Here is a 72,089-nt window from a genome sequence, read left to right on the forward strand (position 1 = left end):
AATTCATTTTATTTTTTTCAACAAAAAAAAGGAAAATAATTATATTTTCAAAACATAGTCCATATGACTAAAAGGTTGCTTAATCATGTATATTTTTGATATAGTATTTTAATCTTTTAAAAGTTTCTGAGAAGAACCTGCTATCATTTCTATTTAGGGTACAAGAGCATATAAAACCGCATCTGTGCTGCTACTCAGGGTGAGGTCTGAAGCAGAAACACCTGCTTTTAACAGAAGTTTGAGATGGAGATAGACGATAAAGATCATCCTGAGCTTTAACAGCTTTTAGCCAATCAGAGACCAGGATTTTCTTAGCCCACAATAATAATTATTATTTAAGCATGACAACCTCAAATAATTTTGCTTCCTTGCACTAAATCTACCTTGGATCTTGTGATACAGCAGCTCCTGTATCTGGGTCGTTATTCATTGTTATACAGTATAATGCCACTGAAGGATTAAGATGATATTAGCAAATGCATTATGAAGTCACAAGTAATCAAGCTTAATATAGAGTGAGATTTGGAAGTAGAAGGTATTCAAACTAAGATGTTAGCAGTGTGTTATGGAAATGGTTTAATCTCTGGTTATAAGTAGCTAATATATGCTGAGTTTTAACATCAGTGTGCAACTTCGATTAACATCTCCTAAATACATAATCCCCATAGCAATCCCACTAAAAAATGGGAGCTTAATTGTCACCTCACAGTCTAGTACCTTTCACCTTCACATAATGCTACCATGATGGCTTTTCAAAACAACAAGGAGGAGAAGAAGAAAGAGAGAAGAAAATCAACCAGAAGAATTTGTCGGCAAGACACTTTAACATCCGTTTCGAAAGTCATAGATTACAATTTAAAATGGAAGTCCCCTTTTGAACAAAGAAGGAAAGGTTATGAGAAAATACAGTTTGAAATTATTGATGTATAAAGCCATACCTGATTGCATCTGTCCTATAGCTCCCCCAAATGCACCAATTGGATATTGCTGAAACCTCATGGAAATAAAAGCAAGAGATTTGACTACAGTGATTCTCATTACTGCTTAGAGTGCAGGTTGATGTGTCTCACATGGAATATCTGCTTTTCTCACTCAGCCTACTTTATGGACTGCGTGTCAGATGGGCTGTATGTGTTCTGCTCAGATAACCTTGGAAACATGTAACAATCATGCAAATTACAATTCTAGAAAAGGAAATAAAGTCAATTGACCATTGATTGTTCTTTTCCTTTATCCTACGCTCTCATATAAGCATCCAAGTGTAAGGATAGTGAACTCGAATTTCTATTTCAGTGCACTTTATCTTTGCAGGTAATGAAGACAGGGCTTTCAGTTTTCATTGTGTTTTGTTGTTGTTGTTGTTGTGTTTGTTTGTTTGTTTGTGTTTTTTTATCAGTTTTTTCTTTTTTTCTTTTCTTTTCTTTTTTTTTTCCCTCCTAGGAAGGGCTTTTTAAACATGGTGCATCTGCTTTTCTAGCACTGAAATTTCTGTCTCTTCAGATATTTACTCAATGTTACACCAGAGCAGGAAGCAAATGACCAGAAACACCAATACAATAAAACAAAACCTTTAACTTGTCTGGAACAGTAGTGAAGCATGTGACGTATTCTATTTTATTAATGCAAACAGGCTCATATCCTTATCAGATATTGCTAATCACAGCAGATTCAGTTCTTTAGTTTACTTGTTGGTCTTGGGGGGGGGGGGGGGGGGGGGGGGGAAAGCAATATAGATTCCCACCCCCAGCTCTACTTCAAGGCCTTTTTGGCAACAAACAAATCAGCCCTTTTATTAAATTACCTTTCCCGGAATTCTCAGAGAAATATCCTTTGCTTCCTTCACTCAGTTTTTCAGAGGCAGGGTGCTGATGACACTCAGAAACCTCTTGGTATCTTTACATATTATTTCTTCCTCAATTCTGTATGTCAGTATTGATTCCCACACATATTTATCTACATTTTGTTAATTGTAGTTTAAAATTATATTCTAAAGTGTATACATTTAGACTATAGTAATTTTGAAGGCAAGCAGTTATTTCATTGGGTTGTCACTCCTTCCAGAAATCAAACCCTCCCTGTCATATATAAATAGATTGCTTGATATACATGCAATATCCTGTCGGTGTCATGCACTCTTTTCTTTAATCTGACTGACATAGCACATAATAAAATGCTCACTTCAATATATGTCTGTTGCATTTTGCCTAATTCTGGGCTTAGTTTAATATTAGTCATGAATATTTCCTACAACTGGATATGAATTTGAATATATAAAAGGTACATTTTATGTTCATGCTGCAGCACTTGCTTTTCCCATATATTTTATTGCTTTCTCTGCTTTTGATGAATTAAGTCATCTGAAGAAAAGAAGAATGGGAAGCAACAGGGACTAGAGCCGCTATCTTTATCCACAATCCAGGTGTAGTATGTGAGAGGAAGAATTGCATTCTTTGCACTTTATTTTCCATAAGTAACTCACAGCAGTGAGCTGGAGGGAGCCATCCTCTCCAGTGGCCATTGCAAGAGGAAATTCCAGAATATTAAATCTCAGACTTCTTTTCATAAAAAGGTACTTGATCAGAATATATCAGCAATTTTATTCCATATAATTTAAATGCATTGTTTTCCACAGGAGGCAGAGATGGGGTTGACATTTTTTTTATCTTCTGTCCTGTAGCATACCTAAAGCAATATCTTATTCGGGTAAAAGGTTGTTTCTAATCCATGTCCTGGATGCTTAGGTGTTTTTCTGTTTAGGGGGTTGGTGTGTGTGGAGGTTTTTTTTGTTTGTTTGTTTGCTTTTATGTTTTGTTTTAGTAAGTGGAAATTGCTGTAATGAACAGAAAAATATTGTGACTTTTTCAGTATTCTTGCAAAGGAACGTTCCTAAACATTCTGACAATTTCACGGAGATAGTACCTGTATATATTAGTCCATTTCTCATACACGTGTAATTGGAAAGTCTCTTTCAAGAATCTGTAAAGCACTGCTGAAACTTTTGTTTTTTCCTCTCTCTACCTTATCTTCTTATATTTAGTGTCAGAAGCAGACAATAGGTGAATAGCTCTTTTTAAATATATTTGATCTCTATTCCATAAGAATATACAGAACTTGATCAACAGGAGTAATTTAACACTTCCCTGTTGGTTTTTGAGATACCTCGTACCATCAAATCTTCCTGACTGATTTTCAAACAACTGCCCTAGTACTTAAGTTGGTGGTATTAACTATTCTCTTTGAATATCTGCTCTCAGTTTAATCATTCTATTAACAGATACAGACAGTCATTTTGGCCCGGCTTTCTAGTTGTTTGCTGGAGACACACATTCCGATTTCTTTTGGGAGGATTCAGCTCTGGATGACTAATGAGGAAATCTTCTTAATTCTGCCATACTTGGGACAGTAATTATTTTTATTTCAATTGGAGAGTTGTTGAGGATTTTGAAGATGTTCATCTATGTTTTCAGTCTCTGAAAATAAAAATGCATTCAACTATGATGAAATACATCACTGAAAATATAATTTTTGAACCATATTTTTACTTCTATTTTTTAACTAGATGCTTATACATCTGACTTTATAGTTGAGAAGAAAGAATTAAGCAGCATGTTCAGAGACACATCTTTATTATTTTGTGATATTTTCATTTTAGGACTATTAGGTCATCTGGAACACACTAACTGGGGTGTTTTTTAACTTCATTCTATTTAAAGACTGGGAAATTAATGTTCTAAAAGGGAACTGAAGCAATGGCTGAAATTTCTGTGCTTCAGTGAGTCAAAATAGTCAGAACAGTCGAAAGTACTAAGGCATTTCTGGCTTGCTATCCCACCTTCACATAACTTGTTGCTTTTAGAAAGTCTATGTCACCATTTGTCAATAGATATTTTTTTCACAATGCCTGAAGCAGAATAGAGTTTCATATTTTCTTTTGAAACTGACTGTGTTCCTCTTGTTTTACTTGTCATGCAGAAGTACACTCTGTTCTGCCTACATATTGGGTGACCTTGCCACCCTATGGATAGAAATGATGAAAAAAATGAACCGCTGCCTAAAACAGATTAGATGCCAAACCTAGTTAGATCTTGCCTAATCCTATAAAAGTATGTCAGTTAGGGGCTAACTTGACCTAAGGAAGAAAAGATCTAAAAAACACTATCCTAGCTGATTACATATTCATCTTGATTATGCTCCAGCCATTGCTTTATTACAACAAAGTATGGTCATACAAATTTAGCCCATTTGCCATCTCCCTATGTAAGGCATCCACACTGCATGTTAAAATGTATTTTTATACAACAATGCAACCAACCTAGAGTGGATTACTTGCCTAAACAACACACTGAAATCCAAACAGAAATTACTTCCTAGTTAGACAAGGCTTTTGTAATAGTGTACCACATTGTTCTTGCTGAATGATTCTGACATGCTTGAGAAGTTTTATGGCACTAATGACACTACTGCAATTGTTCTGCAAATCCTGAGTTACTTTTTTGCTATTGTCTTAATACCAATGTCTTTTTTTATATAATTGTTGTCAACATGTATCTGTCAAGATAATTAAATAATTTTTAGATCAGTCTTTCCTTCTTTCTTTTAGAAGACAAATGATCAAATGTGTGCACTGTAAAAAAAAAAAAAAAAAAAAAAAAAAAAAGAGAAAGAAAGTAAGAACCTTTGAAGGAAGGTTTCTCTCTCTAGCAGTAGAACATGTTGGATGTTACATGCTGGATTCAGTGTTATTTTGGTGAATACTATAACAGTCAAATTAGCTAACCCAAAGGGAATGAAAAAGGTGTTTAGAACTAGTGACAGTACTTCAAAAAATGAGGCTGGGTCAAGCACTATATGAGCACTAAAGCGAGTATGGAGTATAATAAAGCAACTTGTTTTTTTGAATAGCTGGGCACAGTATAGGTAAGCCTATTGTTCCCCAAAGGCTGCTTGCAGTTACTGTTAACGCACTTCTGTGCTTTTACCAGAGCCTTCAGTAGCTGTGACAGTGCTTGCAAATGTGATGCTCATGACAAGTCTATCTGCTTCTAAAGCATGTGAAGAAAGATGAACACTTTTAATAATACTAATGTAGAGATTATCTTTAGCTTCTGATTTTTTTTTTCCTTTTGAAAATAGAAGTGGGAGGTTTGTTTTAACACTCTGCCCTTTTCAGAAAGGTTGTAAGAAGCAATTGAGCCCCCTCTGCAAAAAAGCTTCCCTTTTCAAGTTTTCCACTTAATTAAAATAGCACATTTTAGCTCGCTAGAACTGAGTTCTTCACCACTACCTTTTAGAAAAATAATAAAAAAGAAATAATAACAGCAATCCTCTGTCAGTATAAAAGTGTTTCTGTTAGTTTGTATGCACAAAGGGATAATTATATACTTTTAAAGTCCCCATTAAAGAACCAAAAACTGTTCTACAGCTTCCTTATTAAAGATATCTGAGTACTACAGATAGCATTAAAGGCTACAATAGTAGCCAATTAGACTGCATTAATATGCAAATTTCTGCTAAAAAGAATGTGTAAAATGTTTTGAGATTATTTAGGAGTGTAAAAGAAAGACTGGACTCACAGGTTAAAATTATGCTTTTATTCACATACAGAAACACATATGTATATTGCCTCAAGTACTAACAACAGTCAATTTTGCTGTTAAATGAAAAAAAAAAAAAAAGTGTAATTAAGATCTTCTGATTGCTTTTTCTTTCTTTTCTTTTTTCTTTTTTTTTTTTTTTTTTAAAGTTAAGGAGTTATTCTGAACAAAAAGGATTTAGTTAATATTCCAAAACGGGAAAGATTTCACAGAGATTCAGCAGATGCATTATGGATCACATTTTCCAGACATGTCCTAATGCTTTTGTAGACCACTATTCTGTAAAATGCATAACAGAACATGATTACCCCCTCCCTCCTATATAATACAGCTCGATTTGCACTTGCTCTCCCCTGTATTTTGCATTTCTCTACAGTGTTGTAACCTTTATGCACCTTCTCTTTAACTAACTATTCAAAATTTTCATCAAATTTTATCCAGTCTATCAGATGTAAAAACAAAATTTCCACTTTACTTCTGTAATGAAAATATGTTGGAAAATGAAAAATAGGGTTGTTAAGCATTTTTATAGACTTGTATTAAATATTGAACACCGTGTATGTGTGTGTGTACATGTCTGTGTCTATGTGTTTATGTTGTTTCTGTGCTTTGCCACAGAGTTCAGTATGCTCATCTTTAAAACTGAGCCCCACTGGGCTCTGTGCTATACTCTGCAGTGTACAATCCAGCACAACTTATCACACAGTGACAGCTAATATTTAAAAAACACATGCGTATTTTGAGGTTTGATAACTGCTATCAATCTTGATAATGGGTATAGAAACCAAAATTCTGACAGATACCTAGTGGAAGAAACATCCACTGTGAACAGCTAATGCTGAAGAAAATGAACAAGAGAGGCAGATAGCTCATATATCTAATTAAAGATAAAACAAATAAACAATACAGGAAATGCAATTAAAAATACTTACTGAGGTTTGCAAATTCAGAAAATCTGTAAGCCTACCAAGGCTACCCAGCTGGTTTTAATTGGACATTTTGTTATTGAAGGTTTGTGGTCTTTCCTTGTAGATTTTTATTTTTATTTTATTTTATTTTTATGGTTATATTTTCAGGACTCCCAGTGCAATTTGACACAGCATCTTACTTTCAAAGAAGCTGCCAATAAAGAATAGAGTAAAATGTGTAAATGCAGGGCTTTCATGCTTCAAAAAGACACTCTTAAGAGAGAGTTAATCAAGTTAGAGTGACCTCCAAAAGCAAAATTGCAGCACAAAGCATAATGGGTAATGCTATGTAAATTGCCATGTATGCAATTGGGATGTTATTATAGCAAGACCAAAAGGTGCTAGCTAATGACCTCTACATTTGATCTCTGGTTTTCCTAGGGGCTGACAATGTCTCTGGCTGAGACAATAGCCACAGCACGCTGATGAGTATGGAGAAGGGTAGGACACCTGTCTACAGCTGCTCTTGAAGCCTCAGTGGACCAGATCTAGGTGCTGCTAACTGACAATTGATGCTTAACAGTCATCCCTTAAATCAGCACCACATCAAACAAAATGGCTATATTATTATTACTATTATTAGTATTATTCCAAATTGCTTAAGATTATTCAAGAATCTATATTCTCTTCCTATTTACATTTATTTTTCAGAATGAATATGTATTTACATAGCATGCAGTTTGAGAAAAAAATATGCTTATTTTTGCTGCTTTACATTTTTTATTCCAGATAATTTGTTTTAACCACCAATTAATCCAAATAATTTGATGTTCCTTTACATTGAAACAACTCTTCCAGAACTGAGCTCCTCTGCAGTTCTTTTGCAGATTATACATTGTTTAAGAAAGGAAAAGGGAAAATATATATTTTCATTTGGCATTCTTTGTAAAATGTGATAGATAGAACTTTCTAGAATAAATCAAATCAATAAGTTCTAAGGTACTTCCTATTTGATGGACATCTTTAGACAAAGGCAAGTTTATACTGTTGATATTCTTTCAATACTGTGCCTTGATGAAGTTCCAATTTACTTTCTATGTACCACTTCTTCTGCAAGATGTCCTTGATTTCCCACTGAAGACTTTTCTTTAACCATATTAAATAGTTTATTATTCTCTTACCTCATTATTTTCAATTTGGCTTTAGAGACAAAAATAATTGCTACATACACAAATATATATATATAATATTTTCAAATGAATAAGAGATAGTAGGAATTGAAGAATATCATTAATTTGATTTAGGAGAACATATTATCAAAGAAACTTGTTATCATAATTACGAATTTTGTACTTAGGTTGCAATAACAATTTGTTATGCACTTTGACATGGATATTCCGTTTGAGGAAAAATGCAAGGGCCCCATTCTGCTCACATTTAAAGAAATTGCCTCAAAAAGGAACATGATTTGATCTTGTAAGGTGTAATATAGGTGAAGGATTTCATTTTTAGTCTCTGTGTTGACTTATATTATGTATGCAAGCCTGGATTTATTTTATATCTCACTATTGGTTTAGCTCATGACAAAATGAATTAAACAACGAATAGGTTACAGATATTTCCCTTGGGATGAGGGTACTTGATCTTTTTCTCTATTTTCCACATAATATTGAAATCAACATCTCCTGAAACTTATGATAAATGTATTGTTTTCTTCACTATTTTTTTTTCAAGAAATGCAGTATGTAGAAAAGCAGTGTAAAAGATGTACACTTTTTAATTAAAGACATTCACACATTAAAATTTTACCTAAGTCATTTTTACCATATTTTAGGTAATATAACACATATGTATTTGTGTAGCCCTGATAATCCTCCTACACACAGTCAGAGAGAGACTGTAACAAAGGAATAGCAACACAAAACAGAGAACAATTCTGCTTGATTTTCCATTGCAGTCATTTTATCAGGGACAGGGAATATTTTACAGTCGTGCACAGATGAAGGTTGCATGCATTCGCCAGCATTAAATTGTGGTAGAAAATGAAAAACCTAATAGCATTTTGATGTATTCCAGTTAGGTTTTCCATTAAGAGAAAAAGGTGATATGTTCACACCATTTGTCAGGAAAAGAAGAAATGAAGAAAATGTTGACAATTTCATTACACTCTGGTTATGGGGGTGATCTGAACTTACCTATTACAAGATAAAAAAAAAAAAAAAAAACTATTCAAGATATTTTTAGTTGAAAACATTACTGTTTATAGTTACTTTAACTTTTGCTGCTACAACTGCACATTTGATATAACAATATGAACTGAAGATTTTAAAAGAGAGATTTCATATCATTCACAGCATTGCTAAAAAAAATATATTAAAAAAAAAAAGTGTATCCCTTTGAACAACAAAGCATCAAACCAGTCCCACACTGTTAAGATGTTCTCTGATAAATCCAGTCCTTAAAAGATGTAATAGGTAGTATAAAAAGTGCTTCTAAGTCTACTGATCTTGTATTCAGCTCTGTATTTATCCAGGAAATATTTTTCTTTTCCTTTCCTTTCCTTTCCTTTCCTTTCCTTTCCTTTCCTTTCCTTTCCTTTCCTTTCCTTTCCTTTCCTTCCTTTCCTTCCTTTCCTTCCTTTCCTTCCCTTCCCTTCCCTTCCCTTCCCTTCCCTTCCCTTCCCTTCCCTTCCCTTCCCTTCCCTTCCCTTCCCTTCCCTTCCTTCCCTTCCCTCCCTTCCCTTCCCTTCCCTTCCCTTCCCTTCCCTTCCCTTCCCTTCCCTTCCCTTCCCTTCCCTTCCCTTCCCTTCCCTTCCCTTCCCTTCCCTTCCCTTCCCTTCCCTTCCCTTCCCTTCCAATTATTTATTTATTTATTTATTTATTTTTATTGACTGTAGGTTTCCCAGCTTTTCTGCTGAAAATATTTCCCCGGAGGAAACAGTAGCTGGACATTTCATATCAAAGTCAAAGAACTAAATGTGTATTTAAAGAGTGCAGAGGAGTTAAGCTGTAGGTTCAATCTGCTCAACCGGAAAAACTGTGTTGTACAATGTATCTTAATTAAGTTTTATTATTGTTTCCACAGGGCTTCTTATTACAACTAATAAAATTAAGAACAGATATTTGGGTGGAGAGGTGATTATAGCTGTTCTCGGTGGGATTTCTATAATTATGTATGAGTATTTGCTCTATAAGAAAATATATTTGGGAGACAAGCATGTAAGGAGGAGATCAGCACAATGCTGATTCATTTCTACCCTGCAACATGCCCAAACAAGCTTCATAAAATAGTAAAAAAGAAAAAAAGATTTGATACTTTGCTGAATTACTTTTTAACCAACGGCTGAATTCACCTGTCCTCAGTCTAAAATGTGCTCAAGGATTTGTAAAATTCTGCACTAGAAAAAGTCTGAACAGAACACTACCAATTCTATTCTTAAAATTGGTGAATGCTGCTCTGCTCTTGTCCTGAAGCATATATATATATATATATACACATATATAGAGATGGAGGCAGTGAGCCTCCTGGTCCAGAGGTTTCACATCTGCTTCCATGCTGTGGACTTGCATTAGAACATGGTCTTTCCTTAAAAAATATTGTGAGAATATCCTCAGTGTAGAAGGCAGAACCATGCGAAATGCCACACACTTCAGTCCACTCATTAGGGAAAACAAACAAGCAAACAAGCAGAAAAAGAGGTGTTCATATAGCTCTTCTCAAAAGCCTACATAATGATTCTGTACATATTACTTCCAGTTAAGCATGTCTTTTCTGTCCCATTCATGCCTTTCTCTGAAAACAAATTCTTAAAATCATAGAAATATTAGGTCTGGAAAAGACATCCAAGATCATCTGGTCCAAGCATCGCCCTACTGGAAATGTCACCTACTAAACCAGGTCCCTATGTACCAAGTCCAACCATTCCTTAAACACCCCCAGGGACAGTGACTCCACCACCTCCTTGTGCAACCTGTTCCAGTGCTTTACTACTCTTTCTAAGGAATTTGCCAAACTGTACCTCCCCTGGCACAACTTGAGGCCATTCCCTCTAGTCCTATCACTAGTTATGTGTGAGAAGAGGCCAACCCCCAGCTCCTCACAATTTCCTTTCAGGTAGTTGTAGAGAGCAATAAGGTGTCCCCTGAGCCTCCTCTTCTCCAGAAAAAACAACCCCAGCTCCCTCAGCCGCGCCTTATAGGACTTGTGTTCGAGGACCTTCACCAGCTTCGTAGCCCTTCTCCGGATATGTTCCAGGGCCTCAATGTCCTTCCTGTACTGAGGGGCCCAAAGCTGAACACAGTACTCGAGGTGCGGCCTCACCAGAGCAGAGTACAGGGGGACGATCACCTCCCTGGTCCTGCTGGCTGCATTATTCTTGATACAAGCTGGGATGCCATTGGCCTTCTTGGCCACCTGGGCACACTGCCGGCTCATGTTCAGGCAAGCATCAATCAGCACCCCCAGATCCTTTTCCTCTGCACAGCTTTCCAACCACTCTGCCCCAAGCCTCTAACGTTGCATGGGGTTTTTGTGACCAAACTGCAGGACCCAGCACTTATAACTGTTGAACCTTGCCCCATTGGAGTCTGCCCATCCATCGAACCTGTCCAGGTCCCTCTTCAAGGCCTTCCTACCCTCCAGCAGATCAACACTTCCCCCCAACTTGGTGTCGTCTGCAAACTTACTGAGGGTGTACTCGATTCCTTCATCCAAATCATGAATAAAGATGTTAAAGAGATGTCCCAACACTGACCCCTGGGGAACACCACTGGTGACCAGTCACCAGATAGATTGCACTCCATTCACCACTACTCTCTGAGCCTGGCCTTCCAGCCAGTTTTTACACCCAAAGCGTGTACCTGTCCAAGCCATGGGCTGACAGCTTCTCCAAGAGAATACTATGGGAGACCGTGTCACAAAGGCCAATACATCAAAAGCCTTTCCCTCATCCGCCAGGCAGGTCACCAGGTCATAAAAGGAGATGAGGTTGGTCAGGCAGGACTTGCCTTTCATGAACCTATGCTGACTGGGCCTGATTCCTCCATTTGTCCCACATATGCTGTGTGACTGCATTCTAGATGACCTGTTCCTCTACCTTTCCTGGCACCAAGGTCAGGCTGACGGGCCTGTAGTTCCCTAGGTCCTCCTTACTACCCTTCTTATAGATGGGTGTCACATTAGCAAGTCACCAGTCATCTGGGACCTCTCCAGATGACCATGACCACTGATAGATGATGGAAAGCGGCCCAGCAATCACATCCGCCAGCTCCCTCAGCACCCTTGGGTGGCCCCATGGACTTGTGATAGTCCAGATGGAGCAGCAGGTGTCTAACTGTTTCCACCTGAACTGCGGGGGTTTTCTTCTGCTCCTTGTCTCAGACTTCCAGGTTGGGAGGCTGAGTACCCTGAGGAAAAGTGGTCTGACTAGTAAAGACAGACGTAATGAAGGCATTAAGAACCTCAGCCTTTTCCTTATCCTCAGTAGTCATGTTCCCCCCTGCATCCAGAAAAGGATGGAGATTCTCCTTGGCCCTCCTCTTCCTGTTAATATATTTGTAAAAACATTTTTTGTTATCCTTTACCATAGTGGCCAGGTTGAGTTTGTACTGGGCTTTGGCCTTCCTGATTTTTTCTCTACATATGCTGAGAACTTTCTTGTACTCTCCCTGAGTTTCCTGTCCCTTCTTCCATCAAACATAAACTCTCTTTTTTTCCATTTGAGAACATTTCAGACATATTTTTGAAGCTCTACGCTTAAAAAAGTATGAGTTTCTCATACTCGGTTTGCTATTTGTTTGTTTGCTTGCTTTTGAATGTAGGCATACAAAATTCAGTGTAGTGACTGTTTTTTCATAGTTGTTTATGTGAGTAATCAGTACATTGATTTTGCTAGTTATGCATAGATGACTGTCTAAATTCTGCAGAAGTCAGTGATGAGTGGAAGGACCCCATTTGATATTTTTTGGCTTCGTGTCAAGTTCTGGTAGGAGTTAAATATCTCTGTATGTTAAGCAGAAAATGTGAAAATTTTATGCATACTCGTTTCTCCTGTTCTTATGCACTCTGTTGAGCAAAGTTGAGGTGTAGCTACACCCCAAGCATTTATTTTTCTGTTGTAGGGTTTTTGTTTGTTTGTTTTCTGAAGATTTAATACAAATTGAATGCAAAGTTAGCCATTTGGTAAATATCCCATAGAGTTAAAGTTTGGCAAAGTTCTGTCTAACTGAAAATAGCACATTGTTATGGCATTTTTTTTTCATTTTTCTTTTTTTTTTCTTCCCTATCCCTATAACAGACCCTTGTGCTAGCTCTTCCACATATTCCAACTATGCTGTAAGTGTGAGACTTCTTTTTCTGTGCCAATACTAAAAGGAGGCTTTTTAAGAAAGTGCAGATTAGCCTGTACTTTGATAAAATGTTTATGTCGCCTGTAATTTCCCCACCTTCTATTCATGATTTTGGCTGTCCTTTCTCTCTGCTGAGGCCCAGTAGGTATGCCTTTTGATGGAGTGTTTGCATGTCCTCTCTTGGAAGACACTCTAACTGAAAAACAGCTTTGTGACAACTACACCAGTGTTTAAGAAACAAATTAGTATAATTTAACCTGCCTCTTAATGGATTTGACAACTGAAATTAAAGCACAGAAGTGATCCTCAATGATATTACTGGAATTATCACCCTGAAAGCCATTTTTCTTGTATGTCCTTTTAATTTTTCCCTCTTTTTAGTTTTTCCCTCTTTCTTATTCTTAATATTTGGCATTTAAAAAAAAAGCTAAACATATTTTTTTTATAAATTAAAGCATTCTGGACATTGTTTCTTTACTCCGTTGGTCCTCCTGTAACGAAACTTTCCACTATCTGTGATGGGGTAGTGTTCCACTATAGGATCCTGCTATGCCTATCCTAACTACATCTGGCCACCTCATAAACTAAAAACAGCACACCTATAGCTAATGGATACCATTTCTTTTGCTCTTTTGAGACAAGCAGGACAGCTGCCACTGTGTTTCCTACTTCTTCTGAGCTTGTTCTTCATCTTTGTGAGTGAATGCTACGTTAAAGAATTTACACTGTGCTGTACTCTAAAGGCAGAGCCATTTGCAACGCTGCTGCTGAGCCTTCTGACACATGAACTGGATAAGTGCCTGATAATTCTGTGGTATTTGACTAGACAGTTAAGTAGACAAAGCAGTAGAAAACAGTCTTCTTTTCACTAGTATATTTTAATTTCTCAAGGAGATAGTGCTAAGCAAGGACATACCTTAGTATGTTATGTATATTCATACAGTATGAAGACCAAGGATCCAGTTTAGGATCTAGGTCTGTATATGAATTTTGTCAGAGATCAGTCAGTGAAATCCATCGTAATGTTTCAGATTGATTTTTACATCTGTTGACGTTTATGAACGTTTTAGAAACATCACCATTTTTTCAGTTTGCATCCCAAAGAGCTTGTTAAAAACTTTTCCCCAAACAGATACATTAATCAGGAAAATAAACATGTTTTGTTTGCTAATGCAAGGAATAAAATAGATACAAGTGGAGAAATTTAATCTCTACAAAACTTCAAATAAGAGTAAAACAGGAAATCTCTTTCTCACTCCATATTTCCATTCACTCTAACAAATACATGGCAAAGCAAATTTCATCTATGTATATTTTAAGACCCTGCATGGTAACCTGAAAAACATTCACCCACTTAACTTTTATTTATGAAAAACGTCTTTGTGGTGTCTTAATGCTTCTTTTTAGGGAAGCATTTGGATTATTAGCTCACACTTAGTGTTCTCTTTGCCATGTACACCTCAGCATCAACTAATCAGACTTTATTCTCGAACACTCTGAATTGCCTTTAGCACTTCACTTCAGCAGGCAAACTGACTCATGCTGACAGGAAACAATATGAGGCTTTCCCCGAAGGGACCATCCCATAATATCAATATGAGTATGTAGTCATTAGCCAGTCAGGGAACATCTAACAATTGCATTAGGCAAAGCACTTTACAACACTTAGTTTTGTGGAGAATTTGAGATTCCAGCTCTGAAGGTATGCTGAGAATAAATACCAAGAAAAACAAGTCTGTTTTGTGGTAAACAATGTTAATTTCAGGAAAATCATGTCATCTAACAAGTTAGACATATTTTTAAAACTTCTTACATACATTTGTTTCTTTATATATATATATATATATATATATATAAAATAATCAGCGTAGTTTTTCTTTCCTTAATTATAAGGTAAAAATTGATTCTTAACGGTGAAGGAATAGAACCTGAGGAGGGATGGATAAAACTATTTGCATAAAAATGGATAAACAGTAACAGAGCTTCACAAACATATTACTTTGCAGTAAGAGCACTCATTTCTATTCTGAAAACTCGGAGAGTTAATAAAGGACAATGTTCTTTTACAAAAAAGTCCAAGAATATTTATGTATAGACACATTAATATTTAAATCTCAATAGCAGAATCTATTATTAAGCATTTCTATTCTTTCTGATAGAAGGCTTAGAGGCTTCATGCCATTGTGAAAAAGGATATCATGATCTCAGACCTTCGTTTGGTTTATAGCAATTCAGTACACCTTGGCATGAAGCCACATGCCCTTAGGAGCTTTAACCATCACAAAATGTTACAGTACATCTTGCCAACACCTCTGAATCTCTTCTTTGCAATATACATCAATGCCCCAGGTTGCTGAACCAAGGATAAGGTCTCACTCCTGATACCTTGGTATACAATGTAGTGAACACTCTTCAAAGCTCAGGATGAGACATGGCTGAGAGTGGACAAAAGGAATTTCTCTGCGAAAAAAAATAATAATTATTATATATATATATACACACACACACACAAACATACATATATAATAATATATATATACATAATATTATATTTTACTATAATATATATTTCACTGGAGTCAGACCCAGGCTGTGGAAATAATCACGAAGGGACAAAAAGATCATCACAGACCCCTCTATATTCTGCACCAAATACAGGAAATTATTGAATATATGTAAATATTTGACTTTCCTTTTCCTAACATAAGCACATAGTGGAGTTAACTAAAAGGGAAGATACTCAGTCCTTGTGAGGTTTCACTTAGAGTACTGTATCCTTCTCTGGGGCCCCCAGCACAAGAAGGATGTAGATCTATTAGAACAGGTCCAGAGGAGGGCTATGAAGTGATCAGAGGGCTGGAGCACCTCTCCTATGAAGAAAGGCTGAGAGAGTTGCTGTTGCTCAGCCTGGAGAAGAGAAGGGTCCAGGAAGACCTTATAGCAGCCTTCCAGTACCTGTAGGGGGTCTATAAGAAAGCAGGAGAGCACTACACTCTTTGTCAGTGAGTGTAGTGATAGGACAAGCAGTAATGGCTTTTAACTGAAAGAGAGTTGATTTAGATTAGACATTAAGAAGAAATTCTTTATTATGAGGGTGGTGAGGCAGTGGAACAGGTTGCCCAGAGAAGCTGTGGATGCCCTATCCCTGGAGTGAACAAGACCAGGTTGGATGGGGCTTTGGGCAACCTGGTGTAGTGGGTGGCATCCCTTCCCAAGGCAGGAGGGTTGGAACTGGATGATCTTTAAGGTCCCTTACAACCCAAGCCATTTTATGATTTTATTATTTCTCTCTAAAGCCCTAACAAAAAATAATACTCCACTTCAGATACAGGTACCAAAGGCATGCCAGCACCAGAAGTGACATTGTCTGTTGAAAGCTTCTCAGGTATTTCCTAATAAAGGTGGCAAGATCTTAAACTGTTTATACTCAGTAGAGAGCAACGAGTCCCATACACATTACTCCTTACAAGTAAAGATCTAAATATGCTCCTCAACTTTTCACTAAGGTAGTGTAAGACATAACATATAAGCCATATAGAAACCCCGAATGCTTGCTCTAGTAGATGTTCCCATGAAATCACAACAGGATGCTTTCAGCTTCTACTGTAATTGGCACAAAAAAAATAAGACTGAAAAATAAATTATTAGACAGCTAAGTGCTGATAAAGATACACAGCAGGAACAAAATGCCTAGCATTACTTCATTGCTAGATGCTACATTCAGGTTTTGCCAGGAACAGGTTACCACTACCATACTTAATTTTGAAAACACCTGGTGACTCTCCAGTGTTGCTTTATCTTTTGACTATCTAAAAGCTCCCAAAGTAGTAAAACAATGCTCAGTTAAGCTGGTGAGGAAGCTGGTGATAAAACCACTGCTGGGTGAACTGAAAAGCATTTTCAAGTTCAGCTAGAAGTTCACATTCTGATTTAAACATAATGGAGACAATGTAGATCCGTGCATTACATGGTAAATTTTAAGTCTCACTCCAGCATTTTGTGTGTTTCCAGGTAATCTGGAAAAATCTTTAAACGACAAGAATGATAGCTCTGGAAATGATTTTTTTTCTTCAGTTCCATATCAAACTTCTATTATGACTCTAGTATGAGTCCTTTCATACAGTAGCGTACATATTATTCTCTTCCCCTCTATCCTCTTCAGTAAGGATAACATAAGTAACTCAGAGGTTAATGATGATGAATTCCTTCAGTTTTCAGATTTTTTCTATTCTCAGGTAAACAGGAAAGTATTGTTAAACACTTCCTAAGTGGAAAACATTGTTTCTAGAATAGAAAATACCACATTTTGATTTATCATTTTGCTTCTATTTCTGCATGGCACCAAGGGAAAAAAAATAATAATAAGGCAAAATAAGTAAAAAAAAAAAAAAAAAAAAAAAAGATTCATCAAGTAGTAGAAATGATTCTGTTTAAATTTATTTTAGACGATCTACCATTTTATCAGTTCTGTCTATTAATTGCCGTGTTAGTGCTAGTTCAGTGCTACAGACATCTACAAATGAGGTGTTCCTTCTATATTTCATTTCTGCTTGTGCTGCAACAAAATATTTTAGTAACATGAAACATAAATTTCAGCAATAACTCTGTAGGAGAATAATGACTTGAACTCACACATTTATGAAAGGGTTAATTTCAATAATTTGGTAACCTTTAGACAATTTTAGAAATACCTCACAAGCCATTAGAATAAAAGACAGATTAGATTACTAAAAACAAACAAACAGCACACTCCCCTTCAAAAAAAAAAAAATGGAAAAAAGAAAAAAAAATAAAATCTTCTCCAGCTCCTCCGTTTAATACTGAGGAGTGAAATAAACAGTCTCCATCAGCATATGAGCATACTGTCAATATTTGGCCTAATATTAAACTGCCCTTTGGTTGTTCTGTTGATTTTTGTTTGGTTGTTTTGTTTTGTTTTTATTGGGGAGGGATGAATGAGATGGGAGAACTTTGATATTCAGGATATCTCATTTTTATCTTGATTTGCCAGTCTTCAACTCTATTTGTGCTACTTTCTGTGGCTTTCTTTCTCTTGTATTTCTTATTTTCTGTCTCATTTTATAAGCTGCAAATTCATCCATTTTGGTGATAAGAATGTTGACTGATACTCAGCTGAATATTGCATAAAGAATTCTTTCAATTTATGTTTTGAATTATTTGAATTTTTCTTCCAAAAGAAAAAAATATTTATTTCTATGCTTTCTTATTAAAAAGATTAAATAATATGTTAATTAAAAATAAAAAATGCTTGTTTAAATATCTTGTAGCACCTTGTTTCTATATCTATCATTCACATATATACATCCTGCCTAAAAAAAAAATAAAAAGAAATCAATATACAGTGTTTGTTAAAGAATACTGAAATTCACCAATAATGTTTATGTCCAGTATGAGTAGACTGATGAAGAAAAGTCTATGTTCTGCTCTGAACTGCTCTATTTCTTAAAACTTGCAACATAAAACTAAGCTACCAATCTCTCCAGAATATGCCTGCTCTACCATCATAGTGAAATGTGAGAAGACAACTGCTGAGATCAACTGATCCTGACCTGTGGATTTTTTTTTTCCTTTCTCTAGGGCAATCACTGCAACACTTTTCAAGAGAGCTAAATGAAAGTACTTTTTTTTTTTTTTTTTTTTTAATGAAGACATTTTCTAATTGAATGACCATGTGAAAATAGCTCTTTAAAACTCCATGATATATATCCTCTTTCTGTTCAAGGGAATATTTTTCCTCATTTCTGATATACTCAATGAATACATAGATACTGACTAAGTTAAAAATGTCCATGCCCCTTCTGATTGTCTACATATCAGCCCATGTTTTCGATTTGGATTTTTTTGTTATCTGGGTCACAGAGAAAGGATCGTCTGCACCCAGAGGAGAAGAGGAATAATGAATCTCATCCAGTATCCGATACTGTACAAAGGAGAAGAAAAGTGCACTCTGCAGATTAAAATGAAATATGCAAGAATACCCTGGAAATGATGTGTTCAGTCTTTATGTATGAATTAAAGCCTTCATTTTCTAATAGCTTATTCTAATTTCCCTCTGTGGTTAGTATGATAGACCTTAAGCCCAAGAAATGATTAAGAAAAAAAATCTCTTTTTCTTTAGCATGTAATCCTTCCATTTGTGGATACCAATAGATCGGTCAAGTGGCAAAGACTAGAGAAGCTATAAAAAGACTACAGAAGGCTATAAAAAGGGTATGTAAGGGAGTTTCATTTCCCCACAAGCTTTTGACATCATAGCTGAATTTTAGTGAAATCTTATCATCTCATATTTGGAGCAAACTAGCTTGTCTACATCTGAACATGCAATTCTTTTGAAAAGACATATCAATGAGCCTGTGTATCTGAAGCACAGACCATGGGGCCATGACCATGATGATCACTAAAATTAACAACAACAAAAATCCTACCTGACTCCTTTCTTGCTGAACCTCTAAAAAAAAAAGTCACTTATTTAGAAATTAATGTATGTATATGTAGCTTTCATCATGTACACATAAGAGAAGGACCACAATTATCTTGTCTTAATTGAAAATCTATATTCATACAAATTAGAACTAGAAGAATTATAAAATAACAACTTGAATACCAGAAATACAAAAGTACATCATTAAAAACATATGTTGTAAGTAAGAAGATAAAGCAATGAATAGATCCTCTTAGCTACAGGTTTCAGGCAGTGGCACTGAAACTTTCCCAGATGATTCATGTTTGTGTGTTGGACTTTATTATAATCTAAGAAAGAATGGTTTCTAGCCATCCATATTGCAGGTACATTACTATGAAACCCCCCCGGAATGTGCTTGTTCAAGTAATTATGTAAGTGGATTACACAGGAGTACAATGTGAAGCTGTCAAAAAGCTGACTAAAACAACCTAACAGGAGAGGCCTAAACAACAACCATCTTGCCTGGGAGTGCCCTGAATTTATTTGCATTACTTGTTATTAAATAAATAAATAAATAAATAAAAGAAGCGAAACCTAATGGACCACAAGAACTTCAATGGTTGTTTACTTGGATTTGAGGCTTATTAGAGAGAGAGAGAAAGGCAGACAGACAGGTTTTTAATTGTCACAGACTTTTAACTGCCAAAGTTTTTCTCAAAATCTACAAAGTTCTGCCCTATTTTTGCTATGGCCGCAGTTTCCTTAAAGTCACTTTCCTTGAAGTTTTGTATTAAATTTTTATAAGTTGTAACATTTTATACCATTGGGATCATCTATGCTTTTAGGCAGCAAAGGCTGGAAGAGGGTGGTATGAAGCAATTGTAGACCAATTTCTGTTGTGTTATTCATTAAGCTAAGCCACAACTTAGATTCATAGATTTCAAGGCCATAAGCAGCCATTACTATTATCTAGCCTGACCTCTCTCTGTAGCAGGGTATTCTCTCACAGGGTTGAGAACATCACTCAATAATTTCTATAATCAAACCCATAACTTTGGCTTGAATTATATCTTCCAAAAAGACATGTAGTCTTAATTTAGAGATTTCAGGTGATAGAAAGTCCATTATTTTCACCGGTAAATTTTTCTAATGTTTCATTACATTCACTTCTAAAAATGTCCACTTTACTTCTCTTCCGAATTTGCCTAACTTCAGCCTACTGGCACTGAGAGAGAAAAAAAAAAAAAAATTTCTTCTAAATTAAATTTGTTACTATAAAAAAAAATCTATTTTCCTAGGACACTGTGATCAAGACTGATCTTGACCTTCTTCTGAAAAACTAAATTGACTACATTTTTTTCCTTTTCAACTAGAATCATTCCGATAGCTTTTTTACACAACTTTTCTGAAATTAGCATAATATAAATATGGTGTTGTTAATACCACATGGAAACGTAATGCTACCTTTTTATCCTCATCATGTTCCTTGGTTTATGTATTCAAGGATCACTTTCCCCATTATAGGATTAAGATTGTTTTATAGCAAATACCTTCCATAATGTTGCCTTGTAAGTGTGCTGTATGTACCTCATTCCTAGAAGTCATGCTGCTAATGTACAATGCACAAAGAATCCCACCTTCATATATAAACACATCTCACAGGTTGAACTTGGTCATTAGTTTTCACTTTATTATTTTGAATCATCAACATAGTTTATCATTAATAATTTTTCCCCTCTGTATAAATATACCCCTTTTATAATTTTTACCCCTTTGATAACTGTATTGCACAGAACAGCCTAGAAGTGCACCTATATTGGATATTACCAAGAATGCCTACTGAAAACAGCTATTTAACCTTAAAATAATAATAATAATACTTTTGTAATTCAACAGATTCCCATTTTTGTCAATTCAATATAAGCCATATCAATATATTCTGATTTTTTTTTTCTTTTCTGGTGTTTGGAATGTTTTTGAAAACATTTCAGAAATTCATATATATATAGTTTGCTTCATCAGACAAGCTTGTTATCTTATAAAAGATTCTGTACAATGTTAATGTATGGAATTGATTGTTCATGTCACTCTCTGTAAGACACAGATATAGCAAGACCATTGTCCTATCCTATGAAGGTCATACATGCACTGTTCTCTAAGCCTGTAACACGGCCTTCATCATAGTAATACTCTGTTACATAAGATATTGATAAGAAACCTTTTTTTTTTTTTTTTTTCCAGATTCAGAGCTTTGAACTCTGAGTCAGGACAAAATAGGAGTATTTAATATATAAAGAGTAAGTAGTAATACTCTTAATCTCTACCTTAGCCTTTAACTTTGATGATGATCATGTCTTACCCAAAATTAGAAACTATCTGTAGTCTAAATTGATTATCTTATGTCAGAAGACATCTATCCAGTCAGTGAACTCATCCTCTTTCTAAATTGTAAGACTATGCCATACCGTTGACATGCATGAAAATTGTCAGAGACATCACCTGGAATTCTGCTGCTAGCTTGAGGGCACAATCAGGCCCCAGACTGGAAACATTACACTTTGAAATAGGTCTTGTTTTCTTTTCTTTTCTTTTTTTTTTTCTTTTTTTTGTAAAAATCATTGTAATGATTAGGATCATACTGGATCAAGGGCACATTGTATATGCCAAAGGACACACTATACATTGCAGAAATGGCAATATGTTTTGGTGTTCACCTGTTCACAACACATTCTTATTATACAAAATATAATAGTTCTCTGCAAGTGGTAAGGAAAGGTTGAATTCCAAAGCAAGTAATACCTTTTGTTAGAAGTGGCATGCATTGGCACAGGTTCAGGGTGCTGAACTCTTTGATTTATTAATGTTTGTTGTTGGTTTTTTTATCTGTTTCTAATGCAGTCATCAGACGACAAAACACAACTCAGCTTTAACTCACAGCTGTAACACTCAATTTTGTGTTAAAATTTGAAATCCCAATCTGATAGTTGAAATGTTCTCCAAACACAAAGATCCCAGTTTAAGGATCAATCTCACAGAGATAATCTATCAAAGCAATAAAATCTGACACTGAAAAAATCACCACTGCATAGCAATATAAAATGCTGATATTGTGGGTTATTATGCATTCAATATGCCTGGATATGCTTATGCAATAAGATCCTTATGTCTAAGAGATTTGCTGAAGATGAAATCACCTGACCTGCTCATCTGTGACTGTGTGGTTGCCTATGGTTTGGTGTTTTTCAATTCATTTAGATGAACTCAAGGACACATGAATGCTGAGAGTCATTAATCTGTTATGGAGTCAACATTTAATCACACAATCATATATGTACTACATGAAGCAAAAATTATTTTAAAAAATAATAATAATATAAAAAAAACTTAGTAAATAAGCTGTGTTTTGCCTTCTATCTCCAGTTTGAACAGTTTCATGAACACACCATGAGCAAAGTTGATAAAGAAAAAGTTGAGGCATTTCCTTGGAGGAGCAACTAGAGCAAGCTTCACTGGGAGTGAGGACAAGGCATGTAGTCATGGAACAAAGGCAGAGCACAGCAAATCAAGCTGTAGTACTTCCCTCTTTTTGCTCCATCTGACACACCATGTACGTGAATCATTTTATACCCATCCCATAAAGACTGTAGGCAGAATGGATTGTGGATGGATCTAGCACTTAGTAATATATTGAGTACCTCTTTTCCCAAAGAGATGTGTTTCTTAGTCAACTGGATCTCTCCCAGGGGCACATACCTACATTCCCTTAAAGGCCAGTGGAGAATGAGTAGTACTGAAGTTTGACAGACTCAATTACCATCTTAAGGTCTTCAGAGCATCCTTCCTCTCACCATTACCTGTATCTAATGTAGTCACTTTGTACAGTTTTGTCACATGTCTTGATGAATCCTTTGGGGACTGCTACTAAATAAGATTGGCTGAGTCCCACTGCAGACTTTCATAAACAAGATTATATCTGTGATGGATCATGTCTGCGTTGTAAACCATGAACATACTTGCCCATTGAATAGATCTGTCTAATCTAACTCTATATCTGATACCACAGATAATAGTGCTGTTGTTGCTACAGCACTAGGTTCAACAAAACTGTTCTGTTACCCCGTGTAAGTACTCAGGCAGAAAGTACAGAAAGCTTCCTGCTGTCATAGTCACATTTACAGGTACGTAAGTCAGATAGTTTAAGGATAGGTCATATGTTTTTCAGATGCTGAAATCACACAGAATCTCATCAAATCTCATTCCATTAAGGCTGGAAACAAAACCAAGTATCACTCAGCCCCTCCTGCCATGCATGACTTAGGATCACAACACCTGTGTCACTTTGGCTGCAGTAGCATCCCACCTTCTCCTGATTTGATAGCTAAAATGAGAGCTAACATGAGATAGTCAAGAATTACCATACCAATACATCAATTAATTGTACAGTAATTGTTTTTGTTTCTGCCATCGTGTCCAGAAAAGAAATACAATACTATTCAACCAAATACTGAAGAGCTAGGTACCTCTCCTCCCGAAGGGAAGCCTTACTTAGAGTGTACAAGTTTAGAATGAGGAAATATTACCTTGCCAAAAATATGTTACCATAATATTAAAATAAATCAGTAAGATAGACTAGATGTACCTGAAAAAAAAAAAAAAAAGAAAAACAAAAGAAAAAAAAAAAAGACTTTGGAGGCTGAAGGAAGGACAGGAAGTAAGCAGGGTGCCACATGTTTGTGAGCACTGTGGCCAGGAATGAGCAAGATTTCAACTTGGGTTTTTGGAGTCCAAAGAGTGAGAAAAGGAGGAGTGACTATTCTTGCATAGCGGTTTCTTTGAACTCTGACTAACACATAAGGTATGAAATTTTTCACCTATGCTTTTGTTCCTGTTTTCTTCCCATCCCTAGCATTGATAGCATTTCAACTATGATCTTACAACACCATAGGTATGGGCAAATATAGCATAGTTTATCACTTCATTTCATTAGTGTCATTTTGCAGCAAAATGCATTGATAGAAGCTGTTTCCTTCAGTTCTATTATTTTCCTGCCAAAGACAGAAAATTATTATCTAAATTAAAACACCACTGCATATGTCTCCTTTGCAATATCTTAAAAAGCAAAAGAGGGTAGAATATGTGTGATGTGAATATTCTTCGTAACCTTGGTGATGATTGTGTTAAAATAAACCTTCCTTATGCCTGCCTCCAGCCTTCTGACAGGCCTACCATGTTGCTGTTGAATGTACAATTTTTTTCTGGTAGTATAACGTCAGGTATTTTCTGGTAGTATAATCTGTTAAAATAATAGTATAATATATACAAAGCTGAGCATGAATTCTTAGCATGGCCTAGCAGTAAGGCCCAGATGTTCCTTGATATCTATACATTACACCTTAAAAATTATACCATAAATAGATTAGTGGCAAGTTAATATTCATCTCATTTAGATTATTATTACCATTACTACTAATATTATCACTACTATTTTAGAGAGAGAGGCAAAGAGATTAAGTACTTTGCAAAATCCACAAAACAATCAGTTTTAGAAACAGTATCAAAACTGAAGATTTTTGTCTCACAGAATCACAGAATGGTTGAGGTTGGAAGGGTCCTCAAGGGATCATCTAGTCCAGCTCCCCCCAAGCCCCCCCCCCCCCACCTCGAGCAAGGTCACCTAGAGCATGTTACACAGGATCGCATCCAGGCGAGTTTTGAATATCTCCAAAGAAGGAGACTCCATAACCTCTCTGGGCAGCCTGTTCCAGTGCTTTGTCACCTGAACTGCAAAGAAGTTCTTCCTCGTATGGCAATAAAACCTCCTGTGGTTCAATTTATACTCAATACCCCTTGTCCTATCACTGGCCACCACTGAGAAGAATTTGGCCCCATCCTCTTTGCATGGTCCCCTCAGGTATTTATAGAGATTGATGAGATGCCATTTTAATCTCTTCTTCTGTAGGCTAAAGAGGCCCAGCTCACTTAATCTTTCCTCATAGGACAGATGCTCCAATCCCTTAATCATGTTTGTGGCTGGACCCTCTCTAGAAGTTCTATGTCCCTCTTCTACTGGGGAACCTAGAACTGCACACAATATTCCAGGTGCGGCCTCACCAGAGCTGAGCAGAGGGGGAGGATCACCTCTCTCAACCTGCTGCCCACACTCCTCCTGATGCAGACTAGGATTCCATTGGCCTTCTTGGCCACCAGGGCACACTGCTGGCTCATGACTCAACAGGTGCAGGACCCTGCACTTACCCTTGTGGAACCTCATAAGGTTCCTCTCTGCCCAACTCTCCAGCCTGTTCAGGTCCCTCTGAATGGCTGCACAGGCCTCTGGTGTGTCAGCCACTCTGCCAAGTTTTGTATTGTCCACAAACTTGCTGAGGGTGCACTCTGTCCCTTCACCTAAGTCATTGATGAATGAATAAGCTGAATAACACTGGACCCAGTACAGACCCCTGGGGGACACCACTTGCCAGAGGCCTCCAGCTAGACTTGGCACCATTGAGCACAACCCTCTGAGCTCTGTCATCCAGCCAGTTCTTGATCCACCCCACTGGGCTCCTAGATTGCAGCTTTTTTCCACACCTTGTCCAACTGACTGAGGTATTTAAACTGCTTCAGAAGTTAATTATCCTGGTATAAAATGATATGTTTACTGACAGCCACTTGATATTCTTTTTCACATATGCCTGATATAGTTTTGTCTTTGTCTAATATTTGTCTTGCTGTTTTATTCTAGGACTTTTTTTTTTGGCTTTTTGTTCTGAAGATGTCCAGTTGGCATTTATGGTCCTTCAATACATATTCGAGTGTCCTTGGTGATCAAAGTAATATTTCTCTACAGGTCAACATACAGACTTACACTCAAGTCAATAAGGCCGAAAGTTTGTTGATATGGTACCACAAAGTCCCTGATCCTGTACACATCACAGAACCCCATCTGACCTGACCTTCGAGGGACTCTCTTAAAAGTTAAGAAAATAAATAGAAAACAAACCCAGATTATGTGAGCTCATTTTAGCCACATCCTCCTAACTGCAAAGCCTGCATCATATGGTCTCCGGGGGGTTTGTTTTTTAATAATGATATCATTTGATTACCATTTCAGATGCTTTGCATTTCCAAGCATTCAGCATGGTGGAACACAGGAGATCTTCCTTTGGAGCACAGGTAGATAAACAAATCTTTTTTGTGCTAGGGAATGGCTCCGTCAGTGAGGCTAAACAATCAGCAAAATCCAGAGCCAGTGGGAACACCTGAATTACAGCACATCCTCTAAGAAACAGAGAACAGATGCAAGTAATTCCTTTGTAAATGCTACAGCAGGAGCTGGGAGATCGTCTCAGCTTGAATTGAAGGATCCTTATACACTCCTCTTCCTCCATTCTTTGTCTCCAATAACAACATAGAAATAATAAAAGCAGGAAAATAATTACAGAAAATTAGCTATTCAAAGACCAGGATGAGCTCAAGTTCTAAAGTCTTCTACACAAGGAATGAGCAAGTATGACAAGTCAGTCCTGGATTAAACCAAGAGATTTCACTAAAGCAGACTGTGAGAAAAATCATTGTCATACTCTTTAAAAGCTAAACAATGTCTGCAAAAGGTGCAGAGGAACAGTGTTTTCCATTAAGGTGACATTAAGAAAAAATAAAAATGCAGACAATAGACAACTTAAGAAGGAAAGCCTTTTGTGAAGGAACACAATTAGAGATGATAAATGAAAACACTATCTTACTGCTAGTCTGAGAGAGGAAAGGGAAGCTATGTGTTTCCTTTAGTCTAAATTGTTATAAAAGCTGTGAACTGATAAAATTCTATAATCAGATATTAAATTATTGCCTAGCTCAAAAGGATACCATATTTATTTTTACGCTGTCAAAACCTGAAGGTATTTGGAGTCCCTGTGAATAGGGGTTAATGATGTAATTTGATTTAAATGGCTAAGATTGTTTAGTGACTACACCAACTTAACCTGCTCACTATGTAGTGTTTCTCTGCATCTTATACTAGAGAACGGAGGGGGGAAAAAATCCCATGGAAGGTGAGCACTTTGAGACATCAATCATTCTGAATCCTCAATGCCTTCTTCACCCAACTGTCAGGGCTATAAAACTGCAGCTGGATGCAAAATGGCTATTTTACTTTCTTTACAAATATTGAGATTGCACGGTGTAAACTAAACAAATAACTTCACAGATTCCTTCAGCATGTTTGATTCTAAGACTCTCCATTACTTGTTCTGTTGCCTTTTCTATATGTGATCTGCTCGCACTAAGCAAGCAGCTAAAGGAGACACCCCTGTTCCTTCCAGCTAAGTCTGTCATTAGGATTTTGTGGTGATAAATTTAAGACATCCCAAGCTTTAATCAACGTTCCATTTTTAATCCCTTCAACTAAATACCCCAAGCGTTAAACACCATTTCAAACAGTCATGTGCTAGCCACTAAACTGTTCTTGAAAGCTGAATTACAGTATTTGCTTTTGCAAATGCAACCAAATTAAATTTTATGGTGACAATAGCTAACATTTTATCTTTTTTAAAGCCTGTTCACAGCAGTTATTCCTATCAAAAGTTTTGCTTCTAAAAAGTGAAAATGCTTGCAAAAGATTTCAAAGCACAATCCTAACAACACACTCAACAAAATACTGCTTATGCATTTTAGATTTTTTTTATCCATATGAAGCATTTTTCTCATTCCTCATCTTACTTTTTTTCTTTAAGCTAAGAAATATAGACATATGTTTTAAAGTTTGGGGGGGGGGGGGGTTATTTATTTAAATATATATATATATTATTTTTTTTTTCTAGGAAGCATTTTGAGGTGTAAATATAAATTGTTTCCTTTACAGCCATTGTATATTAAAGTAAATTCTACTGCGTTTGAAAACATGTCAGCTTTATTTTGTACTGGTATTCAGAATCCTCTCTTTTTGACCAATATTATATAAAGTTCCTCTGGGAAGATAATGTGTATGACTGCAGCCCTGCCTTGTTAAAATCCATGGCTTTTTATGCAGTCATGTTTTCATCCATGAATTATGCATGAAAAAAGTATCTCATTACATTTCATTTTCTTTACAGCAGCATCCCCCTTCTCGACATGCTCAGATTCCCATCAGCCGAGCTCTACTCACCCTGCAGCTTGGCTCCATCTTGATGCCTTCATAGCATTTTAGACAAAATGGGCGTGTTTAACTTGTCACCTCAAGCCTGGTATAAATTATTCACCAGAGTTTTGCACAGATTTGTGAGATAACCAGCCTGAACTCAGAAAAGCTTCACAGGTTTGGCCGTATATATGTATTTGATGGGGACATTAATGGTAATTTCCCCTATAGTAATCCCAAACAGATGATTTTTTTTTTTAAAGATCCCAGTTCCAACATTCAGTTTTACTGAAATTTACTTCTTAAGGCTTTACCTCTATATTTTTATCTTTAACATATCTCTCAGATGCCATGAAAATTATATTTCTTCCTATGATTCAGAGGTCAAATGAACAGAGAATCTTTACAATGTTCTGCTTACTTTTAAGCCTGGAAAACTCTCCAAGAGTATATGTGTACTTGAATCACATAATTTAAAACTTGGGCCCTTTCAGCTAGAACGAAGAAGGTGGTCTTTTTTTTTTTTTTTTTTTTTTTTTTTTCAGGCAACTGACATCAGCAGAAGGAATACTGGAACCCGGAGCCTGAGAGTCCCCATTTTTGGCAAGTAACTCATAAGCACATCAGAGGACAGCAGTGGCTTAATTCCATCTGTAGTCAGTGGAAAGAAGTAGGCATGTCAGTGGTAATGGAGAAATGCATGCATCAGTTAAAGAAATTAAACTCCCTCAGATTATTTTTGGAAGCTGTCTTTAACCACAAGATGCAATGGTAACTCCTCAAAATAAAAATTACGTCTTCCTCCTCCCCTCCCCCCAAGACACTATTCTCTCTCCAGGAATGAAGCACATTGAAGTAATTGGCCATCATGTAATGAAAAAATGAGGAGTTAAAGACAAATGAAGCTGAAAGCAAGTGAGGGCCAAGTCACCGAAACACAAAGATACTTGAAGTGAAACATATTGCTTCCTTAGGTTTCAAGTATTTTAGAATATTTCAACTCAGTACTGCATTCTGTAACCTTGATAACAGAGGTTCATGCTTTAGTAGAATAAAGAGCAAACATATGTTTACACTGTGGGGCTTCAGACAGCTCCATAGACAGGGAAACTTAATTTAGAACTGATGAGACCACACCTGGAGTGCTGTGTCCAGTTCTGGATCCTTGGTACAGGAAGACATGAGTATACTGGAGTATACTGGAAAGAATCCAATGAAGGGTCATGAAGATGATGAGGAGAGCCTGAGAGAACTGGGACAGATCAGCCTGCAAAAGAGAAGGCTCAGGGGCGATCTTATCCATGGGTACAAATACTTGAAGGAAAGGTGCCAGGCTCTGTTCAGGGGTGCCCAGTCACAGGACAAAAGGCAACGGGCAGAAACTCTAACACAGGAGGCTCTGTTTAAACATCAGCAAATACTTCTTTATTGTGAAAGAGACCCAGCACCAGCACAGGCTGTGTCCAGAGAGGTTGTGGATTCTCCCTCCTTGGAGACGTTCAAAAGCCATCTGAACATGGTCCTGGGCAGCCTGCTCTAGGCATCCCTGGCTGATTCAGGGGGTTGGACCAGGTGAACTTCAGAGGTCCCTTCCAACCCCAACCATTCTGTGTCTGTGTCACACCCTGCTCAGCTGGGGTTGCACGGATTGCACTGATGCTGATCCTGTCCACCCACACAGTGGATCCTTATGTAGGGCCCAGAGGCCTTTGGTGCTCTCCAGTATAGGTTGGAGCATGGGATGCTCCACCACAACAACACACCAGAGCTGATCCCAGTCCTGCTACAGCTGTATCCCACCTGGCAGCACCACTGAGAACCAGACACCCACAACCACCTTCTTAAAAGAAAGGTCAACCTTAAGAAGTCCTTAGCAAGAAAACTGACTACAATTAAATATTGACAATTAAATACTCCATTCAGCATTTAACAATAACAATGGAAGACAGAAGGGTCACAATAACAAATGAAACTGTTGTTATCAGTCAAGTTCTAAAAACAAACAAACTGCTGCAGTAACTATTTCTGGGAAATGGAAGTAATGAAAGTACTCTGAGCAGTAGCTCAGAGTTATTCAATTTTCTAATGATTTGATTACTTATTATTTATTTGATTGTTTATTTGTTTCATTTTGAGACAGATAGACTATTTCCTTGTATACTAATAATTTCGATTAATATATTAGGATCTAGTTCTGAAAATAACATTAGTTTTATTTCTAATTCAGGGCCTTTCATTATTCAGTATGAGTCATATCACTTGTGAGCTTTAAGGTCATGGATAACTTTCAGAGAAACATATAAAAAATACAGCAAAACAAAAAAAAAAAAAAAAAAGCCACACACACATAAGACCTTCAAAAGTAGAAATCGAAACAAAGGTCCTGATATTTCATGTATGAACCTGATAAACATCAGCTGGCAAAAGCTTATGTCAAAGATAAATATGAAGTGCACAAGGAACTATACGTTAAGAATTAGCATCAACTTCCATTTCTTTCACTGGATAATTCTGTCATTTTGTGGAGTGGTATATTTTCTTATGAGTAATACATAGAGAGATTTGACAGTATCTTTCATGCACTTTGTATCAGCAACATTAAAATAACTGAGCACTAACAAGGAAGATATCCCTTTCCTCCATGCTTCTGTCTCAGTGAGTGTGTATTTTTAAGGGGTTAGCCACTTCACATAAACCCCTGTAACATCGTGTATAAGTTATAAAATACTGTCACTCCAGTACCAAATACAATGGGCTAAAGAAATTATTTGACTATTGCAGAACAATAGCTTTAATTATGGATGACTTTTGAGTACAAAAATGAAACATTTCAGATATACTCAGTAGCTTAGACTGTTAGAAGGTGTTTCAAAAGTAAGAAATGTGACTGAATAAAAAAACTTTTAAGTTTTCTTTTAATTACAGGAGAAAATGACATTTTTTTGGTTTCATAGTCCTCATTAAATGTTATATTCACATCATAATGTCTAGAAATTTTTTGTATTCAACTTCCAATTCTGCTAATTAGTACCACAACCTACTGGAGAATTATAATTTAAGAAGAGAAATGAAGAGAAAAGTTAACCTACCTCAAAAAAAGAAAATCGTTATTATTCATGTGTTACTACAAGACTATAATAATAATCATAATTAATTTTATTTTATTTTTTATTTTTTTCTCCCAAGAGAGAAAGCATATATTATAAAATCTCTGTACTGGAAGAATCAAATCCAAGCGGAGCAGTCACACTCACTTCTCCCTCCCTCTGCTTCCAACCACACACATGCTCCTTCTGGGCCAATAAACCAGGGATCACCCAACCAGGATCAGCTTAGTGATATGCAGGCACTTGTCCCCTAGACTAAGCTCTGCTTCCTACAGGCACAACAGGCAATAACTTCAAAAATGCCAGTACAAAGACCACATCCTAAACACTGCGTAAGCACTTGAGCTTTGGATAACTCTTGTTTTGCCTCATGGAAGACCACATCTGATGGCTAGCTGCTGGGATATGATCTGATTTTTATTACCCAAGCCAATAACTAGCACGCAGTGCAAGTGAGATAACATGAGCTATAAGTACAAATATGATAGTGTATTGAGCAGCCAAGTCTCTGGAGAGAGAACAGAGAGGAAGGCATTTTGAGATTCTACTAGAAATCATTGTCTCTCTGCAAGGGTTTTCAAAGTACCTATAGGGAAAAAAAAATAACTTTCAACAGTCACAACTGTGTTACATTTGATAATGTTTTGTATTGTGAAATACAAATTCCATTTGAGGTACTTTGAAAATTTCCTGGTACAGATTCATTTTATTCAATTACCCAAGTAAGTTTAAAATGATGAAATGAGAACTTATTCATGTTGCTTGTGGGTTAAACTTGACTGTAGCACCACAGAACAAAGTGGTGTATTCTTATGGACACTTTTGCATACTCAAAAATCACTAAACTTCACAGCTAATGATGGCAAATACAGTTGAAGTATACAAACAGTATGCACATTTACATATGCAAGGAACAAAAACTGTAACAGCACAAGCATAGTTGAAATCCTATTTTGTGTACAAATATGTTTTTCCTCTCTTTATGTGTAAGCCTGGAGTTTTCTTTCTATTTTGGCTTGTGATATTAACATTATTATGAACAGCTTACTTGTTTATGGCAAACAATTAATAATTTGACTTGTTTCTGATTAAGACTGTATATTTACTCAATCTTCTATAAACCTTTCCTTCTTCATTTTATATTTATTGCCACACCCTCTGCACATACAACAACAATGACAACAAAACCACAAAAACAAAACAAAACATAGTTGTCAAAGGCATTGAACGTTAGAAGGCAATTCAGGTAGCAAGCAAAATACTGCTATTCTGAAAACAGGTTATGACTCAGAATTTAAAAGTAAATTGTCTGTCTATGGAAAATAAATGTAAAAGAGAACATTTTTTATCCACATAACATTTGGTATACTTTATTTTTTTTCACAAATTTTAGATCTCTGCTTCTTTTCTACTAGGGCTTTGAGTCAATAACCCATGTAATTATCATGTTCTGGATTCTCAAAGATCTGCATCAACCCACATCCTGTTAACAAATAGTCCCCTAGATTGCCCATCAAGGTCCATGGGGCCACCATTAGATAAGAATGGGTTTTAGACACACAAAACCTTGCTGAAGCTAAGGGCTTCATTAAACAATTTTAAAGAGAGGTCTGACTTTATCAAATGCCACACATGGGCACAAGTCTAAAAGTAATTTTATAAGGAGACCAATGACAAAATTTCCTGGGGTTCTAAAACTAAAAAAAAAAATAAAAAAATAAAAAAAAAGAGAGAGAGAGAGAGAGGGAGAAAACTGGCTCAAGCTTAAATAGCATAAGTGCAAAGAGAGTAATTCACATTTAAATGTGATCATTATTTTGTAAACTATTTTGCAATGCTAGTAATGACATTTACCCACTACAACCTTAATTTTTTGCTTTGGACTTTTACACTCAGGCTTTTGTCAATATTTTAATAACATAAGAAGTTGTTTATATAAAACAAAAGTTAATTGAATCTGGCACTTTGTATTTGAATGTTCACATGAAACCTAATAAATAAAAGTTGTTCACCTCTGGACAAGTGGTAAAGATGTAAGACTCATCCGGATATGTTAAAGATTCGTAATTATTTTTATTTATTTTTTTGTCATAAGAAATGGATGTGGTAGTTCTAACAGCATGGACATTATTTCCTTTAAATCTGTAGTAGGGAGCAAGAAAGAGCTGAGCTCTTTATAGAGAGCAGACAAAGACTGTTGAAAGTTGCAAGCATACCTTATCTCCCTTATTTGAATATAAAGGTTCTCAAAGGTTCCTTCTCAGTATCCTAAAGAAGGATTATTTATTATTATTACTTTTTTTTTTTTGATTCTTTATCATTGTCATATGATAAGAGCCTTCCTTAAATTTTGGTTGTTTCTGGAAAATTTTTCTTACTAAAGAACTTGCTTGTGGCCTTTTCAGGTGTCTCCTCATGACCCAGAAATGGAAGAAAAGATTGATTTGTCTTCCCAAGTCTGTTTTTTTTTTTCTGTAGTAATGCCAATGCACATCTGGAGTTCTTCTATCAGCTATTTTATTTTTCTTTATGTATTTGTTGTGAGACAATCCCTTACAGTTGAAGTCTCTATGTGTTTTAACATCTACTTTTCTTATTCTTTTTTTATAGATCATCAGGTTGAGTTTTTGTTGTTGTTGTTGTTTTTCCCCCAGTGCTTTCTTGAGTTCTTTCTGCAAATATCCCTTTTTCCAGTCAGCAATAGCTTAAAAATATTTCTGCTTTGTTGCAGCCTCTTCCAGCTTTCTCACTTTGTTTTCTAAACTTCTTCTCCATAGTATCCTTATTTTTCTTTCATGCTTGCAGCTCTGTTGGTATATTTTGAGACTCTCCAATCCCTTCCTGATCTGCTTTTGAGGAAAACGCTTTTGACAGGTTGAAAGATGTCTTTCAATTCAAGCAGTGACGTGATCAGCTTCCTCTGACTTTGAAACATCATTTCCTGCAGCCATGATCTGTCCAACTTGGAATTCTTTTATTCTGGCTATCCATCACCACCGCACACCACAGATGATTTTTTTTCTCTAGAATGGGTTTGAATTTTTTTGTCTGGAGTAGCAGTATGCTCAGAATTTCATATCTAGTTTAAGATGTCTTTTAAAATGTCACATTAAACAAGTATATCATAGGTCAAAGATACTATCATTATTTTCTTCTGCAGGGTTTTCAGGATTTATTCCCATTTCTTAAGACTTGGTGCACATAAAAACACGGGTCCACTTACAGTATGCAGCTGATTAACTCATAGTTTGCCACACCCCACTGCTTAGCTGGCCCTGTACTCTGAAGATACTCTGAAGGCATCTTTTTGTTCAAGATAGACATTGGCTCACTGGAAGCTCTTCTTAAGACCCGGTAAGAGGAAGATAAGACAAAGTTTGGATACATCATCAAATTTAGAGTAGATAGTGATGTGTAAATATGGCAGTGAAGTATGTAACTTTTATCTTGACAAGCACTCTATTTTCAAGGAAAATAGGTCCATCATCACACCATTAAAACATTTTTCCAAAGGATCTTATCCTTTCCAGGTGACTCTCATGTGATATTATAGCTTCAAAATGTGATTCATTTTTTGCCATGAGAAAAATGCCTGGAGGTGTGGGATCATATAGGAGAGAGCTTCTAATATGGTAACGCTAATGGCAGAATAACACAGAGTTAGCATAAACTGAAAAGTCAATCTGCCTGCTGGTAGCTGAAGTACAAGCATGCTTACTTTTAACTGAGTTTATGGATGTTTGTATATATATTTGCATGTACAGCTTGTATACATGTCAGTCGTGTTCCACAGTGCCAGCTCAGTTCCATAGGTTTACAATCCTGACTTGGGAAAACCTACAAACATATCTAGCTACACAGCTAGGTTTTTACACTGGAAAAAGAATATGCGGAGCCCTCTATTTCAGATCTCAAAGCTATCAATTTTCTCACCTATCATTGCTCTGATAACCACTTACTGCTCTAGTTTCAAGGTTGCTCTGGCTTCCTGAAAAGAGGGGACTTACCTTTCCAATTGACACCTGTGGCACAATCCATTTTTCTGACAGATTATATTAAGACAAGTGTGCTAACTGAATATACTCTAACATGAAAAAAAAAAAAACAGACATAATTGGGTCACAGAATCTACAAGAGCATAGTGTATAGAAAGAAAACAAGTTGCAAACCTTGCATAAGACAAATGAACATAAAAAGTATCATTCTCTAAGGGATTCTGTTAATTGAATACATTTAAAATTTTCAGAGGCAGTTAAAGCTGACACCTGCTGTTTTATAGATTGACATGGTTAGAAGCTATCTAGCTCTTTCCAGTAAGCTGAAGAAGCAAAACATCTAATTAAACCCAAAGCTGTAAAGGCATTTAGTCAAATTGTTTAAAGTGTTCTTTTTTAAGATGTAAAATTGGCTAGGCTTTATTGGCACAGATAGTTTATCAAAGCTAACAAGTAAAATTGTGGAAGCTCAACAAAACTTGGGTGTTTGTACAGACAAAGATTCTGTGGAGCTTAACTTTTTGAAAAGCCTAAAAATGGATTAATACGACACTTAGACTAAACTCGAAAGAGAAATATCTGTATTTTACCTACTAAAAGATTTAGGTCTACAACATTGTTATCTCCCAGAGGCTGAAAATGTGCCAAATATTAATAAATCTTGCAAGTTTATAATACTTTTTTGAAAAATAATATTTTATATTTTACCAATTCACATAATGTTTCAGGAAATTGCATGCAAAATTTAGAAAGCTGGTGTTCAAAATATCTAAAAGTAATGGCCATGCTGATATACCAAAGCCACCTTTAATACCATATGCTGAAAAAAAAGGACAGCATTCTATGAAAACTGCTACGATTTGCCTGATGTAGTTGCTCAATCCATTAGTAGTATTTTCATAGCATCCTCAGTCCAAATTGCATTATACAGTAAGAGAGGTGTGAGAAAAGTGGCAGTTTCCTCTTCCAAGGAGTTATCATTTAAGGGTCCTATTCAGCACTTCTTACTGGAGAATATCACACACTGACTTCAGAGGGGGCTTTCCAAAGGAGGGAGTGAATAAGGACTGCTGAATAGGACTCTACAAAGACACAGCAGGTACAGCTGGTGCAATTCCATACAGACAAAGCATTGTACAATACAATGTAGACAGTTAAAGCAGTGCATTATGTATCATTATGAAAACCATCCATTTTACATATAATTTATAATATGAAAGTATTTATCCTCCCTCCAAGTTTTGCTCCATTTTTTGAGAGTTTTATCAAACTATTATTGCATGGTAAAGACCACTTAGTATGGAAATACTATGATAAAACTTTAAATTCAGTTGATGAAACAAACATATGAACTTTTCCTTAAAAAAAAAAAAAAAAAAAAAAAAAAAAAAAAAGTATCTGTTGATTCTCTTTAGTATGGGACAAAGAATTAAAAAATAAAAAAAAATAAAATAAAATAAAATAAATAAAATTAAATAAAATTAAATTAAATAAAAACATTCTTATTAAAGTCCAAAATCTCCTATTCATAAATTTCAAGGTGCCATACATGAATTAATAAAGGAAGCCTTACAGCATTATAGTGAGGATGCTATTGTTCTCTTTGTAAAGAAAGGGAAATCAAGATGGAAAGGTAACATTTCTTAAAGAGCTATACTTTTACTGATTATGGTATTTTAACAGCCCAGATAAATGCTTGTAAGGTCTGAACTCTATTGCAATTATGCTTGTCTGAAATATTAGATTTAGACCTTCAGCTAAATTACTATGGCCTGAGAAGTTGCCATGTCGCCTGAACACAGTGGCCATGAGTGTGCCCCTACCCCCGGCAAATGCAAGATAAAGCCGTTTAACTTGACCTTGTTTACATTCAAGTTGGTAGTCGTCCTGGGCTCTCAATCACAGCAGCAGCATTAAGTATATCATTATATTTGCAAATACAAACACTTGGGTTCATGTCTGGGGAGGTATATGAAGGAAGAGTTTACGTGCTTGAATTTATTGGAGAGTGGAGACTGGAAGGCCTTGGCAACAATAAACATCATCAAGTGCACTGCAAGATACAATAATACTTTTAGCATTATGCTTCAGAGTGAATTCATGGTCTCCATAAGTGCCCCCTTAAATACAAATGGACTCATAGCAGTATTATAGTTTTATTAACACTGTAGACAACAGATGGGTAAGAATGATCCTTATGCTGCTACATCCTTTTTAGCAAGCCCTCAGTTCATCACTTTATTAAGTAAAATACAATATATTCCCTGTAGCTGCTGAACATTAATCTGAACATAGCTACAAAAAATAAATTTGTTATCTGTACTTCCTTCTGATTCCTAAAAATAATGTGGGGGAGAAAAAAAAAAAAAAAGCATTAAAAGATGAGCTAAGAGCTTTCTGAAGAAGCAGTGTACAGCACTGACTTGTATCACCAGCGATGGACCTGCTACAGACCAGAGAACAAGAGGTCAGAGATAGGGATTACAGCTCCTTAGAAAAGAGAGATGATGTATCTGAGTCAATATTGCTGCAACTCTATACAGAGTTTTAAATTTTATTTTAGTTATTAAATGAGTGCAACTTGCTAACATCTGAACTACATTGCGCAGAGAAACATGATTTACACAAACTGCATTCACCACATATGTAGCATAAACTGTGTGTGAAACCAAAGAAAATGAGACAAATATTGTGTGTTTTTTTTCCTCTCATGTTTCTCTGACTGCCCACATATGAGTCACATGTTTTGCATAACCACAAAATAATTTTCACTGTTTCCATTGATGGCTCTTTGTGAAATTCTGGAAGTAAACCTCAGTTTAAACACGCATTTGTTCCTTGTGGCTTATTTGCTCAATCTATATATAGAAGAAATTCTGAAAGTCACAGAATTGTCTACTTTATGTAAAAGAGTACAAAAAACTATCCTCTTTAGTTTAATAATTTGTATGGCTTTCATTAGCAAATGATTAAAAAAAAAAAAAAAAAAAAAAGCTACATAGAAACTTCAAAAAATAAGCAGTATTGTCCCAACATCTCATCTACTTCATTTTTAATGTCCAGTTTTTCAGGGTTTGAGAAGAGGATGGCACAAGACATTCCAAAGCCACATATGCTCCCATTAGAGAGTCTGTCATGCTAATGGAACCTTAGAAGGGAGACAGTTGAATTCTCCCGTTTTACCATAGAAGGAGCACAAGAAAAGATAACCAGGCCAAAATAGGTTCATCGTGACAAAAGTATTACCAGTCTCTGGCTATCTTTAGTTATCAGTGAAGGGATAGCACCAAATTTCTTAAATTACCACCACCCTACCCTATGGTGAAAGGTGAATTAAATTCTCAAGCTCCTCTGATTCTTAGTCCTTCAAAGACTGCCCAGAAATTGACCATTAGGACCAGGGCATGGGTGCCTGCCACCTGTAATTGACAATGACATTACACATAACGTGTGATTGATGGTGCAGACCAAGTTTCTGAGTCTTGACAAGTTACATTACATTAGCTAATACCGGGTCATTACACGTGTGCATTCACAGTATGGTGCCAGTTCAGCCCTTGGCTATAGGCTTTAAGTTGAATTACATTAGAGTTGGGAGTGTATGGATGGACCAATATTGTTTAGCTAATGTCTGGTAACTTGGTCATACCTCTGAGTCTCCGGGCAGACAGTGTAGCCCAGGTATAAACTACTATCCCATAGCAGAATAACTCCAAAGACCACTGTCTAATCATTGAATAACTTGTTCTTTTCTTATCATCAAACATTTTAAAAATCTAATGTGCCAAAATACGTTTAGGGCCTTGGTTCATCTAGGAAATATACATATACGTATATATATATATATTTAATTTAAAATTGCTTTCTTCATTACAAAATATTTTTCCAATCACTACTTGTCAAGCAACTAGTTAAAAAAAAAATAAAATAAAAAAAATTTTTAAAAAGTGTTTCAAAGACTATCTTCAATACAAGGTAGTAATGGTGAACACAAGGACATTAAAGACATGAAATTTAACGAGCAGATAACATACCTGATAGAGTAAGTATTTCAGGCCAGTATGAATACCCCATTATTTTGCAAATTAAAAACAGTAAAAACTTAAGAAAAGATGCTTAGAATCATGAACAAAAGAAGTCTACATTCAGTTTTTACAGCTGTTCACCCAGTATACTAACTTTCATTCTACAAACAAGACAGCTGCTCCCAGGAGATACAGATTCTCAGTGGCATTTTACTGCAGTGGGGGCTTCAGCTAAAGTCCTTGTATCACTTGCTACACATGCACACCAGAAAGCAGCAGCTAAGTGGCCTCAGCAGGAGGGCACTTCCAGCTTGCACAGCCCTGGGACTCCAGCAAGGGAATGGCAAAGCTGAAGAGAAGTGTACATACCGCACTTAGAAAAGTGTCTGCATCTAACATTTATCTTGTTTAAAAAATAAATCAGATTTCCTGATTTAATAACAATATTTGAGTTAGATTAGGGAAGTAATAACTATTCCTTACTTTATTAGTTAAATCCTAACTATTATTAGGACTACTTCTGTTTGACTGATTCCTAGGGGATTTTAGAAGAGAAGTGCCAAAAGAATGGTAGAGTGTATGGTCTGTGCTGAGGTGAAGATCACAATTTGTTAAGCATTGATCAAAATAATTTTCAACAAGTGCTACAACATTTAAGAAAATATAACTGACAACCTGGCATGAAGCGTGTGAATATTTTGAGTCTTAAATGCCCAAAGTGTACAAAAAAGATTCTAAAAATATAATAATAATAATTTCTAAGCCAAAGCTTAAAACAAAAATCCATCAAGGCCATTAAATTTTAAACTCAACACTACTAAATTGCTTTAATGTCTTCGATAGCATGCAGTTAGAAACATAATAATGTATTTGGTGAGCATTTCATACTTTTTGACATAAATTACTTTATTTGATTTTTTTTTCTTGTAGCTGGTAAGAGGAAAAACATTATGCATAGTAAACACCATTACATGACTGGATCACAAGTACCCAAACAACAATTTGAGCAAATGTGCTTAATTTAAAAGAATTTAACTGTGTTTTTATCAGCAGTTCATATGTCATCATTAGTGGACATCTTCTGAAGATGGTCTCACTGAACTGTAATGCCACCAGAGGATGGAAATGACTGCTGAATACCACTGTAAATAGTGCCTCATCCTGTGTTCTTGGCCACTCCAGCACTGAGCTTCTCAGAAAATTGAGATAGTGTTTTACATCAATCAGATATACTAGCTAATAAAGAATATTAGCTAACACAGGATTTATAACCACCTTGAAATAAGTAAAAATCACATCTCTATTCAGCTAATAAACAAAGCTGAACTTCAAAGGAAAGGTGTGGGGCTTTTTTTCTTTAATGCTTTTTAGTGTGATATATATGTAATGATGTTTTCTTAGTGCATTTCCCTAAAAACATCTCTAGGGCAGAAATGCTTATGAGTTTAAGGAAACGTAAGACCCTAAGGGGTCCTCACTTCAGTTAGAGATTTCCTAGTTGGCATTCAGTGAAAAAATGTGTATTTTCTTTAGGGCCAATCTTACAAAATCTTACTTCCTAAAGAAAAATCAAGAGTTGATGTATATCTGTGGCGTGTTAACTTCCCTGGAATCATGTTTTGACCACTGTATGAGTGCATGGAAACGTAACAAGCCTGTACACATTAAAATGGAGGAATCTATGAAGTGTGTTGTATAGATGCAGCTATTGCTGATACAATTAATGAATTTCCCAGAGAGTGTTTTGACTCCACAGTGCCCCTTCTTATCCTCTTGGTCTCCTCCATTTGCTTTCTGGGGACTTGATCTCTGCATACTAATGTCAGTGTTTTGCTAACTGTCATTGTGCTATCAAGTCCTGAGAGAGATAGCACATCTGGCACAGTAAAAACAAGCAGCCAGCTACAAAAAAAAAAAAAAAAAAAAAAAAAAAAAGGCAACAAGCAAACAAAAAAAAAATAGAAAAACAAGTTTCTCCTCAGCAACTGGGAATGAGTCAATGAAAAGACATGATCTGCAAAATCCCTTCAAGGCTTTTCATCAGCCTGGACAGGTCATGGATGAAGAGGGGCCTGGAAGTTCAGGGGAGTCTTTGGACACATTGTGAGCAGAGAATGAGACATGAAAGGGATGTCAAGTTTGTGTTTTAAGATGCAGTGGGGCAGAAAGAGGAAAAATGACATCATTACTCCTCCAAATCTCTTCCTATAAAACACTGTGACTTCTGACACAACGTGATCTTTCCACTCTTGCCTTATATTGAAAAAAATAACTGCTGATAATATCTAAATTGAGCTTCTGACAGAACTGGATCGCATCTTGCATTCCTTCTCTGCTGGCTGTCCAGGACAGTCTTCTGTTGAAGACTGTGACTTACATCTGACTGAGATATACAGCCTTCTTTCACATGAAATCAAGGCTCCAAGGATGATACCCTTTTCTTTAGCACCTCTGTATGCCACAGGGTCATCCAGAGATTAACTTGGATATCTCTATGTGCACTGCATAGCCTCAGTTTCCAAACTGGTCATCCAGAGATGAACATGGATAGATCTGCTATGTGCACTGCATATTCTCAGTTTCCAACCTGGTATTGATAAGACAGCTGAGCAATAAAGTCTCTGGAGTATAAGGAAAGGTTCTGAGTGTCCTAAATCATTCTCAGAAAGTGAATTTTTAGAAACATTTTTAGAAAGTGTTTAACACATTATATATATTGTAGGGAGCACAGAAGGAAAATGTACAACCTTTAAAAACCTACACATAATCTGTCCCAGTGTGAAGAGATGATACATAAAAACATTCCATAGTGTTTATTTTAAACAATATTTGTAATTCTATGGACACATAATTATTGCAAATTTAATGCAAGCCCCTAAGCAATTTTGTTTTCTTCCACTGAACCCTAGAAATCTCATATTTCCTCCTGCTTTTCCCTAGTTTCAGAGGGAACTCCACAATCCTGTGCAACTCAAAACCAGATTATCTGAGCTCCACGATCATCCTTCACTCACTTTTATGTATCTCCACTACCTCCATTTCAGTGGCTCATGTTGTCCTCCCATGGCAAGGGAGGGGCTTTCTTCCATTCCTCCCGCATCTTTCTCTAGGCCACATCACATATTTGTACAGGTTCTTGATCTTCTTCCCAGCTACCACCTGTGTTAGGGTTTCTCATCCTTCCACTATCCAGTTCCATACCTAAAGTTCTGTGACAACCTTAATATGCACAAGGCCTTTCTCATTCTCCCTCTTTCGTTGAGAATAGCTATGAAACAGACCCTCTTTACCAGCTACTGTTATTGGTCTGAGAGACACACCATTCAGTCCTGTCTATGTGCCAGCCTGTTAAACTTTGATTGGAGTATGCAGAAAGGTTGAGATTAAGGGATGCCAGTAGTCACTTCCTGGTTTTACATACAATTGCAAAAGTGCATGAAACTGTTATGCTCAATAAATTGTTCCTTATCAATAGATAAGGACTCTGTCACCTCCATTTTTTCTCTTTTCCCTCTGGGTTTTCAGTTTTTCTTTAAATTAATTGATAGATTGCATAATCCTTAAAGTTGATTAGATGTGATGTTCAAAACTAAATGCCATGTTACGGGTACAGCCAAATGCAGAAAGGCTTCTGAGTTGAGCACAGGACCTCAACAGGCTCAGATAATTAAACTTTCATTGAATGAAATGTACTCCAGCAGCAATAAACCACGCTGAAATGTGTTTGCTCAGCTACTGACACACTTCTTGGGTGATTGAAGGCACTCGACCCTTGGCCTCATACCTCAAAGTGCAACTTAAACAGGCACCAATAAGCCTTGTGGTAGCTCATTGCTCAATTGCCACTTGTCTTTGATACCTGCTATGTAAGTATGTCTCCATTGATAGGAGGAATATTTCCACCTTATCTAAGTGAACATAACAGACACCAACGAAGGGTGATACATGGCATTGCACTCCGTGATGCTGCTTGGAAATGTCTTTGCAAAGGCTGAGTTCATTTTAGTTATGATTACACTGATCAGAGCTGGCAACTCTTTAAGGACACTTTTCTTAGTGTAAGAGCTCTCTATCCCCATGTGTAAGAAATCAAGCAGGGAAGGCAGGAAACTAGCATGACTGAGCAAGGACCTGCTGGTCAAACTGAGGTATAAGACAGAAATGCACAGCCAGCGGAAGCAGGGACATGTAGCCTGGGAAGAGTACAGGGATGCTATCTGCATGTGCAGGAATGAGATCGGGAAAGCCAAGCTACAGATGGAACTGAGCTTGGCAAGGGATGCAAAAAAATAATAAAGGATTCTATAGGTACATCGGCAAGAAAAGAAAGGCCAAAGAAAGTGTACCCCCTCTGATGGATGAGAAAACTGAAGTGGTAACATCAGACATGGAGAAGGCTGAGGTACTCAACAACTTCTTTGCCTGTCTTCACTAGTGGTCAGGCTTCCCACATCTCTCAAGTCCCTGAACCTCTGGACAGGGGCTGGGCTAATGAAGTCGTTCCCACTGTAAACAAAGAGCAGGTTTGAGACCACCTGATGAAACCAAACAGGTACAAGTCTATGGGGCCTGATGGCATACATCCCAGGGTCCTGAGGGATTTGGCTGAAGTAGTTGCCAAACCTCTTTCCATCATATTTGAAAAGTCATGTCAGTCTGGCAAAGTCCCTGGTGACTGGAAAAAGGGAAATATCCCTCACATTTTTAAAAAGGGTAGAAAGGAAGACGTGGGGAACTACAGACTGGTGAGCTTCACCTCTGTGCCTGGAAATATCATGGAGAAGATCCTCCTAGAAGCAAGGGAAATCCAAGACATGAGTACAGTCTGGGAGAAAAACACACTGAGAGCAAACCAGCAGAGAAAAGCTTTGTGGATCTGGTGAATGAAAAGCTTGACATGAGCCAGCAGTGCATGCTTGCAGCCCAGAAAGCCAACCATACTTTGGCCTGCCTCAATAGAGGTGTGACCAGCAGGTCAAGGGAGGTGATTGTGCCCCTCTGTTCTGCCCTTGTGAGGCCCCACTTGGAGTCCTGCACCCAGGTCTGAGGCCCACAGCACAAGAAGGATGTGGGTCTGTTAGACCAGGTCCAGAGGAGGGCCACAAAGATGATCGGGGGCTGGAGCACCTCTCCTATGAAGAAAGGCTTAGACAGCTGGAAATGTTCAGCCTGGAGAAAAAAAGAAGGTTCTGGGGTGACCTTATTGCAGTTTTCAATACTTAAAGGGGGCTTATAACATAGAGATATAACTTTTTTTTCAGGTAGACAATAACAGGACAAGGGGGAATGGCTTTAAGCTAAATGAGGGGTCATTTAGATAAGAAGTTAGGAGGAAATTCTTCACTCAGAGAGTGGTGAGACACTGGAACAGGTCACACAGAGAAGCTGTGGATTCCTCATCCCTGGAAGTGCTCAAGACGAGGTTGGATGAAGCCCTGGGCAACCCAATCTAGTCGGTGGCGTCCCTTCCCACAGCAGGGGATTTGGAAGTAGATGATCTTTAAGATCCCTTCCAAACAAAGCCATTTTGGGATTCTTGGATTCTAAGATGAAGATCCTCAAGGAACTAAGCTCTGGGTCTATATATGCATGCATATGCTGTGTGTGATTCCTTCCATGGAACTTGTAGGAATGGTGTAACTGTCTTTATTCATTTTTCTTTGAATGGTTGTAACAAAAGTTAGCACAGTTGTTGGAAAAAAAAAAAAAAAAAAGAAAAAAAAAGTCAAAAACAACCCTCCTCCCCTCTCTTTGGTCTGTAGAAAATGTTTTTTTGGGGAAAGGGTTTCGCCAAAGCAATGTTGAGGGAGGAAGAAAGAAATTTAAAAGCTGTGATTGCAATGTATGAGAAGGTGGACAGGAAGGGTATAAAACCCTATGGAAGAGTTCAACAGTGTACAGATCCACAGAGAAGAAGAAAGCAAGCAACCAAGTAAGCTGTGTGGCTAGTCTGGGAACCCTCTGGAGTTCTGAAAGTTCAAACGCATGCAAGAAATGGAAAAAAGTCAGAAAGTCAGGGGATTCATTCAGGAATCATTCATTAGCGGAGTGATTGGAAAGGACCCATCAGCATGAGCATGGTGTCGAGGATTTGTTCCTGTATGAGTTACAGCATATAATGCATAGTAATAAGGCTCTTACCTATGAGCTCTACAGTCTTTCTCTGCCAGAGTCCTTCTGCTCAAATACAAAGCTATACCTTTAAAACAAAACCTGTTCTCCCCTCCTTTGGCAAACAGATTTGGTTTCCTTTCCCACTGCAGCTATGACCAGCTACTCAAAGAGTGCCTCATGCAGACTGTCATATTCAGTGCAGGGTCATAAGGCTTTTCCCTGTGTTTTAAGAGAAAGAGGAGGACACAGCACTGAAATATTGGTCATTTAGGGACTGAGTTTTGAAGTGAACTAAAGATGAGTTAGAAATCCCACTTCACACACTCTAAGCTCCAACCCCTGTGTTGGAGTTAAAGTCCTGTATATTGCCTGTGAAGATTTATCCATAGCACAAAGCCAGAGCCCCAGGCCTGATCTACACTAAAAAGAGGTTGTTATGTGAATTATACTAGAAAATTCTTTGAATGGAGAGGTACCTTACATAATCAAAAGACTCCTTTTTTAACAGTAACTTCTATGACAGTTTCCAAAAAGAATAAGAAGTAATATTGCAAGGAAAACATCATAGCTGGGTCAGGGAAATTATTTTTTTCACACTCTGTTAGAGTTGTGTCAGTAGCACTTTTAAGTTTAGATTGACACCAAAAGAAGCAAAGGCCTATGTCAGAGTACAAGAATTGTCCGTACTAGTACCCCACCCTTGAAAGCACCTGTTTGTTGTTGTTGCTGAACAGAGGGCTAGAAACAAAAAAGTTTGCTGCAGAGGTTTATGTCTCTCTTCTTTCTGAATGTAATTCATGAAAAGTGCTAAGAAATAGTAAGACTCATGGACCTGACAGACTTCAACTTAAAAAAAAAAATTAAATGCACAAAGAAAAACAAGACAAAACAATAAAACCCTTAGGTTTAGATTACAGCTAAAATGTACCTGGTGTTTATTTGTACAAAATAAAAATTACCTTAGTTTTAATGTAAATTTTAAGCTTCCTAATTTGTTACTTATTGGTAACATTAGGCTTGAAAGACATGCTAAACATTGTCTGGTAAAGAGAAATTCAGTGTTATTGCTTGCTATTTGCAAATGAACTCTTAAGTCTTTAAGAATGCCGTCAGATTTCAATATGTATGAGAGATTCTGCTGTTTTTATTGGAAAAGCTTACAAAGGATGGCTTACAATAGAAGGCAAAATGTTTGATCTTTCTTATGAAAGCTCACTTACTGCTACAACTGTGGCCTTATAAAACATGACTGAAAACAGACCTGGTTTAATATAATCACGTTTATTAATACTTCTTACTAATGTAGCATTTTGTATGCAAGGATTTGGCATATTTTATAAATATCAGTTAAACTTCACAATGAGGCTGCAGTGCATGCAATACTGTGTCACTAAGCCCATTCTCTACAGGGATAAACTGAATTTCCTATCCTACATCTTCTCCATGGAATCAAGCACTGGGACATGATTGTCCATACAATTAAAATACTAATGTGATTGCTGGAATGGTTATTGGCTTCAGCTAACCATCCCTCTTCCAGACAATGCCAGAGCCAAGGACTAGTTCAAACAGGTCATTTGGACATAATCACCTTGTGCTAGGAACAAGAGAGTCTGACCATATGGATTTAAGATATGGATTCAAGATTTAAGTCCTGCTGTAAAAGAATGGTCTCTGGCCAATTCCATCTACTAGCACATAACGTTCCTAGTACACAGCATAATGCCACTCATGGATTCCTGATCTAATTTGAGTTATACAAACAGGACAGCTCAATGAAGCATTTACTAGCTCTGATGGAGCAAAGTGCTAAGTATCCTATTCTACTTCCACTTGTTCAGAGTTGTGTTGTCACATCATTCAACTGAGATCTCCATGGTAAGGCAAGTAGAAGCTTTTGCAAAAGCAACAGGATAGGAAGGAATGGCATAGATTCACAGATGGGAGATGATGGTTGGCTGACTAGAGGAGTCCTATGTGTTGAGGCAGAAAACTGGCCACTTACGCTACTGCTGAGGTGCTCAAGAACCTAGAGTTCACTGGATTTGAGTTGGGGTGGCCAGAGTGCTGTGGCACCCAGCACAGTCAGCACTTGTTTCTCAATGTCTTGAGAAACGTTGATATTTTTTCATTCCAATGGGAACCAATCTTATCACAGAAAATGGAAGAGGGAAGACAGGAATTGAAACAAGAAGATGTGTACTAACAGCTTTTAAATAACTCTTGATACTGTCAGACAAGGGAGAGAGGTGACAATAAGGAAGATAAGAAAGGGATGTGTGATGATGGCTGCTGTTGGAGATTTCAGGAGGTTTACCCCTGCACCACTTTAGCCTCTCTCTGCAACATGTATTGCTCCATCTACCTTTTAATCCTCTTGAAGCAACAGCAATACAACAGCAGTAAAACAGAACCCCGACTTTCCCAAAATCTTGTCTAGCATTTTTTTTTATTTTTATTATTTCAATTATTATTTTTCTCAAGCAACCAGATGTCTTTGGGCACAGACCACTGTTCCCTGGGGTTTAAGCTAACTGCCTTAGTTAGACATTGGAAAGAGTTCACAGAATCACAGAATCATCTAGATTGGAAGAGACCTCCAAGATCACCGAGTCCAACCTCTGACCTAGCACTAACAAGTCCTCCACTACACCATATCACTAAGCTCTAAATCTAAACACCTTTTAAAGACCTCCAGGGATGGTGATTCAACCACTTCCCTGGGCAGCCTATTCCAATGCCTAACAACCCTTTCAGTAAAGAAGCTTTTCCTAATATCCAACCTAAACCTCCCCTGGTTGCCCAGGGAGGTGGTGGAGTCACCATCCCTTAAGAAAGTTTGGATGCAGTACTTAGGGACATGGTTTAGTAGGTGATAATGGTGGTAGGGGATGATTGGACCATATGATTTTGGAGGTCTTTTCCAACCTTAATGATTCTGTGATTCTATGGTGGAGTAGCTAGACTCACTTCAAATCATATTGCAACACTGATGTAGTTACATTACTATTGGGACTCACTCTAGTTTCTCTGCCGAGAATCACGTTAGAAATCATGTTACATTAGAACCAGTCATGTGGAGTTACAAACCATGCTCTTGGCTCTTGTGGTGGTTTTACTCAGGTGGGCAGCCGAGCTCCACCACAACCACACTCTCACTCCCCCTCCTCAAAAGGAAAGGGGGTGAAAATATGATGAAAAGGGCTGAAGGGCTGAGATAAGGACAGGAAAATCACTGAAAACTTATCTTCATGGGCAAAACAGGCTCAGCATAGGGAAATTAGAGAAATTTATTGCCTATTACTAACAAGATAAAGAAGTGAGAAACAAAGAAAACAAATTAAAAACACCTTCCCCCCATCCACCCTTTTCCAACTCCTCCCCTTGAGTGGTGTAGGGGAATGGGTAATGGGTGCTGCAGTCAGTCCCTATTGCTTTGTCTCCACCGCTCCTTCACGGTCACTGTCTGCCTCTGTTCCAGTCTGGGGTCCCTCCCACGGGATGCTGTCCTTGCCAACCTGATCCTGCATGGGCTTCCCATAGTCAGGAGCTCTTCAAGAACTGCTCCAACATGGGTCCCCCACGGGCAGCAGCTCCCCCCAGACTCCCTGCTCCTGTGTGGGCTCCTCTCCACAGGCTGCAGCTCCGGCCCGGGGCCTGCTCCTGCGGGGGCTCTCCATGGGCCGCAGCCTCCTCCAGGCCACATCCACCTGCTCCACCGGGGGCTCCTCCACGGGATGCAGTGTGGAGATCTGCTCCATGTGGGACCCATGGGCTGCAGGGAGACAGCCTGCACCACCAGGGGCCTCTCCACAGGCCGCAGGGGAACTGCTGCTGTGTCCCTGGAGCACTTCCTGGCCTCCTGCTGCACTGACCCTGGGGGCTACCGAGCTGGTTCTCGCTCCTTGCTCTCCCAGCTCCTGTTGTGCAGGTTTGTTTGTTGGTTTGTTTTTTCCCTTTCTTAAATCTGCTCTCACAGAGGTGCAAACAACATTGCTTATTGGCTCGGGTCTGGCCAGCGGCGGGCCCTTTGGAGCCGGCTGAAACTGGCTCTTAATCTAACATGGGGCAGCTTCTGGATTCTTCGCACAGAGGCCACCCCTGCAGCCCCCTGCTATAATAGCCTCCCCCAGAAAACCTTGCCACATAAACCTACCACAGCCCTATGCATGCTTCATTGTGTCATGTAAAATTGCATAAACTCTATTGATTTTATTATTTTTGTTATATTATTTCATAAATTTATTTTATTTATTATTTTATGGATAAACTATTTGATTACAATTACTGTTTTGTGGATTACTGAAATATATAAAGAGCAACTTTTTAGAAGAAATTCAAAAAGCCTGACTTCAGAATGTGTGACTGAGACATGTTTTCAAACAATATCCCTGCACCTGCCAGAACATGAAAAATATGGAGTCAGTTTCCTGCGCCATAGCAGTGAGCCTTGATGCATATCCCTCCATGACTTTTTGTGCTGGCTGCATTTTTCAGAGGCATGTGCAGAATTAGGCTTAGTTGCCAAAGATGTTCACAAATTAAAGATTTTTTTATGGAGTATCTTGGGCTTTGTCCAAAACTAGCCAGCTAGAGGAAACTTTGGAACAGCTGAGGACCTGAGTAAAGAGCCAGTCATCTAAACACTTTTGAAGACCTTATAACTTGAGCAAGATTAATAAAAGTCAAGCCTGGATAGGAAGCCAGTGTCTTGGCTTGGTTTATATTCCTTTGTAATCTTCTCCATTTCTCCCATTTCTCCTTAATTCTCATTTATGTTATCACTTGCGGATGATTTTTTTTTTAATAAACTGTAGTACAGTCACACAGTGTATCCGTGTATAAAACAAAACTAATAATAGATATAGATTGTCAGATACATTATTACTTATTGGGTGCCAATAATATTTCATAGGTAGAGAGTGGGAACTGACTTCCAAATTCTCATGTTTTCTGTGCACATCCACTCAGCTAAAAAGGATAAGGCCAGCTGCAAAGTTCAAGTTTACAGGCATGGTATCAGGCAGATTCTGCAGCATGTAGCACCATGGGAATGGATAAGCCTCTTTCTGGAGTGTTGTCAAAAGGAGGCAGTGGAGGGCAGCTACAGAACCTGAACTAGTGACCAGATCTGCCTTTCCTTCCACCTCCTTTCCTGATCTATCTGCTTTCTGTTCAGCTTGCTTAATTGTGTGAAAATACAACTTCCACTGGGCAAATCTTGATGGCATAAACATCTTGAGTTTGTATTGAAAACCCACAGTGAGAGCTAAAGACAAGATGAATTAATACAGATTTTTGTGTTTATGGCCACATCACCTCTGAAGTCAGTGCCATTGCTGCACCAGTCCAGTTTCTTCCTGTTTATAATGGAGAATGAGGCACAGAATAACTGATGTCTTTGCTTTGTATTTGCTGAAGTCAGTGTATATAACCAATATTTTCTGCATAGCATCACCAAGCTTAGGTGCCAGCAAATAAAAAGAGTTAAGGGCTCCTTGCACTCAATCGACTTATTCCGGGATAGAATCAGACACACCAAAATGTACTTCCTTGGAAGTTAATGAGCTAGAAAGAGGCCACTTGAGAGAGAAGTTTTGAATTATGAGGGCCAAGTGGGTAATTTCACTTTCAATAGTCAGCTTCTCAGTGGGTCTAAGCAAACTGGAAAATATGGAAGTCTGGTGTTTATGAGCCAAGACACAGGCCAACCCTGTAAATGGCAAAGTTCTTTATAAATATCTATTATTGAAAAGAAAACACACAACATTATCACTTCATACTGTGATAATTACAAAGCAACATTTGGCAAAGTGTCACTGGACTGGCTCTTTCTTGACTTATTCATACACAAACACGAAGCTGGAGACAACCCCTCAGCAGGAGTCTTCACATTTCCTCTACCAATACATCTAGCTGCTCTGTGCAAGGTTTAAGCTAAAGTCAGAAAATGTAAGTGCAATGGAGTCATGATCATTCCATTCCTGGAGTGAAATAAGTTTTTAAAAAAATAATCTTACTCTTCAAAGACAAGTGACTCTTTGAAAAGTTTGCACATACTGATGAGCCGATTTCACATTTTGTCACTAATCCACCCAGGCTGTTCTAATGAATCACTAAAAATTAAAGAATCAGATGAACAGATAAAGGTCAGATGACAAAAACAATGCAAAGTCAATATTCAGAAAAATGACAGTCTTACCAAGACCACATTTAGCAGCATGGTATTAGTAATGTTATGCTTTTAACCAGAGGTTAATCTGCAATTTTATATTTTTTTAAATTACCCAGACAGAAATTCTTTCTGGACTATTAACTTTTTTAGTATTTAGATCACAACTCCTAAAGACTTAGCTATATTTTGACAGGTACTGACAAAGAATGCCATGGAATTGTGACTCAATTGTCACCTTCGGCGTTTTCAAGCTGAAAAACTCAGGATGAGTGCTAGGTACTAATTAGAACTGTTATATTAGGAAAGCAAATACAATGGTGTCTAACATTAAACAAAGCACAGTTCTCATCACAAATGGTTTCTTTTGTGTGCGGGTTAGTCTAAAAAACCATTTTGCATGCTAATGAGGCACAAACAATAATTGCCAAAGTAACTAGTTTCACACAATTACAAAAACCACATAAAAAGCCCTATTGTTTGTTGTCTTATGATTTTTAATGCTAATTTTGCACTCAATAATTTGGGGATTTCATTTGTACCACAGTGTGCAATTTGGATTTTGTATGTGTGAAGGTGAAGGCTTCTAATAGGGAGAAAAGGGCACGAGGAAACAAGCCCAAATGTACAAAAGTAAAAGAAACAGTCTTTCTCAGGGAAGAGACTGGACAACCGGAAAGGAGAGGGAGAGAAAAGAAGTGGTGAAAAGGGGACATTTCCTCTGCGAAAAGAGGGAAATCAGAGCCGAGAAGACGGAGGCTGGAGGAGCTGGGAGGCACGCAGACCAGCTAATGAACATCACTGAGCTGACACATCCTGTGGCTTGGAATGCATGACAAAGCCAGGAGTCACGCACAGATCTGAAGGAGTACAGAAAATTAGAGAGTAAAAAGTCAGATGGTTAAGTAGTTAAAAATAAAAAGTTTGGGGCCCTGCTCTTCCCTGGAAGGATCTCTCATTACAGCCCATACAAACCATTTATAATCCTGAGAAAGAAAGATTGGACCCCTTCTATTTTAGTGTAGACTCTGACTGCTCTGGCTGAAATTTTTGCCTGTATTTCTGTGATTTGTCCTTTCATCTTACAGTCACTTGTCTGCAAATTAAGTGGAGAAAAACATACCATATGGCATTTTTTCCCTCTGATTCACCCCAGCCTTCAGTTTGTTATTTTCTAATTGAATAAAATATCTTACTGTTGAACAGGGATTTTGCATTGCTTAGAGAAAATGTGCATTACTTGGAATCTTTTTACTTCTCTGAGCCTAAAGAACACCTACCTTTGGAAAAACACTGTTTTAAGGTCAGAATTGAATACATTTTGCTCTAAAGAGCATTCTATATATTGTTATCAGGGAATGATAAATTTTACATTCTTGTTTCTCTTAAGAAAATACAGTTTTGTGTAAGGCCTGTGCTAGTCTGAAATCCTACCTAAAGCAATGTCTAATGTAGAGAGCACAAAACTTGAGTGATGGTCAGAATTCATTTTCCTTTTGTGACAGTCGCTCTCCTTCCATTTACTGTGATGTTAAGCATTTCTGCAGATCTCCCTCTCTCTCCCTTCTCTTTCCCTGTGTGTTATGCTACTAGTGTTGGCACAGGAAATAAATTTAAAATCAATACATGTTGGTATTGTTAGATATTGTAATGTGGTTGTGTGGGTGTTGTTTTTTTTTTTTTTTAAATCACATTAATCTCACCATAACTAGCTGAGCCCAGCACTTTCACCCTTTCATCCTCTACATTCTTTCTTTTTCTGTCGCCAGCTTTCTGAATGTATTTTCCATAATAATATATCCTCCTACTATTGTTGATCTCTTCAGCATATTCCCGCACACATATACTCTGCCCCATTCAGGTTTTGTTTATGGTTTTTACTTGGAAAAATCATGAAGTCTCCAGGAAAATGCTTTTTACATTTTTCTGCTAATCTGCAGCATTTCAGAAATATTACCAATTGCTACGTGAATAATTGATTCATGGCTGTCACAGCATGGAGGTGACATTGTACCTTCTTACTCTTCTTCCCCACCCCCTAGTGCTTGTTTAACCTTTTCTTCTTTTCCTATTCTTTGTTGACAAAAGACCATTTAGATTTGGTCAGCATTAGGCTCTGCCCATGCAAACTAACTGCTAAATAAAGACAGAAGAATCCTTATTAAGAAACTTTACCTTAGGTTGTGTTGATGTTGTTGATTAATTTAGTATAAACACTGAAATAATTGAGAAATATATAATCAACGTTGTATTTAATTGGCACAGTACACTTGCTATATAAAGACTATTTAATTCTCTAGACAATTAATTAAATCTGTTTATATGGGAACACATTTGAGGGAAAAAGCAAGAAGCTTATGTAATGGCTATGCATGAAAAAAATACATTTTCATCTAGTTTGAAAGACACATTTAATATAATACTCAAAGTCTAATTGGTCCACTACATTGGAGTATTAAATGCTAATTATGATTTGCCTTTCCTTGGCTGTTTTATGATGACATTGAAATATGCTTTTTCTTTTTCTCCTCTTTTTTTTTTTTTTTTCCACTAGGTTGCTTTAGGCACACATGCATCTAGGTAATAGCTTTGTTAGCCAAAATACAGGGAAGTTGAGTGTAATGCTTCTTGTTTCTGTTGATGACATATGCAGATAAGAATTAGACTACTTAATAGCAGGTCCAGGAAAAATGCTGCTTGAAATGGGGATAATATTTCGGAAAACTCAAGGACATTGAGTATAATATCTTGCTAAATTGGACATTTATATGCAATCATGATCAATCTTAATAAGTTTAGTAGATACAAGGGACTTCAGATTTAAAAAATAAAAAAGAAAAAGAAATCTCCAGGACAAATTAAAACAGATTTAATATATTATTTCTATTATTTTATAGAATAGATCCTTATAAGTAAAAAGAGGTTATGCTAAAGAATTCCCATTAAGTTCTTAGTGTGAATGATCTAGAAAAGGCAGATCTGAAAAACAGGACGAGTGTAAATAACAAGGGATACTAGTGAAAAATTACCTAAGGTATACAAAAGTGTTACATATAGTTTAGTACATATGTGGTATAGAACTGTTAAAAGAGCAGAGTAGCAACTTGCTTTGCCAGAAATTTAGTTTGTGACCTTGAGCACAAATTAATTTGTAGCTCTGTGCCTTGGTTTCTGCAATCAGCCAGGTTGAAGAAAGGCTAGGGATTCATGTTAGGTGATTTGCTGGGTGTTCAAGATCTACTCTTGCATTTGGAATTGCCAGTGGGGGTGTGTGTCAGCATGCCCCCCAGACAGACACAGTGTTTGCAGAGTCCATGCAGGCTACACCTGAGCAAACACAATCTGTTCTTATATCAGATCGATCTGTTCAGATTACCTGCTTCATATTAGCTGTTTTAGGATTATTTTTGCCCCATGGAGGTGACAGTCCCAGCAAAAAGACTACAGCTGTGCCAGCCACTAGCATGAGAGCAGATGGAGAAAGATGGAAGAGGCCAAAGGCTCCACTTCCAGTTTCCATGTCTTGCAAGGCCATGTACTGCCTGTCCCTTAAGATTTTCATGTGCTTTGAAATCTTTGTCTGAGAGGTGCTAGGATTGCAGGGTAGCCAGGAAACTTCCCATGCCACAGGCCAAACTCAAGTATGGATATAAACCCCACGTAAAAAGAAATTGATTTGGAGGAAATCCCGAACTCCATACCTGGAAACACAACAAGAGCAACAAGGTGGGAATCACATGACAGCATGTAAACCACCAGTCAGCTGATTGGGGTAGTCACAGTGAAGCCCCTAAAGGCCTAGCTTTACTGATTTTCATCTGACCATCATCAGTGGAAATAGTATGTGGCAGTGCAGGGTTTGCATTGAAGGGACAGAGGTTGGTAGTCCATGTTGCAGCTACAGCTACTGTCACACTGCAAGTTGTTAACAATCATACTAACCAGTTTAAAATTCCAGAATCATGTCTAAAAGGTATGTGGGTTTATTCCCAGACTTGTTAATCATTGCAAACCCACTGGTAATGCTTTCACCCTTCTTCACCCCATTGTCACATGTCATTTCCACTATCCACCCATTCACCTTTTTCCTTTGCCTTTCCTTTTGCTGAGGTGGAATCAGGTTTCTTGGCTCAGAGGCTGTTGCCAACAGAAGTGCATCAGACTGTCTTTATTTTTCAATATCTTCCTGTCTCTTCTCTCTTCTTCTCTTTGTTCTTCCCCCTTCTCCCTCCCCCTCTTCTGCCCAATCTAATCAGCGTAGGGCAATAAGGACAAGAAGCATCTTTGAAACATGAATGGTTTCATCAGGATATTTTGGCCAGAAGATGCTATAAAACTACTGCACGTTTTTCTTTCCTCTTCAATAAATGAGCATATCACTTCATTCTATGTCCAGCCATCACCAGCCTAAGGGGCTGCCGTCATAATTTTAACTTCTCAACTGGCCTTCTAGTCAATATCTCAATACATTGTATGTCCAAGATGACTCACACTACTGTTTTATTTACGATGCAATCAAAGGCTGTAGGAGAGTAAGCTGTAACTGCTTTCTATTGCTTAAAAAACCCTTTTTTAGCCCTACATTATACAGATTTGAAAGTCTCAATTTTTTCTTCTTCTTCTTTTTTGTCCTCTCAGAAAGAGCAGCAGGGTTTCGATACGGTGAGCTGAATACCTGTCTCTAATTCACTTACATTTACAGTATGTTTTGCTCGCTCTATTAGCAGAAAACTTATTAGTAGCCTTTAAACCAAATATTTTATTTCAAATCTCCCATATTTTATTTCAAATCTCCCTTACTTGGTAGCTCTGGCAACAATGGCCAATTCTTACAGGACAGGAAATAAACATCCACCTGCAGTCTTCACTAAAGTAAAAACTGAGAAAGATTACTTGTTATTTCAGCAGTATCACTGACTCACAGTGATACCAGAAACTTTCTCTTTTACTGGGGAAGGACAGCTTCAGAGATATAAACTCTCTGATGACAAGCTATCAAGTCAGCAGTCTATTTTATACCCAAAACAGGATGCAGATCTTAACATTATTCTTAATTAACATTTGCTTATAGGAGATTCCAGGAAGTGACGAATGCTTTACAATCATTCATGAAACACAAGTGTCAGATCTAAGAGGCTTACAGTTTCACAACAGAGAAATATGCCAAGAGGAAGAGAAAAGAAACAACAGCCTACAATTTATACATAGCTCACTAGGAACAACACTGCAGAAAAACAAAGATGTAAATAGAGATAGGTGAAGGCTTGTCCATTTTTGGAATTATTTCCAATTGCAATCACAAATTTTGTAGTCTGCAGCACCAGAAACCATGACAAGACATCAGATTTAGCATCAAAATTACCTGCCTGGTACCAGAAATGCATCTCCCAACCTGCAGTGCATTAGTTGACTTCATACTGTAATTGTAATGAATCTCTTATTGGACCCTTGCTTCCCTGGACAATGCCATATTGTAAGGACTAAATACATCATCAGTGAGCCTCATTCTCGTGTATTACACTAATATATCATTGGAATGACAACTGCTTCTGATGATATATTAATGTAATACATCAGTAGTGTGGGGCCCCTATGGGGTATTACTCAGGAACAGGGGCCATCTAAAGAAAACAGACTCAGAGTCAAATTTAGTTTAATTACTGAATGAAAGGGCTATCAGGACCAAGGTTACACGTAATGCTAACATTCTTACATCATCCATGAGATTAATTTGCAACCTCATTACATATTAACCTTGCAATTTTAGATCGTAATTGTGGGATTTAGAATTGTCTGCTGACGTGAGTAATTCACAAACCATAACCTCCCCAATATTTTATAGCGATACATGAATAATGCAACTATCTTATTTTTATTCTGTCCATCGTACATTCCGGGATAGTTAAACAACACATCAAGTGTGCAGCTATAAAACCAGAGTTAGAAAAAATGACACTCTAAAACTCTTTGTTTGTAGTCACTGGGCACCATATAAACATTTGCACTTGCACAGTGCATTCAGAAGAAAGAGACAACTGTTATTTGCTTTTTCAGTCAATTATGCAGCGCATTTTCATGTGTCATTTGTATTAAAGTGATCATAAAGCATGTACAATTCTGCTGTTTTTCCCCCCTTTGTGTTTTTGTGGTTTTTTTTGTTTGCTTTTTTTTTTCCTGTTTTTTTTTTTTTTTTTTTGGACAGAAACATGCTTTTTCAGAATTCCTCAGGGATTTAAATGGTGCATTCTCCTGTTTTTTAAGTCATGTTCTGAGTTGGATTAAGAAATGCTTTCAACAAAAGGACTTTCATAACAGTATTGAAGTGTCCACTGACATGAGATATATCCAAAGTCATCTTCCCTTGGACCTGTTTATCCCTAATTTTCATGCTGTTATATTTTAAGTTATCCAGAGAATCTACCTATATATTATGAATCAAACTGGCACCAGAGGTGATATGATTTAAACTAGAGCTTTCAATGGTTCTTTTCATGTTTATTAAAATTATAACCAAATGTTGAAAAAATTATCATAGAATAGCATACAGCATCAAGGCAAAATACATAATGTATATTCAATTTTATAAACATCTTACTGCGTCTAATACAGATGCTGTACTTATTCTTGAATAGACTGTTTTGTTTAATAAGCATTTATCTATTGTTAATGTCTTTGGAGAATTTATCTTGGGGTTTATACTGAAGATAAATGCAAGCGTATGAGGGTTTATGAAAAATGTCTCAGCAAGTGACAGGAAGCCTGATATGAGTTACCACAGTCCGCTTCACATGTGGGGCAATCCACTACTTGTCTTGCATTTATTATATTTTCTTGCTAGGCGTTTTCTTTTTCTTTTCCTGAGACCCTTTGATACTATATACTTTTAAATACCAAACATTGACAGTAAATCTCAAAAGAACACATGATGTGGAAAAAGAGACAACACTACTGATATAAAATGTAGCTACAATAAAATAAAGAAGAAACCTCAAAGATTTTTTTTTAATGGTGTGTGCATGAGGAAAGGGAATCAGAATTTAAAAGGAATTAACTGAACATCAACTGCATGTTCCAATGATACATGTCAGTTTAGCTCACCAGGGTGACGTACATATTATTTAGAAAATCATTCAAAGCTGCAGTTAGAAATTCTTCCAGGAATAAATGGAATTCTCACAAAACAAAATGTCATTGTCTTGCAAGGAAAGCAAATTTTGTGCATATCTGTTTATATCTAATCTTACCAAATCTTTGTGTGCCTTATACCTGAGATGTTAATAAATAATGTATTTTGGGTGTTGGGAGAGGTTATGAAAGTAGAGTAAATCAGTGAAAACCCCATGTGACCTATCAACCAAGTTCCCGAGGTAGGTTTCTTTTCGTTATTTTATAATTAGCAACAACTTCTCCCTTCCTCTGTCGCGCATTTTCCTTAGCCCACGGTCCGAACTGAAAGCAGATCTGTTACAAACTCTATTGTAGAATCTTCAGGATGTCAGTAGTAGCTGGAATTATATTAGATTTCAACTCTCGCAAATTAATGAGTAACCTTGAGGTGTTTGAATGTATCTGGTATGTCAATAATGTAATGTGCAACAGAAAAAGGATGAACTTTGCTCACACACTATGTGGAGTCTTTCCCCTGTGAGTTTTATATGGTGAATTATTTACTAGTTATTGAATTAATCAGACAATTTTTACTTTTTGGCGCTTTTAAAATCTGATATTTAAAATCTGCTTATGTGCCTAATTGAATGGACATCACGTGCAGACCTGCTCCTCGGTGAGCCAGTCCTGCTTGTTTAATGCGGGAAATGAAAAATGAAATAAAAGTTCATTTCCCCCTCAGCATCAGCAGGACAGCCTGGCGAGAAAGCGTGGCGTGCGGCAGACACCTCGCACCACTAAAGAGTGTTAGAGGGAGAGATGGACTGGAGTGCATCAGTCTGGCTGCACTCAAGGGCTGAATGAATTTGAAACATGACCAAGTCTGAATGGAATAGCGGTCAGAAAGCCAGGAACAATTACTTCAGATTACAAAATGCTTGAGCGATTTACTTCACAAGACAACTGCACATTCTCCTTGTGCTAAAGGACTATCAATACTATATTTGGACAAAATTTGATGAGAGGAGTTGAGGATTGGGGGGGGGGGGGGGGGGGGGGGGGAGAGGTGGGGAGAGAGAGATTCACATTGTGCAAGATGAAAGCAGAGAAGTATTTAAATAGAAATGTATTCCAGTAACCAAAATCCCTGCCCAACATCATCTTTGTTTCAGAAAGTCTGATTAGTTAACATATTCCATCACCTTGGGAAGAAAGCTGAGGTAAGCGGCTTAATTTATAGATGGATGGAACAAACTTATTTAAAAATTCTCACTACGTTATCATGAATCATGTAGGCCTATTAAACTAATTGCTAAGTAAATTTAAGCAGTATTACAGTAGATTTCAGTGAATTTATCATCAATCTAAAGAGATCTTTGGTGGTCTCATGCTGCCCCCCACAGATTTGTCTCAGAACATTCATTATGCCATAATTACAAAGTCTCTTTGAAGAGGCTAAAAATCCCAAGACTCCTCTCATCAATTATTTTCACCTGTTAATTCATTTTGTGTGAGGTAATAACCTCAGCATAATAACAAATGTGCAAGTACTCCGATTTTGCAATTAAAAGCAGCAGGGCTCCTATTTTGATCATACAGACTGTGACATCCATCATAGAAAACAATTTGGGCCTAGCGGGATGACAGATGCCACACTGATGGCTCTACTAACTAACTGCCTGTCCTGAAAAAAAATGGTCCCGTTTCAGCCTGCAGCTGCAAGCTATCTGATAGCTCCTGACCAGGCAGCGAGGGAAAGCCCGCAGTGACTAAATTACTGAAAGGTAATTTTGCTTCGCAAAATGAGGATTTGGGAGCCATCTATGTACGCATTCCAGTGGCTGGTGTAATTTGGAAACAAATAGTCCTTTTCATTTGAAAATGACTGGAATTGCTGCCAGTGTTCAGCAAGTATTGTTTCTCAGCCTTTTACATGAGGAATACAGAGTAATACTCATTATTTCTACCCTTTCACATCTTATTAGACACAGAAGGCAAGGTGGTTATCTCTGCTTTCTTTAGCTAAATCCACACAAGTAGGATTTCTTCCAACCTCTGGACAGGTGCCTAAATAATAGAAGAGCGCTCATTTTAGCCTTTCAGTTCGTATCAAGGCTGAGTGAGCCCTGTCTGGGGAATGACCCACTCTCGGCACCCAGCCTTAAAGTGATACGCCCGCATCCGAAGCCCCGCTAAAAACAATGGAGCGAAATGCAAGTACAGGCAGCTCATTAGCCTCAGGACTGAGTCACCAAGGAAATAATTTGATGTTGAATTAATGACAGAAGAGCTGTTGTCCTGACTGGGGTGGGGGGAGGAACGCATATACACTAGGAAGAATCCGAGAAAATGCAGCCAATTTATTTTACTCACGAAAGTGCATAATGTGATCCTTTAGTATTGGACCAATTAGCTTAAAACATTTAGTGCTGAAATACTGCATGCTCTGAGTAAACAAGACGACTGATTAAGCCTATAACTTTCTAATGGGAACCACACAACATTGCTGTCAACTAATATAAAATATTTCAATATGGTCAGGGATTTTTTTATTATTATTTTTTTTTTATCATGTAAGTCTAAAATCTGGTGACTGGGTGTAAGAAGCTGCACTGTTCGGGCAGCTAGCCACAGCCAATGCAAATCATGAAGGAAAACCATACTACTGAAAGGTGGTAGGTATTGTAAGGATTATGTTTTCAGATTTCAGCACACTAATGCAGAGCAACAAAAGATCAGCAGAGGGCCAAAGGTTAAGTATAGCATGAACTTTCTTGGTGGCTCTGCGCCTTAAGATGAAAAGATAGCCCTGTTTATGACATCTGCAGACTACAATGCTTACCATTTTATACTTCCCTCCCACATTCTCTGCGGACAAAGAGCTGTGCTCGGCTTCTGGGGAAAAATCTACTGTTTCTTACTCCATCATATTACACTCATAAACCCTGTCAGCAGTAAAGAATGTATGGGTAGGCAGAGGCAGGGATGTGCAGCTAGTAAAATACATAATCGTACCAGAAAAGATACCAGCATTTCAGTCCTTCAGCTGACTCGCTGTTCAGGAATCTCCAACACTGTACTACAAGGTGGAGGTGAGGCTGATGCCTGGGGCTGGGGTGCTCCAATCTAGGTGAGCACTGCCTGCCCAGCACTCCCAGATATGGAAAGCAGACTAAGCAGACTTTCCTAACCAGCTGCAGGATTTACAACACAGGTTTTTTTGTCTGTGTGTGTGCACGCACGTGCGTGTGGAATTATGCTATGATAAAAGCAAACAAAAGGGATTGATCAAAACAAGTAAATTAGAATTACCCATCTTAGATGTTCTTTAATGCAAAGCCAATAGTTCTTGCCCTTTATGCACATGCTCCTACAGTAACTAATGTACAGTGGCCATCAACAAATTATGACTCATGACACTTTTGCTGCTGCAATATTAAGCCCAAAGTCCTATGGAGAAAATATATGGTTTTTATTACCAAATTGTTCTTGTTTACAATTCTAATATCCTCTTCATTATCTACTTTTCCAGAGATTTTAGGCAGTTCTGAAGACCTGGGGCAGCACTAGTCCTGTCATAAAGAGAAATTAATGTTGTTAAAGATGGCCTAGCTGCCCTCTGGGACAGCTGAAGATGTGAAAATATAAGGTTCTGTTTTAAAGATGAAAATGATTAAAGGCACAGGCACCTTGCTCTTAGTGCAGCCACTAAAACTTTTAATAAAATACTTCAGCAGGAAAAAAAAAAAAAAAAAAGCACTGTTTTACTTCTTCCACTGTAAGTCTTAAGGAAAAAAAAAAAAAAGAGGGAGAGAGAAGAGAGAGAGAGAGAACTTTGTTCTATAAGAAGAGGCTTGCTTTAAGGACTAATAAGCGTAAAAAGGACCTCATCATTATAAAGAACCTATTCGTCTCAGCAACAGCTCACTTAATAAAGACTGGATGATAGAAAAACCAGTAGAGCTGTCTCCAAATAGCCAGTAAGCTAATTAGGTGCATTGTAACAGGTAGCCCTTACAAAAACTGACAGGCTTAAGCCAGCATGCCGCAAATACTTAAGAACATTGTAGCAGATGTACAGCGGTTATTGTATCCTCTTCAAGGCTGTTGCTGCTGCCACGATTTTATAAGCTTAGGCACCTCAAGCCCTTAAAGAATCTCAAAACAGGTTTCAGTGGGAGCGGGGGGGGGGGGTGGGGGGGGGTGGTGGCGAAGAGAGAGAGGAAAAAAAAAAAAGAAAAAAAGAAACACAAACCTGCTGAAGATATTATATGAGCTTTTAGGGCCCCAGACCAAAGAGACCTTTCAGAAGGAATGGTTCAGCTGTCTGGAAGAAAATGGCAGGAAACACAAAAGACAAGAGCATAACCTTTGTCCTAGCAGGGATGGAAGAATATCTGTCAGAACTTCACCTTCATAATCTTGCCCACCTCAGTCATTTTTTACTGGTTAAATGAAGGTTACAGGATTTGCTCTGAAGACAAAATGTCTCTTTCTCCTTAAAAAATATTGTTGAAGCTAAAAGGCAAGTTTACATTCTCATTTCCCCAGAGTCATATTCACTGCTCTCTCTTTTGTTTGGTTTTGTTTGTTTTCTCTACTTTGGGAAGAGGTCAGATCTTACAATTGTGTCTCTCTCATATGCTTTTGATTTTCTAGCAATAATCTGGTGTAATTGATGGTATACAGAAGCCATTTGAGGACTTCTGTGTCCCTTAATGATAGTGGTAGAGCTGCAAAGGAAACCGCCACTGGTCTGGATGCTCAGGGAAGTCTAGCTTCCCATCATTGGAGCTGGCACCTTGGTCCTAAGTTGCTATGGGTAAAAGCCCATGGTAACAGAGGTCTGGAAGCAGAGAAAGCTTTGCTCTCAAGTACAAATGGCTCTTCAGAAAGCAATAGCTTCTATTGGAAACCCAGGGTAGCTACAGGCCACGGCCTGAGAGAGGCAGATTTATGTGAACACTCCCCCACTCTGGCTGCATTCATGTGGAACAAGTGATGTAGAAAATCTCTGGCAGGATACCTTCTTCCGGATCCACAAAGCTAACTTTATCATGACACAAAATGTAAATTAATATCTGCTAGTATGTATGTGAAAAAGGTATTTTTCAATCCACAGTGTTATCAGCAGATGCTTTAAAATCCTTCTCATCCCCTGGGGTGAATACGCTGAATTACACTATATTCCTGCAAGAGAGATCCAGTACTATATTCAAGACTGGAGAAAAATACTATGAGCTTTACAAATCCATAGACAGTTACAGAAGTAACTTTCCATTAGGAAACATATCAGTGCCAAAATGTGACCTACAGACGCTAGAGCTCCAAACAAGTTAACCCTTCCAAAGATTTAAACTAATGCATTAAATAATTAAATCATGTTCTGGACATGATGTAGGTTATGAAAGTGTTAAGACTTAATAAACAGCCTATTATCAATGCTCCTTCAGGTGCTAGTGTATAGTATAATGATCTCAAGTAAAGGAGCATCTACATTAGGATCAGCCTACTCTATTTTACACGTACATTTGCTCACACATAAGCTAATTTTAGAAAGCAAATTTCAAAACTGGTAAGTTAGAAGATGTCAGAATTAAAGTTGTTTGTGCAACATTAATTCACACTTTGAAGTGTACACATAACAATGTGGGGTTTAATTACGTGATCAAAATATTTTCCTCCTTTAGGAAGTCTTCCTCATTCACTTTGTGGTCCTTTGACTAAATAATTTTAACAATCTGACACTTTTTAAAACCTTCTGTAAAAGTAGATATATTAATTTCATGTGTGCTTTGTGAGAATATGCACTTGCCACAATATCTGAATGCTTCACAAACATTGCTTTCTCTCCATGCAAACCATTCAGGTGAGGAAATTCCATTGTTCCTTTTTTTTAAAGAGGGAGAGTTAAGGATGACAAAAAAAAAAAAAAAGAAAGAAAGGAAAAAAAAAAAGTTAGAAATGTTTAATGATTTTGGGTGCCCAGAAAACTTAACAATGAGTTTTGAAAGAACTTGTGATTTCAGACAACAACTTCTTTTTTCTTTTTTCTTTTTTCTTTTTTCTTTTCTTTTCTTTTCTTTTCTTTTCTTTTCTTTTCTTTTCTTTTCTTTTCTTTTCTTTTCTTTTCTTTTCTTTTCTTTTCTTTTCTTTTCTCTTTTCTTCTCTTTTCTTCTCTTCTCTTTTCTTTTCTTCTTTTCTTTTCTTTTCTTTTCTTTTCTTTTCTTTTCTTTTCTTTTTCCTTTCCTTCCTTTCCTTTCCTTTCCTTTCCTTTCCTTTCCTTTCCTTTCCTTTCCTTTCCTTTCCTTTCCTTTCCTTTCCTTTTCTTCTCTTTTCTTCTCTTCTCTTCTCTTCTCTTCTCTTCTCTTCTCTTCTCTTCTCTTATCTTCTCTCCTCTCCTCTCCTCTCCTCTTCTCTCCTCTCCTTTCCTTTCCTTTCCTTTCCTTTCCTTTCCTTTCCTTTCCTTTCCTTTCCTTTCCTTTCCTTTCCTTTTCCTTTCCTTTCCTTTCCTTTCCTTTCCTTTCCTTTCCTTTCCTTTCCTTTCCTTTCCTTTCCTTTTCCTTTCCTCTCCTCTCCTCTCCTCTCCTCTCCTCTCCTCTCCTCTCCTCTCCTCTCCTCTCCTCTCCTCTCCTCTCCTCTCCTCTCCTCTCCTTTTTTCTCTTTTTTTTTATTATTTTCTCTCTTCTCTTTTCTTCCCTTTTGTTCTCTTTTTTCTTTACTTTATTTTATTTACTTTTTTGAGGGTCCATTAACTTCATTTGCCACTTTAAGTATCTAACAACTGAAAATGAGTGTTTAAGAATATGTATAACATACAGTTATTGTTAGCAGTGTGTTTAAGCAGCTTTCTTAGCAATGCTGTGGCAGAGATGGGGAATCCAGTTTCCCAGGTTAAAATTCAGCTTTTTCATCTGTGAGAATCTCACTTGTCTTCTTGCACTTCCTTCCCTCATCCACTTCATGCTCCACAGTATGCCTAACACATGATCTTTCTACACAACACTGATTGCTCTCAAAAGTATCTTACGTCAATGCAAAAAGTATAGGAAAAACAAAGATGTGTGACATATTTACTGTGTGACAAAGACTGAATCATGAGCCAGCAGTGTGTGCTTGCAGCCCAGAAAGCCAACCGTACCCTGGCCTGCCTCAACAGAGGTGTGACCAGCAGGTCAAGGGAGGTGATTGTCCCCCTCTGCTCTGCCCTTGTGAGGCCCCACTTGGAGTCCTGCACCCAGGTCTGGGGCCCCCAGCACAAGAAGGATGTGGGTCTGTTAGAGCAGGTCCAGAGGAGGGCCACAAAGATGATCAGGGGGCTGGAGCACCTCTCCTACAAAGACAAGATGAGAGAAAATGAAGAAGAGAAAGCTCCAGGGAGACCTCATAGCAGCCTATCAGTATTTAAAGGGAGCTTATGAAAAAGATGGAGAGAAACTTTGCTCAGACAGATAATGACAGGACAAGGGGGAATGGTTTTAAACTAAAAGAGAGGAGATTTAAATTAGATATTAAGAAGAAATTCTTCACTGGCACAGGTTGCCCAGAGAAGCTGTGGATGCCCCATCCCCAGAGGTGTTCAAGACCAGGTTGGATGGGGCCCTGGACAACCTGACCTAGTGGGAGGTGTCCCTGCCCATGGGGCTTTTGAACCAGGTGATCTTCAAAGGTCCCTTCCAACCCAAGCCATTCTATGATTCTGTGATGATTATATACACATACAAAAGAGATCAAATATGCTTTTAACACTTTTATATTGTGTTTCTGAGGTATTAAAATAAACAAACAAACAAATAACTGAATAAAACAAAACTATTGAAAATCAAAAAATTTTACTATATGATTCTGTGGAATAGAAGATGATTTCTTACATTGCCACATTAGTGCACAGTCCATATCTAAAGGTTTAAGGATGCTGATTTAGTCATTCTATAAAAGATATCAGCTGTTTGCCTTCAATTGTTAACAATAAGCAGATAAGGAGAGACATTGCTCAAATGAAGACAGTGGAGATGCCAGCCTGGGATAGCAGGTCCTCCTCCTCTGAAAAGAAGTCACAGATGCAGCTTGATGGGCTGTGGCTTTATTCTATACCCCACTGTTTTTGCTGTTGTTGTTGTTGTTTTTACTTTTCTTGGTAAAAGCATTAGGATTTTGAAAAAGTGATAAGCAATTGAAAGCAAGGTATTCTAGTGGGAAGCACCTTAGTTGCTAGAAAAACTAATAGCTAACCTTACCTTATAAAATCATCACAGTCAACAGGAATCTTTGCTTTATTGCTAAGATAATGGAAGATGTGGGAATCTGCTGTCACTTCATATTGGAAGGTACAGAGGTACTGTGACCTTGCCTACGGGAAGAAATATAATCAAAGGAAGCAACCAGCACCAAAATAAGGACAGTACAATGTTTTTCCTAACGGAATTTCAGAAACTTTCACAAGCACTGAACAGCATCAATTAAAATTATAATTTCCACCAAGGTAATGCCACATATGACAACAGCCCATAACATCTACTCATACTCAGTAAGAGATGTCACAATCTGATCTTCTATGAGTCTACATACTGTGACAGTGGCAAGATAGGGACTTGATGCAGTTGGCAGACACCAAGGTACAATCACAAATATCAGTGAGGCCTAAAATAAAGCTACCGCCCCACCAAAACAAATCAGTAAGTTTGCAGATGACACCAAGTTGGGGGGAGGTGTCAATCTGCTGGAGGGTAGGAAAGCCCTGCAGAGGGACCTGGACAGGCTGGATGGATGGGCAGAGGCCAGTGGGCTGAGGTTCAACATGGCTAAGTGCTGGGTCCTGCACTTTGTTCACAACAACCCCATGCAGCACTACAGGCTTGGGGCAGGGTGGCTGGAAAGCTGTGCAGAGGAAAAGGACATGGGGGTGCTGATTGATGCTCACCTGAACATAAGCCAGCATTGTGCCCAGGTGTGGCGTAATGACCACACGGACACCAGGGTTCTTTTAGGATCAGTAACTGCTGCTACTTTACTGATGACATAACTTCATAGTATGTTGCATCCCCTATTGAGGACAGGCTCCCTTCTTATACCATTCCCCCACAGCAGTACTTTCCCACTAACTATTCATTGGTCAACAACTTTGCCCGGCAACCGCAAACACCCAGCAACCCCCATGCCCCAACGGCTGGAGAACAAGCAACCCGAGATGGCAAGGCGTCTCCTGAATCACCCTTCTTTGTTCCCTCTAAACTCTTTACCTTCCTGACAGCTGGAGAACAAGCAACCCGAGATGGCAAGGCGTCTCCTGAATCACCCTTCTTTGTTCCCTCTAAACTCTTTACCTTCCTGACGGCCTCATCGTTAAGAGTCTGATGTTATCACCAACCATGGGGCTTGTCAACCCCCATGGCCACACTCCCACACCTAGGTGGCCAAGAAGGCCAACGGCATCCTGGCTTGTATCAAGAATAGTGTGGCCAGCAGGAGCAGGGAGGTGATCGTCCCCCTGCACTCTGCTCTGGTGAGGCCGCACCTTCAGTGCTGTGTTCAGCTGTGGGCCCCTCACTGCAAGAATGACATCGAGGCCCTGGAGCGTGTCCAGAGAAGGGCTACAAAGCTGGTGAAGGTCCCGCAATGCAAGTCCTACAAGGGACAGCTGAGGGAAGTGGGGTTGTTTAGTCTGGACAGGAGGAGGCTCAGGGGAGACCTTATTGCTCTCTACAGCTACCTGAAAGGAAGGTGTGGGGAGCTGGGGGTCGGCCTCTTCTCGCAGATAACTAGTGACAGTACTAGAGGGAATGGCCTCAAGTTGTGCCAGGAGAGGTTCAGGTTTTAAATTAGGAGACATTTCTTCTCAGAAAGAGTAGTCAGGCATTGGAACGGGTTGCCCAGGGAGGTGGCGGAGTCTCCATCCTTGGAGGTGTTTAAGGAAAGGTTGGATGTAGTACTTAGGGACATGGTTTAATGGGCCATATTGGTGGTGGGTGAACAGTTGGACTAGATGACCTTAGAGGTTTTTTCCAGCCTTAATAATTCTATGATTCTATGAACTTTGGGCCCAATTCACAGTTAGTAGAATTTACTGGAACTCTGTCAATTTATAATATGTAATATTACAGTTGTTTGTTTGTTTGTTTGTTTGTTTAAAGTAGAAGAAGAGGAAAAAATTGGTATTTCCTTAGGACAAGATCACAGATGACATTTCTTAGTTATGTCAGAAATTGGCATGAATATCAGGATATATACATAACACAGATAATTAAAAGTATATTGACCATATTAAAACAAAATGGCCCAAAAATAAAAAATTCTAATGCTGTTTTCATTTTCTTCAAATGTTGTGTACAAGTATTTATGTTTCAGAATGAACATATCCTTGATGCTTTCTCAATACAGAAGAGTTATGAATAAATAAATAAATAAAAATTAAATAAGCTACATATGTTTTCTTTATTAAATCTGTGTAGTTAAGATTTTAAACTATATTAAAAAAAAAGCAAAAAGAATCAAATAAGATGAGGTGATGTGGTATATGCAGATGATAAAAAACTCTTAAGGAGGTACAAGAGTAACAAATCTGAATGCTAAAATGTCTCAGAAATCGATCAAACAAACAAACAAATCAATTAAATAAATATAATTCACTAAGCTCCACAGTCAGTATAAACATTAAGCAAGCAAAACCTCTTGTCAGTCCATGAAAGAACTTTCTTGCTTTAGCAACCACATATTGAGATTTCTAGATCTCTTGTATTTCTTACAGAAACAGAACACCAAGAGATAACTGTGAACTTGCTAAGGACTAATAATGTTCTCTAGGATGCTATGAAGCACAAAACCACTGAAGCTAATTTAAAATGCAATTTAAAATGATGAGAAATGTCCAGTAAAATAACATATTCTTACATCAAGCGGTGTAAACAGAAGATCTACTTGTACTTGTGCTATCAGCAGAAGTAAATTGTACCCCACAACAGCCATGTGTGAAAAAAAAACATATTCTTGACTCTGTGTGCAAGTTAATAAATATGCAGAGATCAATTGGTCAGGTTAAATTAACCTCATGCACTTCTGCAAATACTTCTTTTGGTCTACAGTCTTCCATTATGCAAATATATTTTTGGATACTTTTCTTGTGCATTTGCATTCCTTGTGTTTTATTTTTGGTTTTGTTTGTTTGTTGTTGTTGTTTTCAAGCCAAGCTGTGTTTCCATGTATGAAGTGTGTTCTTTTGATATGTAGATATTGCTTGGCTTCAAAAAACTGCCAACAACTCTTGTAAACTGAACAAAATTGTCTCTCAGTCTTGGGTCCCTTCCAGTCCATTTCTGCAGATAAGAAATATGAAATTCTCTTTACTGTGAGCAGTGCATAGTCTTGTGTTATTCCAGAGGACACTGTTATGTTTTGAAAAGCCTTACCTATAAATTGCAAAAACACAGTCTTCTCTGTTTGATTGGAGCATAAGACAATTTCTCTTGTTAATTACAACCATGATTAAAGATTTTCCAACCTGATTGGCAGGCAGAGGGAGACATGGGGGCAAGAAGAAGGCAAGGAAGTAACCCATTCCAAAACTTTTGGCCAGCATATTATGCATCATCTCTTATACAAGTGTGTCTGAAAATGCCTCCCTTCAGCTCTCACTGTGCAAGGGGGAAAAACTACGCTTCAGTTTGTTCCCTTCCATTCTGTCATGCAGTATTGGGCAGAGGGATCATGAGTCCTGTCCCCTTTGGGCTGTCTTGTACAAGTATGTCCCCTCCCACTGACATGAAAAGGACAGATTGCTGGGTAATTTATTAGTTTATAGGCATGAAGACCCATACAAGAAGAGGAAGGTTCCTTACTCCTCACTTTCATGTATGAATGATAATCTACCCCCAGATTAAAAATCAAGACAGGAATGGTTAAATTAAACTAAACTAAACTAAACTAAACTAAAATAAAATAAAATAAAATAAAAATAAATAAAATATGACATACATACGCACACACACAAAAAAAAAAAAAAAAAAAAAAAAAAAAAACTTGTTCTCTATGAATATGAGCATTTAAAAAAAAAAAAAAAGTTTTTCTGTTACAATCATGACACAAATCAGTTCCAGACTATAAATTCCAGGCATCTGCAGACTCATCATACTCAGACTCTTTTTTTATGTTGTTGATTTTGTTCTCAGAGGCTGGAGCAAGGTTCTAATTGGATACTTGTGGAATGAAGAGAGACCTAAACCATTGTTTCTGGAGATCTTGTGTGACGCTCAGTTAGTGCTTCATATGGATGCAAGCTAATGGTTTAAGACCCATTCTCACAAACCGCTGGATGTCTTCAGCACTCATTTACTTCAGTAAGAAGTGATGTACTTAACATCTGTCTCATTCTCTAGCTCTCCAGCAATGTGTAGTGCTGTAGTCGCTTAACTCTCATTGACTTGGGCTTTTAAATGCCCATTAAATTTGCAATTTAGGGAGCCACATGCTGGAGGAGTGATACCAGAATTTCTGCACTTCAGTGTTATCTTTTATTTTTCTCAGCCTGCCTGCTAGCCCTTTTGTTACTGGCTTTTTTTTTTTTTTTAAACAACATTTTTTTTTTGTACAGAAATTTGCTACTAATTTAGCTGTTTCATTCCCCTTTTATTGCTCTCAGTTAGATTTCTTACATCTGGACCCTGCATCCCAGGTGTATTAGATCATATTAAAAGCCTTCCTTCTGCTCTTTGTTCTAACATGTGCTCTTTCAGCTGTAAAAGATACTGCACAGTAGTAGCACTTTGAACCACAAGGTCAAAGAGCTTCCTGAATTAGCAATGGTCACTGCTGGTCTAGATATCAGCTTATTTGTTGTTTGGATTTACCTGAAGTGTGCAGTTTGCCTGGCTGTTTTAGGAATTGTATTCAAAGGATTATTTGAAAAGGTTCATATCATTCAATCACTTGTTTAAAGACCAAAATCTGAAAACAAGCCTGCTCTGTGGCTTTCTGACTTGTCTGACTTTAATTGTAAAGACAAACCCTTTGTAAAGGATTGCAGAGGGGCATTCAAACATTGAAAGTTTGGTTCCACTGTATCTGAGGACTTAGGTCTGATTCAAGATGAGAAGGGAAAGGAGGATTACAAGCTTAAAGCAAAGATAAAAATAAGTTTGAAACATGCTTACTGGAAGAAAGAGAAACAAGCTTGTCATGACCTTGCCACA

This window comes from Cygnus olor, chromosome 2, assembly GCF_009769625.2.
Source record: "Cygnus olor isolate bCygOlo1 chromosome 2, bCygOlo1.pri.v2, whole genome shotgun sequence".
Lineage (NCBI taxonomy): Eukaryota > Metazoa > Chordata > Aves > Anseriformes > Anatidae > Cygnus > Cygnus olor.